Source organism: Osmia lignaria, unplaced genomic scaffold (genome assembly GCF_051020975.1).
Source record: "Osmia lignaria lignaria isolate PbOS001 unplaced genomic scaffold, iyOsmLign1 scaffold0002, whole genome shotgun sequence".
Lineage (NCBI taxonomy): Eukaryota > Metazoa > Arthropoda > Insecta > Hymenoptera > Megachilidae > Osmia > Osmia lignaria.
In genome coordinates, this window is record NW_027478159.1 from 26514094 (window position 1) to 26586182 (window position 72089).

Consider the following 72089-nt stretch of genomic DNA (forward strand, 5'->3'; position numbering starts at 1 on the left):
ACTATTAAATATCTCGATATATCTCGAAAACTACGCTTCTGATCAAAAAATATCATAGAACATAAATTGTAGGAAACATAATTCTCTACAAAAAACGTCTCTTAACATTTTGCCATAGCTCGCTTCGTTTCCGAGATATTTGCAGATTCAGCTCAAAGGAACTGGCCTGACGGACATATTTCGAGATATTTCTTCTTCTTGTTGTTCTTCCTCTGCACAGCTAAGCTGGAAGTGGCATTTGCAGCTCGCAATAGTGCAGAGTTATCTCAAAGAAAGGGGCCACGGTGTTTCTGTATCTCTATTATGTTGGTGCGGCTTCGGAACTTTTAAATATCTTGATATATCTCGAGAACTACGCATCTGATCAAAAAATATCATAGAACATAAAAAGTAGGAAACTTAATTCTCTACAAAAAAGGTCTCTTAACATTTTGCCATAGCTCGCTTCGTTTCCGAGATATTTGCAGATTTATCTCAAGGGAAGGGGCCTGACGGACATATTTCGAGATATTTCTTCTTCTTGTTGTTCTTCTTCTGCACAGCTAAGCTCGAAGTGGCATTTGCAGCTCGCACTAGTGCAGAGTTATCTCACCGAAATGGGCCACGGTGTTTCTGTATCTCTATTATGTTGGTGCGGCTTCGGAACTTTTAAATATCTCGATATATCTCGAAAACTACGCTTCTGATCAAAAAATATCATAGAACATAAATTGTAGGAAACATGATTCTCTACAAAAAAGGTCTCTTAACATTTTGCCATAGCTCGCTTCGTTTCCGAGATATTTGCAGATTTATCTCAAGGGAAGGGGCCTGACGGACATATTTCGAGATATTTCTTCTTCTTGTTGTTCTTCTTCTGCACAGCTAAGCTGGAAGTGGCATTTGCAGCTCGCACTAGTGCAGAGTTATCTCAAAGAAAGGGGCCACGGTGTTTCTGTATCTCTATTATGTTGGTGCGGCTTCGGAACTTTTAAATATCTCGATATATCTCGAAAACTACGCTTCTGATCAAAAAATATCATAGAACATAAATTGTAGGAAACATAATTCTCTACAAAAAAGGTCTCTTAACATTTTGCGATAGCTCGCTTCGTTTCCGAGATATTTGCAGATTTATCTCAAGGGAAGGGGCCTGACGGACATATTTCGAGATATTTCTTCTTCTTGTTGTTCTTCTTCGGCACAGCTAAGCTGGAAGTGGCATTTGCAGCTCGCAATAGTGCAGAGTTATCTCAAGGAAAGGGGCCACGGTGTTTCTGTATCTCTATTATGTTGGTGCGGCTTCGGAACTTTTAAATATCTTGATATATCTCGAGAACTACGCATCTGATCAAAAAATATCATAGAACATAAAAAGTAGGAAACTTAATTCTCTACAAAAAAGGTCTCTTAACATTTTGCCATAGCTCGCTTCGTTTCCGAGATATTTGCATATTTATCTCAAGGGAAGGGGCCTGACGGACATATTTCGAGATATTTCTTCTTCTTGTTGTTCTTCTTCTGCACAGCTAAGCTGGAAGTGGCATTTGCGGCTCACACTAGTGCAGAGTTATCTCAAAGAAAGGGGCCACGGTGTTTCTGTATCCCTATTATGTTGGTGCGGCTTCGGAACTTTTAAATATCTTGATATATCTCGAGAACTACGCATCTGATCAAAAACTATCATAGAACATAAAAAGTAGGAAACTTAATTCTCTACAAAAAAGGTCTCTTAACATTTTGCCATAGCTCGCTTCGTTTCCGAGATATTTGCAGATTCATCTCAAGGGAAGGGGTCTGACGGACATATTTCGAGATATTTCTTCTTCTTGTTGTTCTTCTTCTGCACAGCTAAGCTCGAAGTGGCATTTGCAGCTCGCAATAGTGCAGAGTTATCTCAAAGAAAGAGGCCACGGTGTTTCTGTACCTCTATTATGTTGGTGCAGCTTCGGAACTTTTAAATATCTTGATATATCTCGAGAACTACGCATCTGATCAAAAAATATCATCGAACATAAAAAGTAGGAAACTTAATTCTCTACAAAAAAGGTCTCTTAACATTTTGCCATAGCTCGCTTCGTTTCCGAGATATTTGCAGATTCATCTCAAGGGAAGGGGTCTGACGGACATATTTCGAGATATTTCTTCTTCTTGTTGTTCTTCTTCTGCACAGCTAAGCTCGAAGTGGCATTTGCAGCTCGCAATAGTGCAGAGTTATCTCAAAGAAAGAGGCCATGGTGTTTCTGTACCTCTATTATGTTGGTGCGGCTTCGGAACTTTTAAATATCTTGATATATCTCGAGAACTACGCATCTGATCAAAAAATATCATACAACATAAAAAGTAGGAAACTTAATTCTCTACAAAAAAGGTCTCTTAACATTTTGCCATAGCTCGCTTCGTTTCCGAGATATTTGCAGATTTATCTCAAGGGAAGGGGCCTGACGGACATATTTCGAGATATTTCTTCTTCTTGTTGTTCTTCTTCTGCACAGCTAAGCTGGAAGTGGCATTTGCAGCGCGCAATAGTGCAGAGTTATCTCAAAGAAAGTGGCCACGGTGATTCTGTATCTCTATTATGTTGGTGCGGCTTCGGAACTTTTAAATATCTTGATATATCTCGAGAACTACGCATCTGATCAAAAAATATCATACAACATAAAAAGTAGGAAACCTAATTCTCTACAAAAAAGGTCTCTTAACCTTTTGCCATAGCTCGCTTCGTTTCCGAGATATTTGCAGATTTATCTCAAGGGAAGGGGCCTGACGGACATATTTCGAGATATTTCTTCTTCTTGTTGTTCTTCTTCTGCACAGCTAAGCTGGAAGTGGCATTTGCGGCTCGCACTAGTGCAGAGTTATCTCAAAGAAAGGGGCCACGGTGTTTCTGTATCCCTATTATGTTGGTGCGGCTTCGGAACTTTTAAATATCTCGATATATCTCGAAAACTACGCTTCTGATCAAAAAATATCATAGAACATAAATTGTAGGAAACATAATTCTCTACAAAAAACGTCTCTTAACATTTTGCCATAGCTCGCTTCGTTTCCGAGATATTTGCAGATTCAGCTCAAAGGAACTGGCCTGACTGACATATTTCGAGATATTTCTTCTTCTTGTTGTTCTTCCTCTGCACAGCTAAGCTGGAAGTGGCATTTGCAGCTCGCAATAGTGCAGAGTTATCTCAAGGAAAGGGGCCACGGTGTTTCTGTATCTCTATTATGTTGGTGCGGCTTCGGAACTTTTAAATATCTTGATATATCTCGAGAACTACGCATCTGATCAAAAAATATCATAGAAGATAAAAAGTAGGAAACTTAATTCTCTACAAAAAAGGTCTCTTAACATTTTGCCATAGCTCGCTTCGTTTCCGAGATATTTGCAGATTTATCTCAAGGGAAGGGGCCTGACGGACATATTTCGAGATATTTCTTCTTCTTGTTGTTCTTCTTCTGCACAGCTAAGCTGGAAGTGGCATTTGCGGCTCGCACTAGTGCAGAGTTATCTCAAAGAAAGGGGCCACGGTGTTTCTGTATCTCTATTATGTTGGTGCGGCTTCGGAACTTTTAAATATCTTGATATATCTCGAGAACTACGCGTCTGATCAAAAAATATCATAGAACATAAAAAGTAGGAAACATAATTCTCTACAAAAACGGTCTCTTAACATTTTGCCATAGCTCGCTTCGTTTCCGAGATATTTGCAGATATATCTCAAGGGAAGGGGCCTGACGGACATATTTCGAGATATTTCTTCTTCTTGTTGTTCTTCTTCTGCACAGCTAAGCTGGAAGTGGCATTTGCGGCTCGCACTGGTGCACAGTTATCTCAAAGAAAGGGGCCACGGTGTTTCTGTATCTCTATTATGTTGGTGCGTCTTCGGAACTTTTAAATATCTCGATATATCTCGAAAACTACGCTTCTGATCAAAAAATATGATAGAACATAAATTGTAGGAAACATAATTCTCTACAAAAAACGTCTCTTAACATTTTGCCATAGCTCGCTTCGTTTCCGAGATATTTGCGGATTCAGCTCAAAGGGACTGGCCTGACGGACATATTTCGAGATATTTCTTCTTCTTGTTGTTCTTCCTCTGCACAGCTAAGCTGGAAGAGGCATTTGCAGCTCGCAATAGTGCAGAGTTATCTCAAAGAAAGGGGCCACGGTGTTTCTGTATCTCTATTATGTTGGTGCGGCTTCGGAACTTTTAAATATCTTGATATATCTCGAGAACTACGCATCTGATCAAAAAATATCATAGAACATGAAAAGTAGGAAACTTAATTCTCTACAAAAAAGGTCTCTTAACATTTTGCCATAGCTCGCTTCGTTTCCGAGATATTGGCATATTTATCTCAAGGGAAGGGGCCTGACGGACATATTTCGAGATATTTCTTCTTCTTGTTGTTCTTCTTCTGCACAGCTAAGCTGGAAGTGGCATTTGCGGCTCACACTAGTGCAGAGTTATCTCAAAGAAAGGGGCCACGGTGTTTCTGTATCCCTATTATGTTGGTGCGGCTTCGGAACTTTTAAATATCTTGATATATCTCGAGAACTACGCATCTGATCAAAAAATATCATCGAACATAAAAAGTAGGAAACTTAATTCTCTACAAAAAAGGTATCTTAACGTTTTGCAATAGCTCGCTTCGTTTCCGAGATATTTGCAGATTTATCTCAAGGGAAGGGTCCTGACGGACATATTTCGAGATATTTCTTCTTCTTGTTGTTCTTCTTCTGCACAGCTAAGCTGGAAGTGGCATTTGCAGCGCGCAATAGTGCAGAGTTATCTCAAAGAAAGTGGCCACGGTGATTCTGTATCTCTATTATGTTGGTGCGGCTTCGGAACTTTTAAATATCTTGATATATCTCGAGAACTACGCATCTGATCAAAAAATATCATAGAACATAAAAAGTAGGAAACCTAATTCTCTACAAAAAAGGTATCTTAACATTTTGCCATAGTTCGCTTCGTTTCCGAGATATTTGCAGATTTATCTCAAGGGAAGGGGCCTGACGGACATATTTCGAGATATTTCTTCTTCTTGTTGTTCTTCTTCTGCACAGCTAAGCTGGAAGTGGCATTTGCGGCTCGCACTAGTGCAGAGTTATCTCAAAGAAAGGGGCCACGGTGTTTCTGTATCCCTATTATGTTGGTGCGGCTTCGGAACTTTTAAATATCTCGATATATCTCGAAAACTACGCTTCTGATCAAAAAATATCATAGAACATAAATTGTAGGAAACATAATTCTCTACAAAAAACGTCTCTTAACATTTTGCCATAGCTCGCTTCGTTTCCGAGATATTTGCAGATTCAGCTCAAAGGAACTGGCCTGACTGACATATTTCGAGATATTTCTTCTTCTTGTTGTTCTTCCTCTGCACAGCTAAGCTGGAAGTGGCATTTGCAGCTCGCAATAGTGCAGAGTTATCTCAAAGAAAGGGGCCACGGTGTTTCTGTATCTCTATTATGTTGGTGCGGCTTCGGAACTTTTAAATATCTTGATATATCTCGAGAACTACGCATCTGATCAAAAAATATTATAGAACACCAAAAGTAGGAAACTTAATTCTCTACAAAAAAGGTCTCTTAACATTTTGCCATAGCTCGCTTCGTTTCCGAGATATTTGCAGATATATCTCAAGGGAAGGGGCCTGACGGACATACTTCGAGATATTTCTTCTTCTTGTTGTTCTTCTTCTGCACAGCTAAGCTGGAAGTGGCATTTACAGCTCGCAATAGTGCAGAGTTATCTCAAAGAAAGGGGCCACGGTGTTTCTGTATCTCTATTATGTTGGTGCGGCTTCGGAACTTTTAAATATCTTGATATATCTCGAGAACTACGCATCTGATCAAAAAATATCATAGAACATAAAAAGTAGGAAACCTAATTCTCTACAAAAAAGGTCTCTTAACATTTTGCCATAGCTCTCTTCGTTTCCGAGATATTTGCAGATTTATCTCAAGGGAAGGGGCCTGACGGACATATTTCGAGATATTTCTTCTTCTTGTTGTTCTTCTTCTGTACAGCTAAGCTGAAAGTGGCATTTGCAGCTCGCAATAGTGCAGAGTTATCTCAAAGAAAGGGGCCACGGTGTTTCTGTATCTCTATTATGTTGGTGCGGCTTCGGAACTTTTAAATATCTTGATATATCTCGAGAACTACGCATCTGATCAAAAAATATCATAGAACATAAAAAGTAGGAAACTTAATTCTCTACAAAAAAGGTCGCTTAACATTTTGCCATAGCTCGCTTCGTTTCCGAGATATTTGCATATTTATCTCAAGGGAAGGGGCCTGACGGACATATTTCGAGATATTTCTTCTTCTTGTTGTTCTTCTTCTGCACAGCTAAGCTGGAAGTGGCATTTGCGGCTCGCACTAGTGCAGAGTTATCTCAAAGAACGGGGCCACGGTGTTTCTGTATCCCTATTATTTTGGTGCGGCTTCGGAACTTTTAAATATCTTGATATATCTCGAGAACTACGCATCTGATCAAAAAATATCATAGAAGATAAAAAGTAGGAAACTTAATTCTCTACAAAAAAGGTCTCTTAACATTTTGCCATAGCTCGCTTCGTTTCCGAGATATTTGCAGATTTATCTCAAGGGAAGGGGCCTGACGGACATATTTCGAGATATTTCTTCTTCTTGTTGTTCTTCTTCTGCACAGCTAAGCTGGAAGTGGCATTTGCGGCTCGCACTAGTGCAGAGTTATCTCAAAGAAAGGGGCCACGGTGTTTCTGTATCCCTATTATGTTGGTGCGGCTTCGGAACTTTTAAATATCTCGATATATCTCGAAAACTACGCTTCGGATCAAAAAATATCATAGAACATAAATTGTAGGAAACATAATTCTCTACAAAAAACGTCTCTTAACATTTTGCCATAGCTCGCTTCGTTTCCGAGATATTTGCAGATTCAGCTCAAAGGAACGGGCCTGACGGACATATTTCGAGATATTTCTTCTTCTTGTTGTTCTTCTTCTGCACAGCTAAGCTGGAAGTGGCATTTGCAGCTCGCCATAGTGCAGAGTTATCTCAAAGAAAGGGGCCACGGTGTTTCTGTATCTCTATTATGTTGGTGCGGCTTCGGAACTTTTAAATATCTTGATATATCTCGAGAACTACGCATCTGATCAAAAAATATCATAGAACATAAAAAGTAGGAAACTTAATTATCTACAAAAAAGGTCTCTTAACATTTTGCCATAGCTCGCTTCGTTTCCGAGATATTTGCAGATTTATCTCAAGGGAAGGGGCCTGACGGACATATTTCGAGATATTTCTTCTTCTTGTTGTTCTTCTTCTGCACAGCTAAGCTGGAAGTGGCATTTGCGGCTCGCACTAGTGCAGAGTTATCTCAAAGAAAGGGGCCACGGTGTTTCTGTATCCCTATTATGTTGGTGTGGCTTCGGAACTTTTAAATATCTCGATATATCTCGAAAACTACGCTTCTGATCAAAAAATATCATAGAACATAAATTGTAGGAAACAGAATTCTCTACAAAAAAGGTCTCTTAACATTTTGCCATAGCTCGCTTCGTTTCCGAGATATTTGCAGATATATCTCAAGGGAAGGGGCCTGACGGACATATTTCGAGATATTTCTTCTTCTTGTTGTTCTTCTTCTGCACAGCTAAGCTGGAAGTGGCATTTGCGGCTCGCACTAGTGCAGAGTTATCGCAAAGAAAGGGGCCACGGTGTTTCTGTATCCCTATTATGTTGGTGCGGCTTCGGAACTTTTAAATATCTCGATATATCTCGAAAACTACGCTTCTGATCAAAAAATATCATAGAACATAAATTGTAGGAAACATAATTCTCTATAAACAACGTCTCTTAACATTTTGCCATAGCTCGCTTCGTTTCCGAGATATTTGCAGATTCAGCTCAAAGGAACTGGCCTGACGGACATATTTCGAGATATTTCTTCTTCTTGTTGTTCTTCCTCTGCACAGCTAAGCTGGAAGTGGCATTTGCGGCTCGCACTAGTGCAGAGTTATCTCAAAGAAAGGGGCCACGGTGTTTCTGTATCTCTATTATGTTGGTGCGGCTTCGGAACTTTTAAATATCTCGATACATCTCGAAAACTACGCTTCTGATCAAAAAATATCATAGAACCTAAATTGTAGGAAACATAATTCTCTACAAAAAAGGTCTCTTAACATTTTGCCATAGCTCGCTTCGTTTCCGAGATATTTGCAGATATATCTCAAGGGAAGGGGCCTGACGGACATATTTCGAGATATTTCTTCTTCTTGTTATTCTTCTTCTGCACAGCTAAGCTGGAAGTGGCATTTACAGCTCGCAACAGTGCAGAGTTATCTCAAAGAAAGGGGCCACGGTGTTTCTGTATCTCTATTATGTTGGTGCGGCTTCGGAACTTTTAAATATCTTGATATATCTCGAGAACTACGCATCTGATCAAAAAATATCATAGAACATAAAAAGTAGGAAACTTAATTCTCTACAAAAAAGGTCTCTTAACATTTTGCCATAGCTCGCTTCGTTTCCGAGATATTTGCAGATTTATCTCAAGGGAAGGGGCCTAACGGACATATTTCGAGATATTTCTTCTTCTTGTTGTTCTTCCTCTTCACAGCTAAACTGGAAGTGGCATTTCCAGCTCGCAATAGTGCAGAGTTATCTCAAAGAGAGGGGCCACGGTGTTTCTGTATCTCTATTATGTTGGTGCGGCTTCGGAACTTTTAAATATCTTGATATATCTCGAGAACTACGCATCTGATCAAAAAATATCATAGAAGATAAAAAGTAGGAAACTCAATTCTCTACACAAAAGGTCTCTTAACATTTTGCCATAGCTCGCTTCGTTTCCGAGATATTTGCAGATTTATCTCAAGGGAAGGGGCCTGACGGACATATTTCGAGATATTTCTTCTTCTTGTTGTTCTTCTTCTGCACAGCTAAGCTGGAAGTGGCATTTGCGGCTCGCACTAGTGCAGAGTTATCTCAAAGAAAGGGGCCACGGTGTTTCTGTATCCCTATTATGTTGGTGCGGCTTCGGAACTTTTAAATATCTCGATATATCTCGAAAACTACGCTTCTGATCAAAAAATATCATAGAACATAAATTGTAGGAAACTTAATTCTCTACAAAAAAGGTCTCTCAACATTTTGCCATAGCTCTCTTCGTTTCCGAGATATTTGCAGATTTATCTCAAGGGAAGGGGCCTGACGGACATATTTCGAGATATTTCTTCTTCTTGTTGTTCTTCTTCTGCACAGCTAAGCTGGAAGTGGCATTTGCAGCTCGCCATAGTGCAGAGTTATCTCAAAGAAAGGGGCCACGGTGTTTCTGTATCTCTATTATGTTGGTGCGGCTTCGGAACTTTTAAATATCTTGATATATCTCGAGAACTACGCATCTGATCAAAAAATATCATAGAACATAAAAAGTAGGAAACTTAATTATCTACAAAAAAGGTCTCTTAACATTTTGCCATAGCTCGCCTCGTTTCCGAGATATTTGCAGATTTATCTCAAGGGAAGGGGCCTGACGGACATATTTCGAGATATTTCTTCTTCTTGTTGTTCTTCTTCTGCACAGCTAAGCTGGAAGTGGCATTTGCGGCTCGCACTAGTGCAGAGTTATCTCAAAGAAAGGGGCCACGGTGTTTCTGTATCCCTATTATGTTGGTGCGGCTTCGGAACTTTTAAATATCTCGATATATCTCGAAAACTACGCTTCTGATCAAAAAATATCATAGAACATAAATTGTAGGAAACATAATTCTCTATAAACAACGTCTCTTAACATTTTGCCATAGCTCGCTTCGTTTCCGAGATATTTGCAGATTCACCTCAAAGGAACTGGCCTGACGGACATATTTCGAGATATTTCTTCTTCTTGTTGTTCTTCCTCTGCACAGCTAAGCTGGAAGTGGCATTTGCAGCTCGCAATAGTGCAGAGTTATCTCAAAGAAAGGGGCCACGGTGTTTCTGTATCTCTATTATGTTGGTGCGGGTTCGGAACTTTTAAATATCTTGATATATCTCGAGAACTACGCATCTGATCAAAAAATATCATAGAACATAAAAAGTAGGAAACTTAATTCTCTACAAAAAAGGTCTGTTAACATTTTGCCATAGCTCGCTTCGTTTCCGAGATATTTGCAGATTTATCTCAAGGGAAGGGGCCTGACGGACATATTTCGAGATATTTCTTCTTCTTGTTGTTCTTCTTCTGCACAGCTAAGCTGGAAGTGGCATTTGCGGCTCGCACTAGTGCAGAGTTATCTCAAAGAAAGGGGCCACGGTGTTTCTGTATCCCTATTATGTTGGTGCGGCTTCGGAACTTTTAAATATCTCGATATATCTCGAAAACTACGCTTCGGAACAAAAAATATCATAGAACATAAATTGTAGGAAACATAATTCTCTACAAAAAACGTCTCTTAACATTTTGCCATTGCTCGCTTCGTTTCCGAGATATTTGCAGATTCAGCTTAAAGGAACTGGCCTGACGGACATATTTCGAGATATTTCTTCTTCTTGTTGTTCTTCCTCTGCACAGCTAAGCTGGAAGTGGCATTTGCGGCTCGCACTAGTGCAGAGTTATCTCAAAGAAAGGGGCCACGGTGTTTGTGTATCTCTATTATGTTGGTGCGGCTTCGGAACTTTTAAATATCTCGATATATCTCGAAAACTACGCTTCTGATCAAAAAATATCATAGAACATAAATTGTAGGAAACATAATTCTCTACAAAAAAGGTCTCTTAACATTTTCCCATAGCTCGCTTCGTTTCCGAGATATGTGCAGATTTATCTCAAGGGAAGGGGCCTGACGGACATATTTCGAGATATTTCTTCTTCTTGTTGTTCTTCTTCTGCACAGCTAAGCTGGAAGTGGCATTTGCGGCTCGCACTAGTGCAGAGTTATCTCAAAGAAAGGGGCCACGGTGTTTCTGCATCCCTATTATGTTGGTGCGGCTTCGGAACTTTTAAATATCTCGATATATCTCGAAAACTACGCTTCTGATCAACAAATATTATAGAACCTAAATTGTAGGAAACATAATTCTCTACAAAAAAGGTCTCTTAACATTTTGCCATAGCTCGCTTCGTTTCCGAGATATGTGCAGATTTATCTCAAGGGAAGGGGCCTGACGGACGATTTCGAGATATTTCTTCTTCTTGTTGTTCTTCTTCTGCACAGCTAAGCTGGAAGTGGCATTTGCGGCTCGCACTAGTGCAGAGTTATCTCAAAGAAAGGGGCCACGGTGTTTCTGTATCCCTATTATGTTGGTGCGGCTTCGGAACTTTTAAATATCTCGATATATCTCGAAAACTACGCTTCTGATCAACAAATATTATAGAACCTAAATTGTAGGAAACATAATTCTCTACAAAAAAGGTCTCTTAACATTTTGCCATAGCTTGCTTCGCTTCCGAGATATTTGCAAATATGTCTCAAGGGAAGGGGCCTGACGGACATATTTCGAGATATTTCTTCTTCTTGTTGTTCTTCTTCTGCACAGCTAAGCTGGAAGTGGCATTTGCGGCTCGCACTAGTGCAGAGTTATCTCAAAGAAAGGGGCCACGGTGTTTCTGTATCTCTATTATGTTGGTGCGGCTTCGGAACTTTTAAATATCTCGATATATCTCGAAAACTACGCTTCTGATCAAAAAATATCATAGAACATAAATTGTAGGAAACATAATTCTCTACAAAAAAGGTCTCTTAACATTTTGCCATAGCTCGCTTCGTTTCCGAGATATTTGCAGATATATCTCAAGGGAAGGGGCCTGACGGACATATTTCGAGATATTTCTTCTTCTTGTTGTTCTTCTTCTGCACAGCTAAGCTGGAAGTGGCATTTGCGGCTCGCACTAGTGCAGGGTTATCTCAAAGAAAGGGGCCACGGTGTTTCTGTATCTCTATTATGTTGGTGCGGCTTCGGAACTTTTAAGTATCTCGATATATCTCGAAAACTACGCTTCTGATCAAAAAATATCATAGAACATAAATTGTAGGAAACATAATTCTCTACAAAAAAGGTCTCTTAACATTTTGCCATAGCTCGCTTCGTTTCCGAGATATTTGCAGATATATCTCAAGGGAAGGGGCCTGACGGACATATTTCGAGATATTTCGTCTTCTTGTTGTTCTTCTTCTGCACAGCTAAGCTGGAAGTGGCATTTGCGGCTCGCACTAGTGCAGAGTTATCTCAAAGAAAGGGGCCACGGTGTTTCTGTATCCCTATTATGTTGGTGCGGCTTCGGAACTTTTAAATATCTCGATATATCTCGAAAACTACGCTTCTGATCAAAAAATATCATAGAACATAAATTGTAGGAAACATAATTCTCTATAAAAAACGTCTCTTAACATTTTGCCATAGCTCGCTTCGTTTCCGAGATATTTGCAGATTCAGCTCAAAGGAACTGGCCTGACGGACATATTTCGAGATATTTCTTCTTCTTGTTGTTCTTCCTCTGCACAGCTAAGCTGGAAGTGGCATTTGCAGCTCGCAATAGTGCAGAGTTATCTCAAAGAAAGGGGCCACGGTGTTTCTGTATCTCTATTATGTTGGTGCGGCTTCGGAACTTTTAAATATCTCGATATATCTCGAAAACTACGCTTCTGATCAAAAAATATCATAGAACATAAATTGTAGGAAACATAATTCTCTACAAAAAAGGTCTCTTAACATTTTGCCATAGCTCGCTTCGTTTCCGAGATATTTGCAGATATATCTCAAGGGAAGGGGCCTGACGGACATATTTCGAGATATTTCTTCTTCTTGTTGTTCTTCTTCTGCACAGCTAAGCTGGAAGTGGCATTTGCGGCTCGACACTAGTGCAGAGTTATCTCAAAGAAAGGGGCCACGGTGTTTCTGTATCTCTATTATGTTGGTGCGGCTTCGGAACTTTTAAATATCTCGATACATCTCGAAAACTACGCTTCTGATCAAAAAATATCATAGAACCTAAATTATAGGAAACGTAATTCTCTACTAAAAAGGTCTCTTAACATTTTGCCATAGCTCGCTTCGTTTCCGAGATATTTGCAGATTCAGCTCAAAGGAACTGGCCTGACGGACATATTTCGAGATATTTCTTCTTCTTGTTGTTCTTCCTCTGCACAGCTAAGCTGGAAGTGGCATTTGCAGCTCGCAATAGTGCAGAGTTATCTCAAAGAAAGGGGCCACGGTGTTTCTGTATCTCTATTATGTTGGTGCGGCTTCGGAACTTTTAAATATCTTGATATATCTCGAGAACTACGCATCTGATCAAAAAATATCATAGAACATAAAAAGTAGGAAACTTAATTCTCTACAAAAAAGGTCTCTTAACATTTTGCCATAGCTCGCTTCGTTTCCGAGATATTTGCAGATATATCTCAAGGGAAGGGGCCTGACGGACATATTTCGAGATATTTCTTCTTCTTGTTGTTCTTCTTCTGCACAGCTAAGCTGGAAGTGGCATTTGCGGCTCGCACTAGTGCAGAGTTATCTCAAAGAAAGGGGCCACGGTGTTTCTGTATCTCTATTATGTTGGTGCGGCTTCGGAACTTTTAAATATCTCGATACATCTCGAAAACTACGCATCTGATCAAAAAATATCATAGAACCTAAATTGTAGGAAACATAATTCTCCACAAAAAAGGTCTCTTAACATTTTGCCATAGCTCGCTTCGTTTCCGAGATATTTGCAGATATATCTCAAGGGAAGGGGCCTGACGGACATATTTCGAGATATTTCTTCTTCTTGTTATTCTTCTTCTGCACAGCTAAGCTGGAAGTGGCATTTACAGCTCGCAATAGTGCAGAGTTATCTCAAAGAAAGGGGCCACGGTGTTTCTGTATCTCTATTATGTTGGTGCGGCTTCGGAACTTTTAAATATCTTGATATATCTCGAGAACTACGCATCTGATCAAAAAATATCATAGAACATAAAAAGTAGGAAACTTAATTCTCTACAAAAAAGGTCTCTTAACATTTTGCCATAGCTCGCTTCGTTTCCGAGATATTTGCAGATTCAGCTCAAAGGAACTGGCCTGACGGACATATTTCGAGATATTTCTTCTTCTTGTTATTCTTCCTCTGCACAGCTAAGCTGGAAGTGGCATTTGCAGCTCGCAATAGTGCAGAGTTATCTCAAAGAAAGGGGCCACGGTGTTTCTGTATCTCTATTATGTTGGTGCGGGTTCGGAACTTTTAAATATCTTGATATATCTCGAGAACTACGCATCTGATCAGAAAATATCATAGAACATAAAAAGTAGGAAACTTAATTCTCTACGAAAAAGGTCTCTTAACATTTTGCCATAGCTCGCTTCGTTTCCGAGATATTTGCAGATTTATCTCAAGGGAAGGGGCCTGACGGACATATTTCGAGATATTTCTTCTTCTTGTTGTTCTTCTTCTGCACAGCTAAGCTGGAAGTGGCATTTGCGGCTCGCACTAGTGCAGAGTTATCTCAAAGAAAGGGGCCACGGTGTTTCTGTATCTCTATTATGTTGGTGCGGCTTCGGAACTTTTAAATATCTCGATATATCTCGAAAACTACGCTTCTGATCAAAAAATATCATAGAACATAAATTGTAGGAAACATAATTCTCTACAAAAAAGGTCTCCTAACATTTTGCCATAGCTCGCTTCGTTTCCGAGATATTTGCAGATATATCTCAAGGGAAGGGGCCTGACGGACATATTTCGAGATATTTCTTCTTCTTGTTGTTCTTCTTCTGCACAGCTAAGCTGGAAGTGGCATTTGCGGCTCGCACTAGTGCAGAGTTATCTCAAAGAAAGGGGCCACGGTGTTTCTGTATCCCTATTATGTTGGAGCGGCTTCGGAACTTTTAAATATCTTGATATATCTCGAGAACTACGCATCTGATCAAAAAATATCATAGAACATAAAAAGTAGGAAACTTAATTCTCTACAAAAAAGGTCTCTTAACATTTTGCCATAGCTCGCTTCGTTTCCGAGATATTTGCAGATTTATCTCAAGGGAAGGGGCCTGACGGACATATTTCGAGATGTTTCTTCTTCTTGTTGTTCTTCTTCTGCACAGCTAAGCTGGAAGTGGCATTTGCGGCTCGCACTAGTGCAGGGTTATCTCAAAGAAAGGGGCCACGGTGTTTCTGTATCTCTATTATGTTGGTGCGGCTTCGGAACTTTTAAGTATCTCGATATATCTCGAAAACTACGCTTCTGATCAAAAAATATCATAGAACATAAATTGTAGGAAACATAATTCTCTACAAAAAAGGTCTCTTAACATTTTGCCATAGCTCGCTTCGTTTCCGAGATATTTGCAGATATATCTCAAGGGAAGGGGCCTGACGGACATATTTCGAGATATTTCGTCTTCTTGTTGTTCTTCTTCTGCACAGCTAAGCTGGAAGTGGCATTTGCGGCTCGCACTAGTGCAGAGTTATCTCAAAGAAAGGGGCCACGGTGTTTCTGTATCCCTATTATGTTGGTGCGGCTTCGGAACTTTTAAATATCTCGATATATCTCGAAAACTACGCTTCTGATCAAAAAATATCATAGAACATAAATTGTAGGAAACATAATTCTCTATAAAAAACGTCTCTTAACATTTTGCCATAGCTCGCTTCGTTTCCGAGATATTTGCAGATTCAGCTCAAAGGAACTGGCCTGACGGACATATTTCGAGATATTTCTTCTTCTTGTTGTTCTTCCTCTGCACAGCTAAGCTGGAAGTGGCATTTGCAGCTCGCAATAGTGCAGAGTTATCTCAAAGAAAGGGGCCACGGTGTTTCTGTATCTCTATTATGTTGGTGCGGCTTCGGAACTTTTAAATATCTTGATATATCTCGAGAACTACGCATCTGATCAAAAAATATCATAGAACATAAAAAGTAGGAAACTTAATTCTCTACAAAAAAGGTCTCTTAACATTTTGCCATAGCTCGCTTCGTTTCCGAGATATTTGCAGATTCAGCTCAAAGGAACTGGCCTGACGGACATATTTCGAGATATTTCTTCTTCTTGTTATTCTTCCTCTGCACAGCTAAGCTGGAAGTGGCATTTGCAGCTCGCAATAGTGCAGAGTTATCTCAAAGAAAGGGGCCACGGTGTTTCTGTATCTCTATTATGTTGGTGCGGGTTCGGAACTTTTAAATATCTTGATATATCTCGAGAACTACGCATCTGATCAGAAAATATCATAGAACATAAAAAGTAGGAAACTTAATTCTCTACGAAAAAGGTCTCTTAACATTTTGCCATAGCTCGCTTCGTTTCCGAGATATTTGCAGATTTATCTCAAGGGAAGGGGCCTGACGGACATATTTCGAGATATTTCTTCTTCTTGTTGTTCTTCTTCTGCACAGCTAAGCTGGAAGTGGCATTTGCGGCTCGCACTAGTGCAGAGTTATCTCAAAGAAAGGGGCCACGGTGTTTCTGTATCTCTATTATGTTGGTGCGGCTTCGGAACTTTTAAATATCTCGATACATCTCGAAAACTACGCATCTGATCAAAAAATATCATAGAACCTAAATTGTAGGAAACATAATTCTCTACAAAAAAGGTCTCTTAACATTTTGCCATAGCTCGCTTCGTTTCCGAGATATTTGCAGATATATCTCAAGGGAAGGGGCCTGACGGACATATTTCGAGATATTTCTTCTTCTTGTTATTCTTCTTCTGCACAGCTAAGCTGGAAGTGGCATTTACAGCTCGCAATAGTGCAGAGTTATCTCAAAGAAAGGGGCCACGGTGTTTCTGTATCTCTATTATGTTGGTGCGGCTTCGGAACTTTTAAATATCTTGATATATCTCGAGAACTACGCATCTGATCAGAAAATATCATAGAACATAAAAAGTAGGAAACTTAATTCTCTACGAAAAAGGTCTCTTAACATTTTGCCATAGCTCGCTTCGTTTCCGAGATATTTGCAGATTTATCTCAAGGGAAGGGGCCTGACGGACATATTTCGAGATATTTCTTCTTCTTGTTGTTCTTCTTCTGCACAGCTAAGCTGGAAGTGGCATTTGCGGCTCGCACTAGTGCAGAGTTATCTCAAAGAAAGGGGCCACGGTGTTTCTGTATCTCTATTATGTTGGTGCGGCTTCGGAACTTTTAAATATCTCGATATATCTCGAAAACTACGCTTCTGATCAAAAAATATCATAGAACATAAATTGTAGGAAACATAATTCTCTACAAAAAAGGTCTCTTAACATTTTGCCATAGCTCGCTTCGTTTCCGAGATATTTGCAGATATATCTCAAGGGAAGGGGCCTGACGGACATATTTCGAGATATTTCTTCTTCTTGTTGTTCTTCTTCTGCACAGCTAAGCTGGAAGTGGCATTTGCGGCTCGCACTAGTGCAGAGTTATCTCAAAGAAAGGGGCCACGGTGTTTCTGTATCCCTATTATGTTGGTGCGGCTTCGGAACTTTTAAATATCTTGATATATCTCGAGAACTACGCATCTGATCAAAAAATATCATAGAACATAAAAAGTAGGAAACTTAATTCTCTACAAAAAAGGTCTCTTAACATTTTGCCATAGCTCGCTTCGTTTCCGAGATATTTGCAGATTTATCTCAAGGGAAGGGGCCTGACGGACATATTTCGAGATATTTCTTCTTCTTGTTGTTCTTCTTCTGCACAGCTGAGCTGGAAGTGGCATTTGCAGGTCGCAATAGTGCAGAGTTATCTCAAAGGAAGGGGTCACGGTGTTTCTGTATCTCTATTATGTTGGTGCGGCTTCGGAACTTTTAAATATCTCGATATATCTCGAAAACTACGCTTCTGATCAAAAAATATCATAGAACGTAAATTGTAGGAAACATTATTCTCTACAAAAAAGGTCTCTTAACATTTTGCCATAGCTCGGTTCGTTTCCGAGATATTTGCAGATTCATCTCAAGGGAAGGGGTCTGACGGACATATTTCGAGATATTTCTTCTTCTTGTTGTTCTTCTTCTGCACAGCTAAGCTGGAAGTGGCATTTACAGCTCGCAATAGTGCAGAGTTATCTCAAAGAAAGGGGCCACGGTGTTTCTGTATCTCTATTATGTTGGTGCGGCTTCGGAACTTTTAAATATCTTGATATATCTCGAGAACTACGCATCTGATCAAAAAATATCATAGAACAGGAAAAGTAGGAAACTTAATTCTCTACAAAAAAGGTCTCTTAACATTTTGCCATAGCTCGCTTCGTTTCCGAGATATTTGCAGATTTATCTGAAGGGAAGGGGCCTAACGGACATATTTCGAGATATTTCTTCTTCTTGTTGTTCTTCTTCTGCACAGCTAAACTGGAAGTGGCATTTCCAGCTCGCAATAGTGCAGAGTTATCTCAAAGAAAGGGGCCACGGTGTTTCTGTATCTCTATTATGTAGGTGCGGCTTCGGAACTTTTAAATATCTTGATATATCTCGAGAACTACGCATCTGATCAAAAAATATCATAGAGCATAAAAAGTAGGAAACTTAATTCTCTACAAAAAAGGTCTCTTAACATTTTGCAATAGCTCGCTTCGTTTCCGAGATATTTGCAGATTTATCTCAAGGGAAGGGGCCTGACGGACATATTTCGAGATATTTCTTCTTCTTGTTGTTCTTCTTCTGCACAGCTGAGCTGGAAGTGGCATTTGCAGGTCGCAATAGTGCAGAGTTATCTCAAAGAAAGGGGCCACGGTGTTTCTGTATCTCTATTATGTTGGTGCGGCTTCGGAACTTTGAAATATCTCGATATATCTCGAAAACTACGCTTCTGATCAAAAAATATCATAGAACATAAATTGTAGGAAACATAATTCTCTACAAAAAAGGTCTCTTAACATTTTGCCATAGCTCGCTTCGTTTCCGAGATATTTGCAGATATATCTCAAGGGAAGGGGCCTGACGGACATATTTCGAGATATTTCTTCTTCTTGTTGTTCTTCTTCTGCACAGCTAAGCTGGAAGTGGCATTTGCGGCTCGCACTAGTGCAGAGTTATCTCAAAGAAAGGGGCCACGGTGTTTCTGTATCCCTATTATGTTGGTGCGGCTTCGGAACTTTTAAATATCTTGATATATCTCGAGAACTACGCATCTGATCAAAAAATATCATAGAACATAAAAAGTAGGAAACTTAATTCTCTACAAAAAAGGTCTCTTAACATTTTGCCATAGCTCGCTTCGTTTCCGAGATATTTGCAGATTCATCTCAAGGGAAGGGGCCTGACGGACATATTTCGAGATATTTCTTCTTCTTGTTGTTCTTCTTCTGCACAACTAAGCTGGAAGTGGCATTTGCGGCTCGCACTAGTGCAGAGTTATCTCAAAGAAAGGGGCCACGGTGTTTCTGTATCTCTATTATGTTGGTGCGGCTTCGGAACTTTTAAATATCTCGATATATCTCGAAAACTACGCTTCTGATCAAAAAATATCATAGAACATAAATTGTAGGAAACATAATTCTCTACAAAAAAGGTCTCTTAACATTTTGCCATAGCTCGCTTCGTTTCCGAGATATTTGCAGATATATCTCAAGGGAAGGGGCCTGACGGACATATTTCGAGATATTTCGTCTTCTTGTTGTTCTTCTTCTGCACAGCTAAGCTGGAAGTGGCATTTGCGGCTCGCACTAGTGCAGAGTTATCTCAAAGAAAGGGGCCACGGTGTTTCTGTATCCCTATTATGTTGGTGCGGCTTCGGAACTTTTAAATATCTTGATATATCTCGAGAACTACGCATCTGATCAAAAAATATCATAGAACATAAAAAGTAGGAAACTTAATTCTCTACAAAAAAGGTCTCTTAACATTTTGCCATAGCTCGCTTCGTTTCCGAGATATTTGCAGATTTATCTCAAGGGAAGGGGCCTGACGGACATATTTCGAGATATTTCTTCTTCTTGTTGTTCTTCTTCTGCACAGCTAAGCTGGAAGTGGCATTTGCGGCTCGCACTAGTGCAGAGTTATCTCAAAGAAAGGGGCCACGGTGTTTCTGTATCTCTATTATGTTGGTGCGGCTTCGGAACTTTTAAATATCTCGATATATCTCGAAAACTACGCTTCTGATCAAAAAATATCATAGAACATAAATTGTAGGAAACATAATTCTCTACAAAAAAGGTCTCTTAACATTTTGCCATAGCTCGCTTCGTTTCCGAGATATTTGCAGATATATCTCAAGGGAAGGGGCCTGACGGACATATTTCGAGATATTTCGTCTTCTTGTTGTTCTTCTGCACAGCTAAGCTGGAAGTGGCATTTGCGGCTCGCACTAGTGCAGAGTTATCTCAAAGAAGGGGGCCACGGTGTTTCTGTATCCCTATTATGTTGGTGCGGCTTCGGAACTTTTAAATATCTCGATATATCTCGAAAACTACGCTTCTGATCAAAAAATATCATAGAACATAAATTGTAGGAAACATAATTCTCTATAAAAAACGTCTCTTAACATTTTGCCATAGCTCGCTTCGTTTCCGAGATATTTGCAGATTCAGCTCAAAGGAACTGGCCTGACGGACATATTTCGAGATATTTCTTCTTCTTGTTGTTCTTCCTCTGCACAGCTAAGCTGGAAGTGGCATTTGCAGCTCGCAATAGTGCAGAGTTATCTCAAAGAAAGGGACCACGGTGTTTCTGTATCACTATTATGTTGGTGCGGCTTCGGAACTTTTAAATATCCCGATATATCTCGAAAACTACGCTTCTGATCAAAAAATATCATAGAATATAAATTGTAGGAAACATAATTCTCTACAAAAACGGTCTCTTAACATTTTGCCATAGCTCGCTTCGTTTCCGAGATATTTGCAGATATATCTCAAGGGAAGGGGCCTGACGGACATATTTCGAGATATTTCTTCTTCTTGTTGTTCTTCTTCTGCACAGCTAAGCTGGAAGTGGCATTTGCGGCTCGCACTAGTGCAGAGTTATCTCAAAGAAAGGGGCCACGGTGTTTCTGTATCTCTATAATGTTGGTGCGGCTTCGGAACTTTTAAATATCTTGATATATCTCGAAAACTACGCTTCTGATCAAAAAATATCATAGAACATAAATTGTAGGAAACATAATTCTCTACAAAAAAGGTCTCTTAACATTTTGCCATAGCTCGCTTCGTTTCCGAGATATTTGCAGATATATCTCAAGGGAAGGGGCCTGACGGACATATTTCGAGATATTTCGTCTTCTTGTTGTTCTTCTTCTGCACAGCTAAGCTGGAAGTGGCATTTGCAGCTCGCAATAGTGCAGAGTTATCTCAAAGAAAGGGGCCACGGTGTTTCTGTATCTCTATTATGTTGGTGCGGCTTCGGAACTTTTAAATATCTCGATATATCTCGAAAACTACGCTTCTGATCAAAAAATATCATAGAACATAAATTGTAGGAAACATAATTCTCTACAAAAAAGGTCTCTTAACATTTTGCCATAGCTCGCTTCGTTTCCGAGATATTTGCAGATATATCTCAAGGGAAGGGGCCTGACGGACATATTTCGAGATATTTCTTCTTCTTGTTGTTCTTCTTCTGCACAGCTAAGCTGGAAGTGGCATTTGCGGCTCGCACTAGTGCAGAGTTATCTCAAAGAAAGGGGCCACGGTGTTTCTGTATCTCTATTATGTTGGTGCGGCTTCGGAACTTTTAAATATCTCGATACATCTCGAAAACTACGCTTCTGATCAAAAAATATCATAGAACCTAAATTGTAGGAAACGTAATTCTCTACAAAAAAGGTCTCTTAACATTTTGCCATAGCTCGCTTCGTTTCCGAGATATTTGCAGATATATCTCAAGGGAAGGGGCCTGACGGACATATTTCGAGATATTTCGTCTTCTTGTTGTTCTTCTTCTGCACAGCTAAGCTGGAAGTGGCATTTGCAGCTCGCAATAGTGCAGAGTTATCTCAAAGAAAGGGGCCACGGTGTTTCTGTATCTCTATTATGTTGGTGCGGCTTCGGAACTTTTAAATATCTCGATATATCTCGAAAACTACGCTTCTGATCAAAAAATATCATAGAACATAAATTGTAGGAAACATAATTCTCTACAAAAAAGGTCTCTTAACATTTTGCCATAGCTCGCTTCGTTTCCGAGATATTTGCAGATATATCTCAAGGGAAGGGGCCTGACGGACATATTTCGAGATATTTCTTCTTCTTGTTGTTCTTCTTCTGCACAGCTAAGCTGGAAGTGGCATTTGCGGCTCGCACTAGTGCAGAGTTATCTCAAAGAAAGGGGCCACGGTGTTTCTGTATCTCTATTATGTTGGTGCGGCTTCGGAACTTTTAAATATCTCGATACATCTCGAAAACTACGCTTCTGATCAAAAAATATCATAGAACCTAAATTGTAGGAAACGTAATTCTCTACAAAAAAGGTCTCTTAACATTTTGCCATAGCTCGCTTCGTTTCCGAGATATTTGCAGATTCAGCTCAAAGGAACTGGCCTGACGGACATATTTCGAGATATTTCTTCTTCTTGTTGTTCTTCCTCTGCACAGCTAAGCTGGAAGTGGCATTTGCAGCTCGCAATAGTGCAGAGTTATCTCAAAGAAAGGGGCCACGGTGTTTCTGTATCTCTATTATGTTGGTGCGGCTTCGGAACTTTTAAATATCTCGATATATCTCGAAAACTACGCTTCTGATCAAAAAATATCATAGAACCTAAATTGTAGGAAACATAATTCTCTACAAACAAGGTCTCTTAACATTTTGCCATAGCTCGCTTCGTTTCCGAGATATTTGCAGATATATCTCAAGGGAAGGGGCCTGACGGACATATTTCGAGATATTTCGTCTTCTTGTTGTTCTTCTTCTGCACAGCTAAGCTGGAAGTGGCATTTGCGGCTCGCACTAGTGCAGAGTTATCTCAAAGAAGGGGGCCACGGTGTTTCTGTATCCCTATTATGTTGGTGCGGCTTCGGAACTTTTAAATATCTCGATATATCTCGAAAACTACGCTTCTGATCAAAAAATATCATAGAACATAAATTGTAGGAAACATAATTCTCTATAAAAAACGTCTCTTAACATTTTGCCATAGCTCGCTTCGTTTCCGAGATATTTGCAGATTCAGCTCAAAGGAACTGGCCTGACGGACATATTTCGAGATATTTCTTCTTCTTGTTGTTCTTCCTCTGCACAGCTAAGCTGGAAGTGGCATTTGCAGCTCGCAATAGTGCAGAGTTATCTCAAAGAAAGGGACCACGGTGTTTCTGTATCTCTATTATGTTGGTGCGGCTTCGGAACTTTTAAATATCCCGATATATCTCGAAAACTACGCTTCTGATCAAAAAATATCATAGAATATAAATTGTAGGAAACATAATTCTCTACAAAAACGGTCTCTTAACATTTTGCCATAGCTCGCTTCGTTTCCGAGATATTTGCAGATATATCTCAAGGGAAGGGGCCTGACGGACATATTTCGAGATATTTCTTCTTCTTGTTGTTCTTCTTCTGCACAGCTAAGCTGGAAGTGGCATTTGCGGCTCGCACTAGTGCAGAGTTATCTCAAAGAAAGGGGCCACGGTGTTTCTGTATCTCTATTATGTTGGTGCGGCTTCGGAACTTTTAAATATCTCGATACATCTCGAAAACTACGCTTCTGATCAAAAAATATCATAGAACCTAAATTGTAGGAAACGTAATTCTCTACAAAAAAGGTCTCTTAACATTTTGCCATAGCTCGCTTCGTTTCCGAGATATTTGCAGATATATCTCAAGGGAAGGGGCCTGACGGACATATTTCGAGATATTTCGTCTTCTTGTTGTTCTTCTTCTGCACAGCTAAGCTGGAAGTGGCATTTGCAGCTCGCAATAGTGCAGAGTTATCTCAAAGAAAGGGGCCACGGTGTTTCTGTATCTCTATTATGTTGGTGCGGCTTCGGAACTTTTAAATATCTCGATATATCTCGAAAACTACGCTTCTGATCAAAAAATATCATAGAACATAAATTGTAGGAAACATAATTCTCTACAAAAAAGGTCTCTTAACATTTTGCCATAGCTCGCTTCGTTTCCGAGATATTTGCAGATATATCTCAAGGGAAGGGGCCTGACGGACATATTTCGAGATATTTCTTCTTCTTGTTGTTCTTCTTCTGCACAGCTAAGCTGGAAGTGGCATTTGCGGCTCGCACTAGTGCAGAGTTATCTCAAAGAAAGGGGCCACGGTGTTTCTGTATCTCTATTATGTTGGTGCGGCTTCGGAACTTTTAAATATCTCGATACATCTCGAAAACTACGCTTCTGATCAAAAAATATCATAGAACCTAAATTGTAGGAAACGTAATTCTCTACAAAAAAGGTCTCTTAACATTTTGCCATAGCTCGCTTCGTTTCCGAGATATTTGCAGATTCAGCTCAAAGGAACTGGCCTGACGGACATATTTCGAGATATTTCTTCTTCTTGTTGTTCTTCCTCTGCACAGCTAAGCTGGAAGTGGCATTTGCAGCTCGCAATAGTGCAGAGTTATCTCAAAGAAAGGGGCCACGGTGTTTCTGTATCTCTATTATGTTGGTGCGGCTTCGGAACTTTTAAATATCTCGATATATCTCGAAAACTACGCTTCTGATCAAAAAATATCATAGAACCTAAATTGTAGGAAACATAATTCTCTACAAACAAGGTCTCTTAACATTTTGCCATAGCTCGCTTCGTTTCCGAGATATTTGCAGATATATCTCAAGGGAAGGGGCCTGACGGACATATTTCGAGATATTTCTTCTTCTTGTTGTTCTTCTTCTGCACAGCTAAGCTGGAAGTGGCATTTGCGGCTCGCACTAGTGCAGAGTTATCTCAAAGAAAGGGGCCACGGTGTTTCTGTATCTCTATTATGTTGGTGCGGCTTCGGAACTTTTAAATATCTCGATACATCTCGAAAACTACGTTTCTGATCAAAAAATATCATAGAACCTAAATTGTAGGAAACGTAATTCTCTACAAAAAAGGTCTCTTAACATTTTGCCATAGCTCGCTTCGTTTCCGAGATATTTGCAGATTTATCTCAAGGGAAGGGGCCTAACGGACATATTTCGAGATATTTCTTCTTCTTGTTGTTCTTCTTCTGCACAGCTAAACTGGAAGTGGCATTTCCAGCTCGCAATAGTGCAGAGTTATCTCAAAGAAAGGGGCCACGGTGTTTCTGTATCTCTATAATGTTGGTGCGGCTTCGGAACTTTTAAATATCTTGATATATCTCGAGAACTACGCATCTGATCGAAAAATATCATAGAACATAAAAAGTAGGAAACTTAATTCACTACAAAAAAGGTCTCTTAACATTTTGCCATAGCTCGCTTCGTTTCCGAGATATTTGCAGATTTATCTCAAGGGAAGGGGCCTGACGGACATATTTCGAGATATTTCTTCTTCTTGTTGTTCTTCTTCTGCACAGCTGAGCTGGAAGTGGCATTTGCAGGTCGCAATAGTGCAGAGTTATCTCAAAGGAAGGGGTCACGGTGTTTCTGTATCTCTATTATGTTGGTGCGGCTTCGGAACTTTTAAATATCTTGATATATCTCGAGAACTACGCATCTGATCAAAAAATATCATAGAGCATAAAAAGTAGGAAACTTAATTCTCTACAAAAAAGGTCTCTTAACATTTTGCAATAGCTCGCTTCGTTTCCGAGATATTTGCAGATTTATCTCAAGGGAAGGGGCCTGACGGACATATTTCGAGATATTTCTTCTTCTTGTTGTTCTTCTTCTGCACAGCTGAGCTGGAAGTGGCATTTGCAGGTCGCAATAGTGCAGAGTTATCTCAAAGAAAGGGGCCACGGTGTTTCTGTATCTCTATTATGTTGGTGCGGCTTCGGAACTTTTAAATATCTCGATATATCTCGAAAACTACGCTTCTGATCAAAAAATATCATAGAACATAAATTGTAGGAAACATAATTCTCTACAAAAAAGGTCTCTTAACATTTTGCCATAGCTCGCTTCGTTTCCGAGATATTTGCAGATATATCTCAAGGGAAGGGGCCTGACGGACATATTTCGAGATATTTCTTCTTCTTGTTGTTCTTCTTCTGCACAGCTAAGCTGGAAGTGGCATTTGCGGCTCGCACTAGTGCAGAGTTATCTCAAAGAAAGGGGCCACGGTGTTTCTGTATCCCTATTATGTTGGTGCGGCTTCGGAACTTTTAAATATCTTGATATATCTCGAGAACTACGCATCTGATCAAAAAATATCATAGAACATAAAAAGTAGGAAACTTAATTCTCTACAAAAAAGGTCTCTTAACATTTTGCCATAGCTCGCTTCGTTTCCGAGATATTTGCAGATTCATCTCAAGGGAAGGGGCCTGACGGACATATTTCGAGATATTTCTTCTTCTTGTTGTTCTTCTTCTGCACAACTAAGCTGGAAGTGGCATTTGCGGCTCGCACTAGTGCAGAGTTATCTCAAAGAAAGGGGCCACGGTGTTTCTGTATCTCTATTATGTTGGTGCGGCTTCGGAACTTTTAAATATCTCGATATATCTCGAAAACTACGCTTCTGATCAAAAAATATCATAGAACATAAATTGTAGGAAACATAATTCTCTACAAAAAAGGTCTCTTAACATTTTGCCATAGCTCGCTTCGTTTCCGAGATATTTGCAGATATATCTCAAGGGAAGGGGCCTGACGGACATATTTCGAGATATTTCGTCTTCTTGTTGTTCTTCTTCTGCACAGCTAAGCTGGAAGTGGCATTTGCGGCTCGCACTAGTGCAGAGTTATCTCAAAGAAAGGGGCCACGGTGTTTCTGTATCCCTATTATGTTGGTGCGGCTTCGGAACTTTTAAATATCTTGATATATCTCGAGAACTACGCATCTGATCAAAAAATATCATAGAACATAAAAAGTAGGAAACTTAATTCTCTACAAAAAAGGTCTCTTAACATTTTGCCATAGCTCGCTTCGTTTCCGAGATATTTGCAGATTTATCTCAAGGGAAGGGGCCTGACGGACATATTTCGAGATATTTCTTCTTCTTGTTGTTCTTCTTCTGCACAGCTAAGCTGGAAGTGGCATTTGCGGCTCGCACTAGTGCAGAGTTATCTCAAAGAAGGGGGCCACGGTGTTTCTGTATCCCTATTATGTTGGTGCGGCTTCGGAACTTTTAAATATCTCGATATATCTCGAAAACTACGCTTCTGATCAAAAAATATCATAGAACATAAATTGTAGGAAACATAATTCTCTATAAAAAACGTCTCTTAACATTTTGCCATAGCTCGCTTCGTTTCCGAGATATTTGCAGATTCAGCTCAAAGGAACTGGCCTGACGGACATATTTCGAGATATTTCTTCTTCTTGTTGTTCTTCCTCTGCACAGCTAAGCTGGAAGTGGCATTTGCAGCTCCAATAGTGCAGAGTTATCTCAAAGAAAGGGGCCACGGTGTTTCTGTATCTCTATTATGTTGGTGCGGCTTCGGAACTTTTAAATATCCCGATATATCTCGAAAACTACGCTTCTGATCACAAAATATCATAGAATATAAATTGTAGGAAACATAATTCTCTACAAAAACGGTCTCTTAACATTTTGCCATAGCTCGCTTCGTTTCCGAGATATTTGCAGATATATCTCAAGGGAAGGGGCCTGACGGACATATTTCGAGATATTTCTTCTTCTTGTTGTTCTTCTTCTGCACAGCTAAGCTGGAAGTTGCATTTGCGGCTCGCACTAGTGCACAGTTATCTCAAAGAAAGGGCCCACGGTGTTTCTGTATCTCTATTATGTTGGTGCGGCTTCGGAACTTTTAAATATCTTGATATATCTCGAGAGCTACGCATCTGATCAAAAAATATCATAGAACATGAAAAGTAGGAAACTTAATTCTCTACAAAAAAGGTCTCTTAACATTTTGCCATAGCTCGCTTCGTTTCCGAGATATTTGCAGATTCAGCTCAAAGGAATTGGCCTGACGGACATATTTCGAGATATTTTTTCTTCTTGTTGTTCTTCCTCTGCACAGCTAAGCTGGAAGTGGCATTTGCAGCTCGCAATAGTGCAGAGTTATCTTAAAGAAAGGGGCCACGGTGTTTCTGTATCTCTATTATGTTGGTGCGGTTTCGGAACTTTTAAGTATCTTGATATATCTCGAGAACTACGCATCTGATCAAAAAATATCATAGAACATAAAAAGTAGGAAACTTAATTCTCTACAAAAAAGGTCTCTTAACATTTTGCCATAGCTCGCTTCGTTTCCGAGATATTTGCAGATTTATCTCAAGGGAAGGGGCCTGACGGACATATTTTGAGATATTTCTTCTTCTTGTTGTTCTTCTTCTGCACAGCTAAGCTCGAAGCGGCATTTGCAGCTCGCAATAGTGCAGAGTTATCTCAAAGAAAGAGGCCACGGTGTTTCTGTACCTCTATTATGTTGGTGCAGCTTCGGAACTTTTAAATATCTTGATATATCTCGAGAACTACGCATCTGATCAAAAAATATCATCGAACATAAAAAGTAGGAAACTTAATTCTCTACAAAAAAGGTCTCTCAACATTTTGCCATAGCTCGCTTCGTTTCCGAGCTATTTGCAGATTTATCTCAAGGGAAGTGGCCTGACGGACATATTTCGAGATATTTCTTCTTCTTGTTGTCCTTGTTCTGCACAGCTAAGCTGGAAGTGGCATTTGCAGCTCGCAATAGTGCAGAGTTATCCCAAAGAAAGGGGCCACGGTGTTTCTGTATCTCTATTATGTTGGTGCGGCTTCGGAACTTTTAAATATCTCGATATATCTCGAAAACTACGCTTCTGATCAAAAAATATCATAGAACATAAATTGTAGGAAACATAATTCTCTACAAAAAAGGTCTCTTAACATTTTGCCATAGCTCGCTTCGTTTCCGAGATATTTGCAGATTTATCTCAAGGGAAGGGGCCTGACGGACATATTTCGAGATATTTCTTCTTCTTGTTGTTCTTCTTCTGCACAGCTAAGCTGGAAGTGGCATTTGCGGCTCGCACTAGTGCAGAGTTATCTCAAAGAAAGGGGCCACGGTGTTTCTGTATCTCTATTATGTTGGTGCGGCTTCGGAACTTTTAAATATCTTGATATATCTCGAGAACTACGCATCTGATCAAAAAATATCATCGAACATAAAAAGTAGGAAACTTAATTCTCTACAAAAAAGGTCTCTTAACATTTTGCCATAGCTCGCTTCGTTTCCGAGATATTTGCAGATTTATCTCAAGGGAAGTGGCCTGACGGACATAGTTCGAGATATTTCTTCTTCTTGTTGTTCTTGTTCTGCACAGCTAAGCTGGAAGTGGCATTTGCAGCTCGCAATAGTGCAGAGTTATCCCAAAGAAAGGGGCCACGGTGTTTCTGTATCTCTATTATGTTGGTGCGGCTTCGGAACTTTTAAATATCTTGATATATCTCGAGAACTACGCATCTGATCAAAAAATATCATACCACATAAAAAGTAGGAAACTTAATTCTCTACAAGAAAGGTCTCTAAACATTTTGCCATAGCTCGCTTCGTTTCCGAGATATTTGCAGATTTATCTCAAGGGAAGGGGCCTGACGGACATATTTCGAGATATTTCTTCTTCTTGTTGTTCTTCTTCTGCACAGCTAAGCTGGAAGTGGCATTTGCAGCTCGCAATAGTGCAGAGTTATCTCAAAGAGAGGGGCCACGGTGTTTCTGTATCTCTATTATGTTGGTGCGGCTTCGGAACTTTTAAATATCTTGATATATCTCGAGAACTACGCATCTGATAAAAAAATATTATAGAAGACAAAAAGTAGGAAACTTAATTCTCTACAAAAAAGGTCTCTTAACATTTCGCCATAGCTCGCTTCGTTTCCGAGATATTTGCAGATATATCTCAAGGGAAGGGGCCTGACGGACATATTTCGAGATATTTCTTCTTCTTGTTGTTCTTCTTCTGCACAGCTAAGCTGGAAGTGGCATTTGCGGCTCGCACTAGTGCACAGTTATCTCAAAGAAAGGGGCCACGGTGTTTCTGTATCTCTATTATGTTGGTGCGTCTTCGGAACTATTAAATATCTCGATATATCTCGAAAACTACGCTTCTGATCAAAAAATATCATAGAACATAAATTGTAGGAAACATAATTCTCTACAAAAAACGTCTCTTAACATTTTGCCATAGCTCGCTTCGTTTCCGAGATATTTGCAGATTCAGCTCAAAGGAACTGGCCTGACGGACATATTTCGAGATATTTCTTCTTCTTGTTGTTCTTCCTCTGCACAGCTAAGCTGGAAGTGGCAGTTGCAGCTCGCAATAGTGCAGAGTTATCTCAAAGAAAGGGGCCACGGTGTTTCTGGATCTCTATTATGTTGGTGCGGCTTCGGCACTTTTAAATATCTCGATATATCTCGAAAACTACGCTTCTGATCAAAAAATATCATAGAACGTAAATTGTAGGAAACATTATTCTCTACAAAAAAGGTCTGTTAACATTTTGCCATAGCTGGCTTCGTTTCCGAGATATTTGCAGATTCATCTCAAGGGAAGGGGTCTGACGGACATATTTCGAGATATTTCTTCTTCTTGTTGTTCTTCTTCTGCACAGCTAAGCTCGAAGCGGCATTTGCAGCTCGCAATAGTGCAGAGTTATCTCAATGAAAGGGGCCACGGTGTTTCTGTATCTCTATTATGTTGGTGCGGCTTCGGAACTTTTAAATATCTTGATATATCTCGAGAACTACGCATCTGATCAAAAAATATCATAGAACATAAAAAGTAGGAAACTTAATTCTCTACAAAAAAGGTCTGTTAACATTTTGCCATAGCTCGCTTCGTTTCCGAGATATTTGCATATTTATCTCAAGGGAAGGGGCCTGACGGACATATTTCGAGATATTTCTTCTTCTTGTTGTTCGTCTTCTGCACAGCTAAGCTGGAAGTGGCATTTGCGGCTCTCACTAGTGCAGAGTTATCTCAAAGAAAGGGGCCACGGTGTTTCTGTATCTCTATTATGTTGGTGCGGCTTCGGAACTTTTAAATATCTCGATATATCTCGAAAACTACGCTTCTGATCAAAAAATATCATTGAACATAAATTGTAGGAAACATAATTCTCTACAAAAAAGGTCTCTCAACATTTTGCCATAGCTCGCTTCGTTTCCGAGATATTTGCAGATATATCTCAAGGGAAGGGGCCTGACGGACATATTTCGAGATATTTCTTCTTCTTGTTGTTCTTCTTCTGCACAGCTGAGCTGGAAGTGGCATTTGCAGGTCGCAATAGTGCAGAGTTATCTCAAAGAAAGGGGCCACGGTGTTTCTGTATCTCTATTATGTTGGTGCGGCTTCGGAACTTTTAAATATCTCGATATATCTCGAAAACTACGCTTCTGATCAAAAAATATCATAGAACATAAATTGTAGGAAACATAATTCTCTACAAAAAAGGTCTCTTAACATTTTGCCATAGCTCGCTTCGTTTCCGAGATATTTGCAGATTTATCTCAAGGGAAGGGGCCTGACGGACATATTTCGAGATATTTCTTCTTCTTGTTGTTCTTCTTCTGCACAGCTAAGCTGGAAGTGGCATTTGCGGCTCGCACTAGTGCAGAGGTATCTCAAAGAAAGGGGCCACGGTGTTTCTGTATCTCTATTATGTTGGTGCGGCTTCGGAACTTTTAAATATCTCGATATATCTCGAAAACTACGCTTCTGATCAAAAAATATCATAGAACATAAATTGTAGGAAACATAATTCTCTACAAAAAAGGTCTCTTAACATTTTGCCATAGCTCGCTTCGTTTCCGAGATATTTGCAGATATATCTCAAGGGAAGGGGCCTGACGGACATATTTCGAGATATTTCTTCTTCTTGTTGTTCTTCTTCTGCACAGCTAAGCTGGAAGTTGCATTTGCGGCTCGCACTAGTGCACAGTTATCTCAAAGAAAGGGCCCACGGTGTTTCTGTATCTCTATTATGTTGGTGCGGCTTCGGAACTTTTAAATATCTTGATATATCTCGAGAGCTACGCATCTGATCAAAAAATATCATAGAACATGAAAAGTAGGAAACTTAATTCTCTACAAAAAAGGTCTCTTAACATTTTGCCATAGCTCGCTTCGTTTCCGAGATATTTGCAGATTCAGCTCAAAGGAATTGGCCTGACGGACATATTTCGAGATATTTTTTCTTCTTGTTGTTCTTCCTCTGCACAGCTAAGCTGGAAGTGGCATTTGCAGCTCGCAATAGTGCAGAGTTATCTTAAAGAAAGGGGCCACGGTGTTTCTGTATCTCTATTATGTTGGTGCGGTTTCGGAACTTTTAAATATCTTGATATATCTCGAGAACTACGCATCTGATCAAAAAATATCATAGAACATAAAAAGTAGGAAACTTAATTCTCTACAAAAAAGGTCTCTTAACATTTTGCCATAGCTCGCTTCGTTTCCGAGATATTTGCAGATTTATCTCAAGGGAAGGGGCCTGACGGACATATTTTGAGATATTTCTTCTTCTTGTTGTTCTTCTTCTGCACAGCTAAGCTCGAAGCGGCATTTGCAGCTCGCAATAGTGCAGAGTTATCTCAAAGAAAGAGGCCACGGTGTTTCTGTACCTCTATTATGTTGGTGCAGCTTCGGAACTTTTAAATATCTTGATATATCTCGAGAACTACGCATCTGATCAAAAAATATCATCGAACATAAAAAGTAGGAAACTTAATTCTCTACAAAAAAGGTCTCTCAACATTTTGCCATAGCTCGCTTCGTTTCCGAGCTATTTGCAGATTTATCTCAAGGGAAGTGGCCTGACGGACATATTTCGAGATATTTCTTCTTCTTGTTGTCCTTGTTCTGCACAGCTAAGCTGGAAGTGGCATTTGCAGCTCGCAATAGTGCAGAGTTATCCCAAAGAAAGGGGCCACGGTGTTTCTGTATCTCTATTATGTTGGTGCGGCTTCGGAACTTTTAAATATCTCGATATATCTCGAAAACTACGCTTCTGATCAAAAAATATCATAGAACATAAATTGTAGGAAACATAATTCTCTACAAAAAAGGTCTCTTAACATTTTGCCATAGCTCGCTTCGTTTCCGAGATATTTGCAGATTTATCTCAAGGGAAGGGGCCTGACGGACATATTTCGAGATATTTCTTCTTCTTGTTGTTCTTCTTCTGCACAGCTAAGCTGGAAGTGGCATTTGCGGCTCGCACTAGTGCAGAGTTATCTCAAAGAAAGGGGCCACGGTGTTTCTGTATCTCTATTATGTTGGTGCGGCTTCGGAACTTTTAAATATCTTGATATATCTCGAGAACTACGCATCTGATCAAAAAATATCATCGAACATAAAAAGTAGGAAACTTAATTCTCTACAAAAAAGGTCTCTTAACATTTTGCCATAGCTCGCTTCGTTTCCGAGATATTTGCAGATTTATCTCAAGGGAAGTGGCCTGACGGACATAGTTCGAGATATTTCTTCTTCTTGTTGTTCTTGTTCTGCACAGCTAAGCTGGAAGTGGCATTTGCAGCTCGCAATAGTGCAGAGTTATCCCAAAGAAAGGGGCCACGGTGTTTCTGTATCTCTATTATGTTGGTGCGGCTTCGGAACTTTTAAATATCTTGATATATCTCGAGAACTACGCATCTGATCAAAAAATATCATACCACATAAAAAGTAGGAAACTTAATTCTCTACAAGAAAGGTCTCTAAACATTTTGCCATAGCTCGCTTCGTTTCCGAGATATTTGCAGATTTATCTCAAGGGAAGGGGCCTGACGGACATATTTCGAGATATTTCTTCTTCTTGTTGTTCTTCTTCTGCACAGCTAAGCTGGAAGTGGCATTTGCAGCTCGCAATAGTGCAGAGTTATCTCAAAGAGAGGGGCCACGGTGTTTCTGTATCTCTATTATGTTGGTGCGGCTTCGGAACTTTTAAATATCTTGATATATCTCGAGAACTACGCATCTGATAAAAAAATATTATAGAAGACAAAAAGTAGGAAACTTAATTCTCTACAAAAAAGGTCTCTTAACATTTCGCCATAGCTCGCTTCGTTTCCGAGATATTTGCAGATATATCTCAAGGGAAGGGGCCTGACGGACATATTTCGAGATATTTCTTCTTCTTGTTGTTCTTCTTCTGCACAGCTAAGCTGGAAGTGGCATTTGCGGCTCGCACTAGTGCACAGTTATCTCAAAGAAAGGGGCCACGGTGTTTCTGTATCTCTATTATGTTGGTGCGTCTTCGGAACTATTAAATATCTCGATATATCTCGAAAACTACGCTTCTGATCAAAAAATATCATAGAACATAAATTGTAGGAAACATAATTCTCTACAAAAAACGTCTCTTAACATTTTGCCATAGCTCGCTTCGTTTCCGAGATATTTGCAGATTCAGCTCAAAGGAACTGGCCTGACGGACATATTTCGAGATATTTCTTCTTCTTGTTGTTCTTCCTCTGCACAGCTAAGCTGGAAGTGGCAGTTGCAGCTCGCAATAGTGCAGAGTTATCTCAAAGAAAGGGGCCACGGTGTTTCTGGATCTCTATTATGTTGGTGCGGCTTCGGCACTTTTAAATATCTCGATATATCTCGAAAACTACGCTTCTGATCAAAAAATATCATAGAACGTAAATTGTAGGAAACATTATTCTCTACAAAAAAGGTCTGTTAACATTTTGCCATAGCTGGCTTCGTTTCCGAGATATTTGCAGATTCATCTCAAGGGAAGGGGTCTGACGGACATATTTCGAGATATTTCTTCTTCTTGTTGTTCTTCTTCTGCACAGCTAAGCTCGAAGCGGCATTTGCAGCTCGCAATAGTGCAGAGTTATCTCAATGAAAGGGGCCACGGTGTTTCTGTATCTCTATTATGTTGGTGCGGCTTCGGAACTTTTAAATATCTTGATATATCTCGAGAACTACGCATCTGATCAAAAAATATCATAGAACATAAAAATTAGGAAACTTAATTCTCTACAAAAAAGGTCTGTTAACATTTTGCCATAGCTCGCTTCGTTTCCGAGATATTTGCATATTTATCTCAAGGGAAGGGGCCTGACGGACATATTTCGAGATATTTCTTCTTCTTGTTGTTCGTCTTCTGCACAGCTAAGCTGGAAGTGGCATTTGCGGCTCTCACTAGTGCAGAGTTATCTCAAAGAAAGGGGCCACGGTGTTTCTGTATCTCTATTATGTTGGTGCGGCTTCGGAACTTTTAAATATCTCGATATATCTCGAAAACTACGCTTCTGATCAAAAAATATCATTGAACATAAATTGTAGGAAACATAATTCTCTACAAAAAAGGTCTCTCAACATTTTGCCATAGCTCGCTTCGTTTCCGAGATATTTGCAGATATATCTCAAGGGAAGGGGCCTGACGGACATATTTCGAGATATTTCTTCTTCTTGTTGTTCTTCTTCTGCACAGCTGAGCTGGAAGTGGCATTTGCAGGTCGCAATAGTGCAGAGTTATCTCAAAGAAAGGGGCCACGGTGTTTCTGTATCTCTATTATGTTGGTGCGGCTTCGGAACTTTTAAATATCTCGATATATCTCGAAAACTACGCTTCTGATCAAAAAATATCATAGAACATAAATTGTAGGAAACATAATTCTCTACAAAAAAGGTCTCTTAACATTTTGCCATAGCTCGCTTCGTTTCCGAGATATTTGCAGATTTATCTCAAGGGAAGGGGCCTGACGGACATATTTCGAGATATTTCTTCTTCTTGTTGTTCTTCTTCTGCACAGCTAAGCTGGAAGTGGCATTTGCGGCTCGCACTAGTGCAGAGGTATCTCAAAGAAAGGGGCCACGGTGTTTCTGTATCTCTATTATGTTGGTGCGGCTTCGGAACTTTTAAATATCTCGATATATCTCGAAAACTACGCTTCTGATCAAAAAATATCATAGAACATAAATTGTAGGAAACATAATTCTCTACAAAAAAGGTCTCTTAACATTTTGCCATAGCTCGCTTCGTTTCCGAGATATTTGCAGATATATCTCAAGGGAAGGGGCCTGACGGACATATTTCGAGATATTTCTTCTTCTTGTTGTTCTTCTTCTGCACAGCTAAGCTGGAAGTTGCATTTGCGGCTCGCACTAGTGCACAGTTATCTCAAAGAAAGGGCCCACGGTGTTTCTGTATCTCTATTATGTTGGTGCGGCTTCGGAACTTTTAAATATCTTGATATATCTCGAGAGCTACGCATCTGATCAAAAAATATCATAGAACATGAAAAGTAGGAAACTTAATTCTCTACAAAAAAGGTCTCTTAACATTTTGCCATAGCTCGCTTCGTTTCCGAGATATTTGCAGATTCAGCTCAAAGGAATTGGCCTGACGGACATATTTCGAGATATTTCTTCTTCTTGTTGTTCTTCCTCTGCACAGCTAAGCTGGAAGTGGCATTTGCAGCTCGCAATAGTGCAGAGTTATCTTAAAGAAAGGGGCCACGGTGTTTCTGTATCTCTATTATGTTGGTGCGGTTTCGGAACTTTTAAATATCTTGATATATCTCGAGAACTACGCATCTGATCAAAAAATATCATAGAACATAAAAAGTAGGAAACTTAATTCTCTACAAAAAAGGTCTCTTAACATTTTGCCATAGCTCGCTTCGTTTCCGAGAGATTTGCAGATTTATCTCAAGGGAAGGGGCCTGACGGACATATTTTGAGATATTTCTTCTTCTTGTTGTTCTTCTTCTGCACAGCTAAGCTCGAAGCGGCATTTGCAGCTCGCAATAGTGCAGAGTTATCTCAAAGAAAGAGGCCACGGTGTTTCTGTACCTCTATTATGTTGGTGCAGCTTCGGAACTTTTAAATATCTTGATATATCTCGAGAACTACGCATCTGATCAAAAAATATCATCGAACATAAAAAGTAGCAAACTTAATTCTCTACAAAAAAGGTCTCTCAACATTTTGCCATAGCTCGCTTCGTTTCCGAGCTATTTGCAGATTTATCTCAAGGGAAGTGGCCTGACGGACATATTTCGAGATATTTCTTCTTCTTGTTGTCCTTGTTCTGCACAGCTAAGCTGGAAGTGGCATTTGCAGCTCGCAATAGTGCAGAGTTATCCCAAAGAAAGGGGCCACGGTGTTTCTGTATCTCTATTATGTTGGTGCGGCTTCGGAACTTTTAAATATCTCGATATATCTCGAAAACTACGCTTCTGATCAAAAAATATCATAGAACATAAATTGTAGGAAACATAATTCTCTACAAAAAAGGTCTCTTAACATTTTGCCATAGCTCGCTTCGTTTCCGAGATATTTGCAGATTTATCTCAAGGGAAGGGGCCTGACGGACATATTTCGAGATATTTCTTCTTCTTGTTGTTCTTCTTCTGCACAGCTAAGCTGGAAGTGGCATTTGCAGCTCGCACTAGTGCAGAGTTATCTCAAAGAAAGGGGCCACGGTGTTTCTGTATCTCTATTATGTTGGTGCGGCTTCGGAACTTTTAAATATCTCGATATATCTCGAAAACTACGCTTCTGATCAAAAAATATCATAGAACATAAATTGTAGGAAACATAATTCTCTACAAAAAAGGTCTCTTAACATTTTGCGATAGCTCGCTTCGTTTCCGAGATATTTGCAGATTTATCTCAAGGGAAGGGGCCTGACGGACATATTTCGAGATATTTCTTCTTCTTGTTGTTCTTCTTCTGCACAGCTAAGCTGGAAGTGGCATTTGCGGCTCGCACTAGTGCAGAGTTATCTCAAAGAAAGGGGCCACGGTGTTTCTGTATCTCTATTATGTTGGTGCGGCTTCGGAACTTTTAAATATCTTGATATATCTCGAGAACTACGCATCTGATCAAAAAATATCATCGACCATAAAAAGTAGGAAACTTAATTCTCTACAAAAAAGGTCTCTTAACATTTTGCCATAGCTCGCTTCGTTTCCGAGATATTTGCAGATTTATCTCAAGGGAAGTGGCCTGACGGACATAGTTCGAGATATTTCTTCTTCTTGTTGTTCTTGTTCTGCACAGCTAAGCTGGAAGTGGCATTTGCAGCTCGCAATAGTGCAGAGTTATCCCAAAGAAAGGGGCCACGGTGTTTCTGTATCTCTATTATGTTGGTGCGGCTTCGGAACTTTTAAATATCTTGATATATCTCGAGAACTACGCATCTGATCAAAAAATATCATACCACATAAAAAGTAGGAAACTTAATTCTCTACAAGAAAGGTCTCTAAACATTTTGCCATAGCTCGCTTCGTTTCCGAGATATTTGCAGATTTATCTCAAGGGAAGGGGCCTGACGGACATATTTCGAGATATTTCTTCTTCTTGTTGTTCTTCTTCTGCACAGCTAAGCTGGAAGTGGCATTTGCAGCTCGCAATAGTGCAGAGTTATCTCAAAGAGAGGGGCCACGGTGTTTCTGTATCTCTATTATGTTGGTGCGGCTTCGGAACTTTTAAATATCTTGATATATCTCGAGAACTACGCATCTGATAAAAAAATATCATAGAAGATAAAAAGTAGGAAACTTAATTCTCTACAAAAAAGGTCTCTTAACATTTCGCCATAGCTCGCTTCGTTTCCGAGATATTTGCAGATATATCTCAAGGGAAGGGGCCTGACGGACATATTTCGAGATATTTCTTCTTCTTGTTGTTCTTCTTCTGCACAGCTAAGCTGGAAGTGGCATTTGCGGCTCGCACTAGTGCACAGTTATCTCAAAGAAAGGGGCCACGGTGTTTCTGTATCTCTATTATGTTGGTGCGTCTTCGGAACTATTAAATATCTCGATATATCTCGAAAACTACGCTTCTGATCAAAAAATATCATAGAACATAAATTGTAGGAAACATAATTCTCTACAAAAAAGGTCTCTTAACATTTTGCCATAGCTCGCTTCGTTTCCGAGATATTTGCAGATATATCTCAAGGGAAGGGGCCTGACGGACATATTTCGAGATATTTCTTCTTCTTGTTGTTCTTCTTCTGCACAGCTAAGCTGGAAGTTGCATTTGCGGCTCGCACTAGTGCACAGTTATCTCAAAGAAAGGGCCCACGGTGTTTCTGTATCTCTATTATGTTGGTGCGGCTTCGGAACTTTTAAATATCTTGATATATCTCGAAAACTACGCATCTGATCAAAAAATATCATCGAACATAAAAAGTAGGAAACTTAATTCTCTACAAAAAAGGTCTCTCAACATTTTGCCATAGCTCGCTTCGTTTCCGAGATATTTGCAGATTCAGCTCAAAGGAATTGGCCTGACGGACATATTTCGAGATATTTCTTCTTCTTGTTGTTCTTCCTCTGCACAGCTAAGCTGGAAGTGGCATTTGCAGCTTGCAATAGTGCAGAGTTATCTTAAAGAAAGGGGCCACGGTGTTTCTGTATCTCTATTATGTTGGTGCGGTTTCGGAACTTTTAAATATCTTGATATATCTCGAGAACTACGCATCTGATCAAAAAATATCATAGAACATAAAAAGTAGGAAACTTAATTCTCTACAAAAAAGGTCCCTTAACATTTTGCCATAGCTCGCTTCGTTTCCGAGAGATTTGCAGATTTATCTCAAGGGAAGGGGCCTGACGGACATATTTTGAGATATTTCTTCTTCTTGTTGTTCTTCTTCTGCACAGCTAAGCTCGAAGCGGCATTTGCAGCTCGCAATAGTGCAGAGTTATCTCAAAGAAAGAGGCCACGGTGTTTCTGTACCTCTATTATGTTGGTGCAGCTTCGGAACTTTTAAATATCTTGATATATCTCGAGAACTACGCATCTGATCAAAAAATATCATCGAACATAAAAAGTAGGAAACTTAATTCTCTACAAAAAAGGTCTCTCAACATTTTGCCATAGCTCGCTTCGTTTCCGAGCTATTTGCAGATTTATCTCAAGGGAAGTGGCCTGACGGACATATTTCGAGATATTTCTTCTTCTTGTTGTCCTTGTTCTGCACAGCTAAGCTGGAAGTGGCATTTGCAGCTCGCAATAGTGTAGAGTTATCCCAAAGAAAGGGGACGCGGTGTTTCTGTATCTCTATTATGTTGGTGCGGCTTCGGAACTTTTAAATATCTCGATATATCTCGAAAACTACGCTTCTGATCAAAAAATATCATAGAACATAAATTGTAGGAAACATAATTCTCTACAAAAAAGGTCTCTTAACATTTTGCCATAGCTCGCTTCGTTTCCGAGATATTTGCAGATTTATCTCAAGGGAAGGGGCCTGACGGACATATTTCGAGATATTTCTTCTTCTTGTTGTTCTTCTTCTGCACAGCTAAGCTGGAAGTGGCATTTGCAGCTCGCACTAGTGCAGAGTTATCTCAAAGAAAGGGGCCACGGTGTTTCTGTATCTCTATTATGTTGGTGCGGCTTCGGAACTTTTAAATATCTCGATATATCTCGAAAACTACGCTTCTGATCAAAAAATATCATAGAACATAAATTGTAGGAAACATAATTCTCTACAAAAAAGGTCTCTTAACATTTTGCGATAGCTCGCTTCGTTTCCGAGATATTTGCAGATTTATCTCAAGGGAAGGGGCCTGACGGACATATTTCGAGATATTTCTTCTTCTTGTTGTTCTTCTTCTGCACAGCTAAGCTGGAAGTGGCATTTGCGGCTCACACTAGTGCAGAGTTATCTCAAAGAAAGGGGCAACGGTGTTTCTGTATCCCTATTATGTTGGTGCGGCTTCGGAACTTTTAAATATCTTGATATATCTCGAGAACTACGCATCTGATCAAAAAATATCATAGAACATAAAAAGTAGGATACTTAATTCTCTACAAAAAAGGTCTCTTAACATTTTGCCATAGCTCGCTTCGTTTCCGAGATATTTGCAGATTTATCTCAAGGGAAGGGGCCTGACGGACATATTTCGAGATATTTCTTCTTCTTGTTGTTCTTCTTCTGCACAGCTAAGCTGGAAGTGGCATTTGCGGCTCGCACTAGTGCAGAGTTATCTCAAAGAAAGGGGCCACGGTGTTTCTGTATCTCTATTATGTTGGTGCGGCTTCGGAACTTTTAAATATCTTGATATATCTCGAGAACTACGCATCTGATCAAAAAATATCATCGAACATAAAAAGTAGGAAACTTAATTCTCTACAAAAAAGGTCTCTTAACATTTTGCCATAGCTCGCTTCGTTTCCGAGATATTTGCAGATTTATCTCAAGGGAAGTGGCCTGACGGACATAGTTCGAGATATTTCTTCTTCTTGTTGTTCTTGTTCTGCACAGCTAAGCTGGAAGTGGCATTTGCAGCTCGCAATAGTGCAGAGTTATCCCAAAGAAAGGGGCCACGGTGTTTCTGTATCTCTATTATGTTGGTGCGGCTTCGGAACTTTTAAATATCTTGATATATCTCGAGAACTACGCATCTGATCAAAAAATATCATACCACATAAAAAGTAGGAAACTTAATTCTCTACAAGAAAGGTCTCTAAACATTTTGCCATAGCTCGCTTCGTTTCCGAGATATTTGCAGATTTATCTCAAGGGAAGGGGCCTGACGGACATATTTCGAGATATTTCTTCTTCTTGTTGTTCTTCTTCTGCACAGCTAAGCTGGAAGTGGCATTTGCGGCTCGCACTAGTGCACAGTTATCTCAAAGAAAGGGGCCACGGTGTTTCTGTATCTCTATTATGTTGGTGCGTCTTCGGAACTATTAAATATCTCGATATATCTCGAAAACCACGCTTCTGATCAAAAAATATCATAGAACATAAATTGTAGGAAACATAATTCTCTACAAAAAACGTCTCTTAACATTTTGCCATAGCTCGCTTCGTTTCCGAGATATTTGCAGATTCAGCTCAAAGGAACTGGCCTGACGGACATATTTCGAGATATTTCTTCTTCTTGTTGTTCTTCCTCTGCACAGCTAAGCTGGAAGTGGCAGTTGCAGCTCGCAATAGTGCAGAGTTATCTCAAAGAAAGGGGCCACGGTGTTTCTGGATCTCTATTATGTTGGTGCGGCTTCGGAACTTTTAAATATCTCGATATATCTCGAAAACTACGCTTCTGATCAAAAAATATCATAGAACCTAAATTGTAGGAAACATTATTCTCTACAAAAAAGGTCTCTTAACATTTTGCCATAGCTCGCTTCGTTTCCGAGATATTTGCAGATTCATCTCAAGGGAAGGGGTCTGACGGACATATTTCGAGATATTTCTTCTTCTTGTTGTTCTTCTTCTGCACAGCTAAGCTCGAAGCGGCATTTGCAGCTCGCAATAGTGCAGAGTTATCTCAAAGAAAGAGGCCACGGTGTTTCTGTACCTCTATTATGTTGGTGCAGCTTCGGAACTTTTAAATATCTTGATATATCTCGAGAACTACGCATCTGATCAAAAAATATCATCGAACATAAAAAGTAGGAAACTTAATTCTCTACAAAAAAGGTCTCTTAACATTTTGCCATAGCTCGCTTCGTTTCCGAGATATTTGCAGATTTATCTCAAGGGAAGTGGCCTGACGGGCATATTTCGAGGTATTTCTTCTTCTTGTTGTTCTTCTTCTGCACAGCTAAGCTGGAAGTGGCATTTCCAGCTCGCAATAGTGCAGAGTTATCTCAATGAAAGGGGCCACGGTGTTTCTGTATCTCTATTATGTTGGTGCGGCTTCGGAACTTTTAAATATCTTGATATATCTCGAGAACTACGCATCTGATCAAAAAATATCATAGAACATAAAAAGTAGGAAACTTAATTCTCTACAAAAAAGGTCTGTTAACATTTTGCCATAGCTCGCTTCGTTTCCGAGATATTTGCATATTTATCTCAAGGGAAGGGGCCTGACGGACATATTTCGAGATATTTCTTCTTCTTGTTGTTCGTCTTCTGCACAGCTAAGCTGGAAGTGGCATTTGCGGCTCTCACTAGTGCAGAGTTATCTCAAAGAAAGGGGCCACGGTGTTTCTGTATCTCTATTATGTTGGTGCGGCTTCGGAACTTTTAAATATCTCGATATATCTCGAAAACTACGCTTCTGATCAAAAAATATCATTGAACATAAATTGTAGGAAACATAATTCTCTACAAAAAAGGTCTCTCAACATTTTGCCATAGCTCGCTTCGTTTCCGAGATATTTGCAGATATATCTCAAGGGAAGGGGCCTGACGGACATATTTCGAGATATTTCTTCTTCTTGTTGTTCTTGTTCTGCACAGCTAAGCTGGAAGTGGCATTTGCAGCTCGCAATAGTGCAGAGTTATCCCAAAGAAAGGGGCCACGGTGTTTCTGTATCTCTATTATGTTGGTGCGGCTTCGGAACTTTTAAATATCTCGATATATCTCGAAAACTACGCTTCTGATCAAAAAATATCATAGAACATAAAAAGTAGAAAACTTAATTCTCTAGAAAAAAGGTCTCTTAACATTTTGCCATAGCTCGCTTCGTTTCCGAGATATTTGCAGATTTATCTCAAGGGAAGGGGCCTAACGGACATATTTCGAGATATTTCTTCTTCTTGTTGTTCTTCTTCTGCACAGCTAAACTGGAAGTGGCATTTCCAGCTCGCAATAGTGCAGAGTTATCTCAAAGAAAGGGGCCACGGTGTTTCTGTATCTCTATTATGTTGGTGCAGCTTCGGAACTTTTAAATATCTTGATATATCTGGAGAACTACGCATCTGATCAAAAAATATCATCGAACATAAATTGTAGGAAACATAATTCTCTACAAAAAACGTCTCTTAACATTTTGCCATAGCTCGCTTCGTTTCCGAGATATTTGCAGATTCATCTCAAGGGAAGGGGTCTGACGGACATATTTCGAGATATTTCTTCTTCTTGTTGTTCTTCTTCTGCACAGCTAAGCTCGAAGCGGCATTTGCAGCTCGCAATAGTGCAGAGTTATCTCAAAGAAAGAGGCCACGGTGTTTCTGTACCTCCATTATGTTGGTGCAGCTTCGGAACTTTTAAATATCTTGATATATCTCGAGAACTACGCATCTGATCAAAAAATATCATCGAACATAAAAAGTAGGAAACTTAATTCTCTACAAAAAGGTCTCTTAACATTTTGCCATAGCTCGCTTCGTTTCCGAGATATTTGCAGATTTATCTCAAGGGAAGGGGCCTGACGGACATATTTCGAGATATTTCTTCTTCTTGTTGTTCTTCTTCTGCACAGCTAAGCTGGAAGTGGCATTTGCAGCTCGCAATAGTGCAGAGTTATCTCAAAGAGAGGGGCCACGGTGTTTCTGTATCTCTATTATGTTGGTGCGGCTTCGGAACTTTTAAATATCTTGATATATCTCGAGAACTACGCATCTGATAAAAAAATATCATAGAAGATAAAAAGTAGGAAACTTAATTCTCTACAAAAAAGGTCTCTTAACATTTCGCCATAGCTCGCTTCGTTTCCGAGATATTTGCAGATATATCTCAAGGGAAGGGGCCTGACGGACATATTTCGAGATATTTCTTCTTCTTGTTGTTCTTCTTCTGCACAGCTAAGCTGGAAGTGGCATTTGCGGCTCGCACTAGTGCACAGTTATCTCAAAGAAAGGGGCCACGGTGTTTCTGTATCTCTATTATGTTGGTGCGTCTTCGGAACTATTAAATATCTCGATATATCTCGAAAACTACGCTTCTGATCAAAAAATATCATAGAACGTAAATTGTAGGAAACATAATTCTCTACAAAAAACGTCTCTTAACATTTTGCCATAGCTCGCTTCGTTTCCGAGATATTTGCAGATTCAGCTCAAAGGAACTGGCCTGACGGACATATTTCGAGATATTTCTTCTTCTTGTTGTTCTTCCTCTGCACAGCTAAGCTGGAAGTGGCATTTGCAGCTCGCAATAGTGCAGAGTTATCTCAAAGAAAGGGGCCACGGTGTTTCTGTATCTCTATTATGTTGGTGCGGCTTCGGAACTTTTAAATATCTTGATATATCTCGAGAACTACGCATCTGATCAAAAAATATCATAGAACATAAAAAGTAGGAAACTTAATTCTCTACAAAAAAGGTCTCTTAACATTTTGCCATAGCTCGCTTCGTTTCCGAGATATTTGCAGATTTATCTCAAGGGAAGGGGCCTGACGGACATATTTCGAGATATTTCTTCTTCTTGTTGTTCTTCTTCTGCACAGCTAAGCTCGAAGTGGCATTTGCAGCTCGCACTAGTGCAGAGTTATCTCACCGAAATGGGCCACGGTGTTTCTGTATCTCTATTATGTTGGTGCGGCTTCGGAACTTTTAAATATCTCGATATATCTCGAAAACTACGCTTCTGATCAAAAAATATCATAGAACATAAATTGTAGGAAACATGATTCTCTACAAAAAAGGTCTCTTAACATTTTGCCATAGCTCGCTTCGTTTCCGAGATATTTGCAGATTTATCTCAAGGGAAGGGGCCTGACGGACATATTTCGAGATATTTCTTCTTCTTGTTGTTCTTCTTCTGCACAGCTAAGCTGGAAGTGGCATTTGCAGCTCGCACTAGTGCAGAGTTATCTCAAAGAAAGGGGCCACGGTGTTTCTGTATCTCTATTATGTTGGTGCGGCTTCGGAACTTTTAAATATCTCGATATATCTCGAAAACTACGCTTCTGATCAAAAAATATCATAGAACATAAATTGTAGGAAACATAATTCTCTACAAAAAAGGTCTCTTAACATTTTGCGATAGCTCGCTTCGTTTCCGAGATATTTGCAGATTTATCTCAAGGGAAGGGGCCTGACGGACATATTTCGAGATATTTCTTCTTCTTGTTGTTCTTCTTCGGCACAGCTAAGCTGGAAGTGGCATTTGCGGCTCACACTAGTGCAGAGTTATCTCAAAGAAAGGGGCCACGGTGTTTCTGTATCCCTATTATGTTGGTGCGGCTTCGGAACTTTTAAATATCTTGATATATCTCGAGAACTACGCATCTGATCAAAAAATATCATAGAACATAAAAAGTAGGAAACTTAATTCTCTACAAAAAAGGTCTCTTAACATTTTGCCATAGCTCGCTTCGTTTCCGAGATATTTGCAGATTTATCTCAAGGGAAGGGGCCTGACGGACATATTTCGAGATATTTCTTCTTCTTGTTGTTCTTCTTCTGCACAGCTAAGCTGGAAGTGGCATTTGCGGCTCGCACTAGTGCAGAGTTATCTCAAAGAAAGGGGCCACGGTGTTTCTGTATCTCTATTATGTTGGTGCGGCTTCGGAACTTTTAAATATCTTGATATATCTCGAGAACTACGCGTCTGATCAAAAAATATCATAGAACATAAAAAGTAGGAAACATAATTCTCTACAAAAACGGTCTCTTAACATTTTGCCACAGCTCGCTTCGTTTCCGAGATATTTGCAGATTTATCTCAAGGGAAGGGGCCTGACGGACATATTTCGAGATATTTCTTCTTCTTGTTGTTCTTCTTCTGCACAGCTAAGCTGGAAGTGGCATTTGCGGCTCGCACTAGTGCAGAGTTATCTCAAAGAAAGGGGCCACGGTGTTTCTGTATCTCTATTATGTTGGTGCGGCTTCGGAACTTTTAAATATCTTGATATATCTCGAGAACTACGCGTCTGATCAAAAAATATCATAGAGCATAAAAAGTAGGAAACATAATTCTCTACAAAAACGGTCTCTTAACATTTTGCCATAGCTCGCTTCGTTTCCGAGATATTTGCAGATTCAGCTCAAAGGAACTGGCCTGACGGACATATTTCGAGATATTTCTTCTTCTTGTTGTTCTTCCTCTGCACAGCTAAGCTGGAAGTGGCATTTGCAGCTCGCAATAGTGCAGAGTTATCTCAAAGAAAGGGGCCACGGTGTTTCTGTATCTCTATTATGTTGGTGCGGCTTCGGAACTTTTAAATATCTTGATATATCTCGAGAACTACGCATCTGATCAAAAAATATCATAGAACATAAAAAGTAGGAAACTTAATTCTCTACAAAAAAGGTCTCTTAACATTTTGCCATAGCTCGCTTCGTTTCCGAGATATTTGCATATTTATCTCAAGGGAAGGGGCCTGACGGACATATTTCGAGATATTTCTTCTTCTTGTTGTTCTTCTTCTGCACAGCTAAGCTGGAAGTGGCATTTGCGGCTCACACTAGTGCAGAGTTATCTCAAAGAAAGGGGCCACGGTGTTTCTGTATCCCTATTATGTTGGTGCGGCTTCGGAACTTTTAAATATCTTGATATATCTCGAGAACTACGCATCTGATCAAAAACTATCATATAACATAAAAAGTAGGAAACTTAATTCTCTACAAAAAAGGTCTCTTAACATTTTGCCATAGCTCGCTTCGTTTCCGAGATATTTGCAGATTCATCTCAAGGGAAGGGGTCTGACGGACATATTTCGAGATATTTCTTCTTCTTGTTGTTCTTCTTCTGCACAGCTAAGCTCGAAGTGGCATTTGCAGCTCGCAATAGTGCAGAGTTATCTCAAAGAAAGAGGCCACGGTGTTTCTGTACCTCTATTATGTTGGTGCAGCTTCGGAACTTTTAAATATCTTGATATATCTCGAGAACTACGCATCTGATCAAAAAATATCATCGAACATAAAAAGTAGGAAACTTAATTCTCTACAAAAAAGGTCTCTTAACATTTTGCCATAGCTCGCTTCGTTTCCGAGATATTTGCAGATTCATCTCAAGGGAAGGGGTCTGACGGACATATTTCGAGATATTTCTTCTTCTTGTTGTTCTTCTTCTGCACAGCTAAGCTCGAAGTAGCATTTGCAGCTCGCAATAGTGCAGAGTTATCTCAAAGAAAGAGGCCATGGTGTTTCTGTACCTCTATTATGTTGGTGCGGCTTCGGAACTTTTAAATATCTTGATATATCTCGAGAACTACGCATCTGATCAAAAAATATCATAGAACATAAAAAGTAGGAAACTTAATTCTCTACAAAAAAGGTCTCTTAACATTTTGCCATAGCTCGCTTCGTTTCCGAGATATTTGCAGATTTATCTCAAGGGAAGGGGCCTGACGGACATATTTCGAGATATTTCTTCTTCTTGTTGTTCTTCTTCTGCACAGCTAAGCTGGAAGTGGCATTTGCAGCGCGCAATAGTGCAGAGTTATCTCAAAGAAAGTGGCCACGGTGATTCTGTATCTCTATTATGTTGGTGCGGCTTCGGAACTTTTAAATATCTTGATATATCTCGAGAACTACGCATCTGATCAAAAAATATCATACAACATAAAAAGTAGGAAACCTAATTCTCTACAAAAAAGGTCTCTTAACCTTTTGCCATAGCTCGCTTCGTTTCCGAGATATTTGCAGATTTATCTCAAGGGAAGGGGCCTGACGGACATATTTCGAGATATTTCTTCTTCTTGTTGTTCTTCTTCTGCACAGCTAAGCTGGAAGTGGCATTTGCGGCTCGCACTAGTGCAGAGTTATCTCAAAGAAAGGGGCCACGGTGTTTCTGTATCCCTATTATGTTGGTGCGGCTTCGGAACTTTTAAATATCTCGATATATCTCGAAAACTACGCTTCTGATCAAAAAATATCATAGAACATAAATTGTAGGAAACATAATTCTCTACAAAAAACGTCTCTTAACATTTTGCCATAGCTCGCTTCGTTTCCGAGATATTTGCAGATTCAGCTCAAAGGAACTGGCCTGACTGACATATTTCGAGATATTTCTTCTTCTTGTTGTTCTTCCTCTGCACAGCTAAGCTGGAAGTGGCATTTGCAGCTCGCAATAGTGCAGAGTTATCTCAAGGAAAGGGGCCACGGTGTTTCTGTATCTCTATTATGTTGGTGCGGCTTCGGAACTTTTAAATATCTTGATATATCTCGAGAACTACGCATCTGATCAAAAAATATCATAGAACATAAAAAGTAGGAAACTTAATTCTCTACAAAAAAGGTCTCTTAACATTTTGCCATAGCTCGCTTCGTTTCCGAGATATTTGCATATTTATCTCAAGGGAAGGGGCCTGACGGACATATTTCGAGATATTTCTTCTTCTTGTTGTTCTTCTTCTGCACAGCTAAGCTGGAAGTGGCATTTGCGGCTCACACTAGTGCAGAGTTATCTCAAAGAAAGGGGCCACGGTGTTTCTGTATCCCTATTATGTTGGTGCGGCTTCGGAACTTTTAAATATCTTGATATATCTCGAGAACTACGCATCTGATCAAAAACTATCATAGAACATAAAAAGTAGGAAACTTAATTCTCTACAAAAAAGGTCTCTTAACATTTTGCCATAGCTCGCTTCGTTTCCGAGATATTTGCAGATTCATCTCAAGGGAAGGGGTCTGACGGACATATTTCGAGATATTTCTTCTTCTTGTTGTTCTTCTTCTGCACAGCTAAGCTCGAAGTGGCATTTGCAGCTCGCAATAGTGCAGAGTTATCTCAAAGAAAGAGGCCACGGTGTTTCTGTACCTCTATTATGTTGGTGCAGCTTCGGAACTTTTAAATATCTTGATATATCTCGAGAACTACGCATCTGATCAAAAAATATCATCGAACATAAAAAGTAGGAAACTTAATTCTCTACAAAAAAGGTCTCTTAACATTTTGCCATAGCTCGCTTCGTTTCCGAGATATTTGCAGATTTATCTCAAGGGAAGGGGCCTGACGGACATATTTCGAGATATTTCTTCTTCTTGTTGTTCTTCTTCTGCACAGCTAAGCTGGAAGTGGCATTTGCGGCTCGCACTAGTGCAGAGTTATCTCAAAGAAAGGGGCCACGGTGTTTCTGTATCCCTATTATGTTGGTGCGGCTTCGGAACTTTTAAATATCTCGATATATCTCGAAAACTACGCTTCTGATCAAAAAATATCATAGAACATAAATTGTAGGAAACATAATTCTCTACAAAAAACGTCTCTTAACATTTTGCCATAGCTCGCTTCGTTTCCGAGATATTTGCAGATTCAGCTCAAAGGAACTGGCCTGACTGACATATTTCGAGATATTTCTTCTTCTTGTTGTTCTTCCTCTGCACAGCTAAGCTGGAAGTGGCATTTGCAGCTCGCAATAGTGCAGAGTTATCTCAAGGAAAGGGGCCACGGTGTTTCTGTATCTCTATTATGTTGGTGCGGCTTCGGAACTTTTAAATATCTTGATATATCTCGAGAACTACGCATCTGATCAAAAAATATCATAGAAGATAAAAAGTAGGAAACTTAATTCTCTACAAAAAAGGTCTCTTAACATTTTGCCATAGCTCGCTTCGTTTCCGAGATATTTGCAGATTTATCTCAAGGGAAGGGGCCTGACGGACATATTTCGAGATATTTCTTCTTCTTGTTGTTGTTCTTCTGCACAGCTAAGCTGGAAGTGGCATTTGCGGCTCGCACTAGTGCAGAGTTATCTCAAAGAAAGGGGCCACGGTGTTTCTGTATCTCTATTATGTTGGTGCGGATTCGGAACTTTTAAATATCTTGATATATCTCGAGAACTACGCGTCTGATCAAAAAATATCATAGAACATAAAAAGTAGGAAACATAATTCTCTACAAAAACGGTCTCTTAACATTTTGCCATAGCTCGCTTCGTTTCCGAGATATTTGCAGATATATCTCAAGGGAAGGGGCCTGACGGACATATTTCGAGATATTTCTTCTTCTTGTTGTTCTTCTTCTGCACAGCTAAGCTGGAAGTGGCATTTGCGGCTCGCACTGGTGCACAGTTATCTCAAAGAAAGGGGCCACGGTGTTTCTGTATCTCTATTATGTTGGTGCGTCTTCGGAACTTTTAAATATCTCGATATATCTCGAAAACTACGCTTCTGATCAAAAAATATGATAGAACATAAATTGTAGGAAACATAATTCTCTACAAAAAACGTCTCTTAACATTTTGCCATAGCTCGCTTCGTTTCCGAGATATTTGCGGATTCAGCTCAAAGGGACTGGCCTGACGGACATATTTCGAGATATTTCTTCTTCTTGTTGTTCTTCCTCTGCACAGCTAAGCTGGAAGAGGCATTTGCAGCTCGCAATAGTGCAGAGTTATCTCAAAGAAAGGGGCCACGGTGTTTCTGTATCTCTATTATGTTGGTGCGGCTTCGGAACTTTTAAATATCTTGATATATCTCGAGAACTACGCATCTGATCAAAAAATATCATAGAACATGAAAAGTAGGAAACTTAATTCTCTACAAAAAGGGTCTCTTAACATTTTGCCATAGCTCGCTTCGTTTCCGAGATATTGGCATATTTATCTCAAGGGAAGGGGCCTGACGGACATATTTCGAGATATTTCTTCTTCTTGTTGTTCTTCCTCTGCACAGCTAAGCTGGAAGTGGCATTTGCAGCTCGCAATAGTGCAGAGTTATCTCAAAGAAAGGGGCCACGGTGTTTCTGTATCTCTATTATGTTGGTGCGGCTTCGGAACTTTTAAATATCTTGATATATCTCGAGAACTACGCATCTGATCAAAAAATATTATAGAACACCAAAAGTAGGAAACTTAATTCTCTACAAAAAAGGTCTCTTAACATTTTGCCATAGCTCGCTTCGTTTCCGAGATATTTGCAGATATATCTCAAGGGAAGGGGCCTGACGGACATACTTCGAGATATTTCTTCTTCTTGTTGTTCTTCTTCTGCACAGCTAAGCTGGAAGTGGCATTTACAGCTCGCAATAGTGCAGAGTTATCTCAAAGAAAGGGGCCACGGTGTTTCTGTATCTCTATTATGTTGGTGCGGCTTCGGAACTTTTAAATATCTTGATATATCTCGAGAACTACGCATCTGATCAAAAAATATCATAGAACATAAAAAGTAGGAAACCTAATTCTCTACAAAAAAGGTCTCTTAACATTTTGCCATAGCTCTCTTCGTTTCCGAGATATTTGCAGATTTATCTCAAGGGAAGGGGCCTGACGGACATATTTCGAGATATTTCTTCTTCTTGTTGTTCTTCTTCTGTACAGCTAAGCTGAAAGTGGCATTTGCAGCTCGCAATAGTGCAGAGTTATCTCAAAGAAAGGGGCCACGGTGTTTCTGTATCTCTATTATGTTGGTGCGGCTTCGGAACTTTTAAATATCTTGATATATCTCGAGAACTACGCATCTGATCAAAAAATATCATAGAACATAAAAAGTAGGAAACTTAATTCTCTACAAAAAAGGTCGCTTAACATTTTGCCATAGCTCGCTTCGTTTCCGAGATATTTGCATATTTATCTCAAGGGAAGGGGCCTGACGGACATATTTCGAGATATTTCTTCTTCTTGTTGTTCTTCTTCTGCACAGCTAAGCTGGAAGTGGCATTTGCGGCTCGCACTAGTGCAGAGTTATCTCAAAGAACGGGGCCACGGTGTTTCTGTATCCCTATTATTTTGGTGCGGCTTCGGAACTTTTAAATATCTTGATATATCTCGAGAACTACGCATCTGATCAAAAAATATCATAGAACATAAAAAGTAGGAAACCTAATTCTCTACAAAAAAGGTCTCTTAACATTTTGCCATAGCTCTCTTCGTTTCCGAGATATTTGCATATTTATCTCAAGGGAAGGGGCCTGACGGACATATTTCGAGATATTTCTTCTTCTTGTTGTTCTTCTTCTGTACAGCTAAGCTGAAAGTGGCATTTGCAGCTCGCAATAGTGCAGAGTTATCTCAAAGAAAGGGGCCACGGTGTTTCTGTATCTCTATTATGTTGGTGCGGCTTCGGAACTTTCAAATATCTTGATATATCTCGAGAACTACGCATCTGATCAAAAAATATCATAGAACATAAAATGTAGGAAACTTAATTCTCTACAAAAAAGGTCGCTTAACATTTTGCCATAGCTCGCTTCGTTTCCGAGATATTTGCATATTTATCTCAAGGGAAGGGGCCTGACGGACATATTTCGAGATATTTCTTCTTCTTGTTGTTCTTCTTCTGCACAGCTAAGCTGGAAGTGGCATTTGCGGCTCGCACTAGTGCAGAGTTATCTCAAAGAAAGGGGCCACGGTGTTTCTGTATCCCTATTATGTTGGTGCGGCTTCGGAACTTTTAAATATCTCGATATATCTCGAAAACTACGCTTCTGATCAAAAAATATCATAGAACATAAATTGTAGGAAACATAATTCTCTACAAAAAACGTCTCTTAACATTTTGCCATAGCTCGCTTCGTTTCCGAGATATTTGCAGATTCAGCTCAAAGGAACTGGCCTGACTGACATATTTCGAGATATTTCTTCTTCTTGTTGTTCTTCCTCTGCACAGCTAAGCTGGAAGTGGCATTTGCAGCTCGCAATAGTGCAGAGTTATCTCAAAGAAAGGGGCCACGGTGTTTCTGTATCTCTATTATGTTGGTGCGGCTTCGGAACTTTTAAATATCTTGATATATCTCGAGAACTACGCATCTGATCAAAAAATATCATAGAACATAAAAAGTAGGAAACTTAATTCTCTACAAAAAAGGTCTCTTAACATTTTGCCATAGCTCGCTTCGTTTCCGAGATATTTGCAGATTTATCTCAAGGGAAGGGGCCTGACGGACATATTTCGAGATATTTCTTCTTCTTGTTGATCTTCTTCTGCACAGCTAAGCTGGAAGTGGCATTTGCGGCTCGCACTAGTGCAGAGTTACCTCAACGAAAGGGGCCACAGTGTTTCTGTATCTCTATTATGTTGGTGCGGCTTCGGAACTTTTAAATATCTCGATATATCTCGAAAACTACGCTTCTGATGAAAAAATATCATAGAACATAAATTGTAGGAAACATAATTCTCTACAAAAAAGGTCTCTTAACATTTTGCCATAGCTCGCTTCGTTTCCGAGATATTTGCAGATATATCTCAAGGGAAGGGGCCTGACGGACATATTTCGAGATATTTCTTCTTCTTGTTGTTCTTCTTCTGCACAGCTAAGCTGGAAGTGGCATTTACAGCTCGCAATAGTGCAGACTTATCTCAAAGAAAGGGGCCACGGTGTTTCTGTATCTCTATTATGTTGGTGCGGTTTCGGAACTTTTAAATATCTTGATATATCTCGAGAACTACGCATCTGATCAAAAAATATCATAGAACACCAAAAGTAGGAAACTTAATTCTCTACAAAAAGGGTCTCTTAACATTTTGCCATAGCTCGCTTCGTTTCCGAGATGTTTGCAGATTTATCTCAAGGGAAGGGGCCTGACGGACATATTTCGAGATATTTCTTCTTCTTGTTGATCTTCTTCTGCACAGCTAAGCTGGAAGTGGCATTTGCGGCTCGCACTAGTGCAGAGTTATCTCAACGAAAGGGGCCACAGTGTTTCTGTATCTCTATTATGTTGGTGCGGCTTCGGAACTTTTAAATATCTCGATATATCTCGAAAACTACGCTTCTGATGAAAAAATATCATAGAACATAAATTGTAGGAAACATAATTCTCTACAAAAAAGGTTTCTTAACATTTTGCCATAGCTCGCTTCGTTTCCGAGATATTTGCAGATATATCTCAAGGGAAGGGGCCTGACGGACATATTTCGAGATATTTCTTCTTCTTGTTGTTCTTCTTCTGCACAGCTAAGCTGGAAGTGGCATTTACAGCTCGCAATAGTGCAGAGTTATCTCAAAGAAAGGGGCCACGGTGTTTCTGTATCTCTATTATGTTGGTGCGGCTTCGGAACTTTTAAATATCTTGATATATCTCGAGAACTACGCATCTGATCAAAAAATATCATAGAACATAAAAAGTAGGAAACCTAATTCTCTACAAAAAAGGTCTCTTAACATTTTGCCATAGCTCTCTTCGTTTCCGAGATATTTGCAGATTTATCTCAAGGGAAGGGGCCTGACGGACATATTTCGAGATATTTCTTCTTCTTGTTGTTCTTCTTCTGCACAGCTAAGCTGGAAGTGGCATTTGCGGCTCGCACTAGTGCAGAGTTATCTCAACGAAAGGGGCCACAGTGTTTCTGTATCTCTATTATGTTGGTGCGGCTTCGGAACTTTTAAATATCTCGATATATCTCGAAAACTACGCTTCTGATGAAAAAATATCATAGAACATAAATTGTAGGAAACATAATTCTCTACAAAAAAGGTTTCTTAACATTTTGCCATAGCTCGCTTCGTTTCCGAGATATTTGCAGATATATCTCAAGGGAAGGGGCCTGACGGACATATTTCGAGATATTTCTTCTTCTTGTTGTTCTTCTTCTGCACAGCTAAGCTGGAAGTGGCATTTACAGCTCGCAATAGTGCAGAGTTATCTCAAAGAAAGGGGCCACGGTGTTTCTGTATCTCTATTATGTTGGTGCGGCTTCGGAACTTTTAAATATCTTGATATATCTCGAGAACTACGCATCTGATCAAAAAATATCATAGAACATAAAAAGTAGGAAACCTAATTCTCTACAAAAAAGGTCTCTTAACATTTTGCCATAGCTCTCTTCGTTTCCGAGATATTTGCAGATTTATCTCAAGGGAAGGGGCCTGACGGACATATTTCGAGATATTTCTTCTTCTTGTTGTTCTTCTTCTGTACAGCTAAGCTGAAAGTGGCATTTGCAGCTCGCAATAGTGCAGAGTTATCTCAAAGAAAGGGGCCACGGTCTTTCTGTATCTCTATTATGTTGGTGCGGCTTCGGAACTTTTAAATATCTTGATATATCTCGAGAACTACGCATCTGATCAAAAAATATCATAGAACATAAAAAGTAGGAAACTTAATTCTCTACAAAAAAGGTCGCTTAACATTTTGCCATAGCTCGCTTCGTTTCCGAGATATTTGCATATTTATCTCAAGGGAAGGGGCCTGACGGACATATCTCGTGATATTTCTTCTTCTTGTTGTTCTTCTTCTGCACAGCTAAGCTGGAAGTGGCATTTGCGGCTCGCACTAGTGCAGAGTTATCTCAAAGAACGGGGCCACGGTGTTTCTGTATCCCTATTATGTTGGTGCGGCTTCGGAACTTTTAAATATCTTGATATATCTCGAGAACTACGCATCTGATCAAAAAATATCATAGAACATAAAAGGTAGGAAACCTAATTCTCTACAAAAAAGGTCTCTTAACATTTTGCCATAGCTCTCTTCGTTTCCGAGATATTTGCAGATTTATCTCAAGGGAAGGGGCCTGACGGACATATTTCGAGATATTTCTTCTTCTTGTTGTTCTTCTTCTGTACAGCTAAGCTGAAAGTGGCATTTGCAGCTCGCAATAGTGCAGAGTTATCTCAAAGAAAGGGGCCACGGTGTTTCTGTATCTCTATTATGTTGGTGCGGCTTCGGAACTTTTAAATATCTTGATATATCTCGAGAACTACGCATCTGATCAAAAAATATCATAGAACATAAAAAGTAGGAAACTTAATTCTCTACAAAAAAGGTCGCTTAACATTTTGCCATAGCTCGCTTCGTTTCCGAGATATTTGCATATTTATCTCAAGGGAAGGGGCCTGACGGACATATTTCGAGATATTTCTTCTTCTTGTTGTTCTTCTTCTGCACAGCTAAGCTGGAAGTGGCATTTGCGGCTCGCACTAGTGCAGAGTTATCTCAAAGAACGGGGCCACGGTGTTTCTGTATCCCTATTATGTTGGTGCGGCTTCGGAACTTTTAAATATCTTGATATATCTCGAGAACTACGCTTCTGATCAAAAAATATCATAGAATATAAATTGTAGGAAACATAATTCTCTACAAAAAACGTCTCTTAACATTTTGCCATAGCTCGCTTCGTTTCCGAGATATTTGCAGATTCAGCTCAAAGGAACTGGCCTGACAGACATATTTCGAGATATTTCTTCTTCTTGTTGTTCTTCCACTGCACAGCTAAGCTGGAAGTGGCATTTGCAGCTCGCAATAGTGCAGAGTTATCTCAAAGAAAGGGGCCACGGTGTTTCTGTATCTCTATTATGTTGGTGCGGCTTCGGAACTTTTGAATATCTTGATATATCTCGAGAACTACGCATCTGATCAAAAAATATCATAGAACATAAAAAGTAGGAAACTTAATTTTCGACAAAAAAGGTCTCTTAGCATTTTGCCATAGCTCGCTTCGTTTCCGAGATATTTGCAGATTTATCTCAAGGGAAGGGGCCTGACGGACATATTTCGAGATATTTCTTCTTCTTGTTGATCTTCTTCTGCACAGCTAAGCTGGAAGTGGCATTTGCGGCTCGCACTAGTGCAGAGTTATCTCAACGAAAGGGGCCACAGTGTTTCTGTATCTCTATTATGTTGGTGCGGCTTCGGAACTTTTAAATATCTCGATATATCTCGAAAACTACGCTTCTGATGAAAAAATATCATAGAACATAAATTGTAGGAAACATAATTCTCTACAAAAAAGGTCTCTTAACATTTTGCCATAGCTCGCTTCGTTTCCGAGATATTTGCAGATATATCTCAAGGGAAGGGGCCTGACGGACATATTTCGAGATATTTCTTCTTCTTGTTGTTCTTCTTCTGCACAGCTAAGCTGGAAGTGGCATTTACAGCTCGCAATAGTGCAGAGTTATCTCAAAGAAAGGGGCCACGGTGTTTCTGTATCTCTATTATGTTGGTGCGGCTTCGGAACTTTTAAATATCTTGATATATCTCGAGAACTACGCATCTGATCAAAAAATATCATAGAACATAAAAAGTAGGAAACCTAATTCTCTACAAAAAAGGTCTCTTAACATTTTGCCATAGCTCTCTTCGTTTCCGAGATATTTGCAGATTTATCTCAAGGGAAGGGGCCTGACGGACATATTTCGAGATATTTCTTCTTCTTGTTGTTCTTCTTCTGTACAGCTAAGCTGAAAGTGGCATTTGCAGCTCGCAATAGTGCAGAGTTATCTCAAAGAAAGGGGCCACGGTGTTTCTGTATCTCTATTATGTTGGTGCGGCTTCGGAACTTTTAAATATCTTGATATATCTCGAGAACTACGCATCTGATCAAAAAATATCATAGAACATAAAAAGTAGGAAACTTAATTCTCTACAGAAAAGGTCGCTTAACATTTTGCAATAGCTCGCTTCGTTTCCGAGATATTTGCATATTTATCTCAAGGGAAGGGGCCTGACGGACATATTTCGAGATATTTCTTCTTCTTGTTGTTCTTCTTCTGTACAGCTAAGCTGGAAGTGGCATTTGCGGCTCGCACTAGTGCAGAGTTATCTCAAAGAACGGGGCCACGGTGTTTCTGTATCCCTATTATGTTGGTGCGGCTTCGGAACTTTTAAATATCTTGATATATCTCGAGAACTACGCATCTGATCAAAAAATATCATAGAACATAAAAAGTAGGAAACCTAATTCTCTACAAAAAAGGTCTCTTAACATTTTGCCATAGCTCGCTTCGTTTCCGAGATATTTGCATATTTATCTCAAGGGAAGGGGCCTGACGGCCATATTTCGAGATATTTCTTCTTCTTGTTGTTCTTCTTCTGCACAGCTAAGCTGGAAGTGGCATTTGCGGCTCGCACTAGTGCAGAGTTATCTCAAAGAACGGGGCCACGGTGTTTCTGTATCCCTATTATGTTGGTGCGGCTTCGGAACTTTTAAATATCTTGATATATCTCGAGAACTACGCTTCTGATCAAAAAATATCATAGAACATAAATTGTAGGAAACATAATTCTCTACAAAAAACGTCTCTAAACATTTTGCCATAGCTCGCTTCGTTTCCGAGATATTTGCAGATTCAGCTCAAAGGAACTGGCCTGACGGACATATTTCGAGATATTTCTTCTTCTTGTTGTTCTTCCACTGCACAGCTAAGCTGGAAGTGGCATTTGCAGCTCGCAATAGTGCAGAGTTATCTCAAAGAAAGGGGCCACGGTGTTTCTGTATCTCTATTATGTTGGTGCGGCTTCGGAACTTTTGAATATCTTGATATATCTCGAGAACTACGCATCTGATCAAAAAATATCATAGAACATAAAAAGTAGGAAACTTAATTCTCTACAAAAAAGGTCTCTTAGCATTTTGCCATAGCTCGCTTCGTTTCCGAGATATTTGCAGATTTATCTCAAGGGAAGGGGCCTGACGGACATATTTCGAGATATTTCTTCTTCTTGTTGTTCTTCTTCTGCACAGCTAAGCTGGAAGTGGCATTTGCGGCTCGCACTAGTGCAGAGTTATCTCAACGAAAGGGGCCACGGTGTTTCTGTACCTCTATTATGTTGGTGCGGCTTCGGAACTTTTAAATATCTCGATATATCTCGAAAACTACGCTTCTGATCAAAAAATGTCATAGAAGATAAATTGTAGGAAACATAATTATCTACAAAAAAGGTCTCTTAACATTTTGCCATAGCTCGCTTCGTTTCCGAGATATTTGCAGATTTATCTCAAGGGAAGGGGCCTGACGGACATATTTCGAGATATTTCTTCTTCTTGTTGTTTTTCTTCTGCACAGCTAAGCTGAAAGTGGCATTTGGAGCTCGCAATAGTGCATAGTTATCTGAAAGAAAGGGGCCACGGTGTTTCTGTATCTCTATTATGTTGGTGCGGCTTCGGAAGTTTTAAATATCTTGATATATCTCGAGAACTACGCATCTGATCAAAAAATATCATAGAGCATAAAAAGTAGGAAACTCAATTCTCTACAAAAAAGGTCTCTTAACATTTTGCAATAGCTCGCTTCGTTTCCGAGATATTTGCAGATTTATCTCAAGGGAAGGTGCCTGACGGACATATTTCGAGATATTTCTTCTTCTTGTTGTTCTTGTTCTGCACAGCTAAGCTGGAAGTGGCATTTGCGGCTCGCACTAGTGCAGAGTTATCTCAAAGAAAGGGGCCACGGTGTTTCTGTATCTCTATTATGTTGGTGCGGCTTCGGAACTTTTAAATATCTCGATATATCTCGAAAACTACGCTTCTGATCAAAAAATATCATAGAACATAAATTGTAGGAAACATAATTCTCTACAAAAAACGTCTCTTAACATTTTGCCATAGCTCGCTTCGTTTCCGAGATATTTGCAGATTCAGCTCAAAGGAACTGGCCTGACGGACATATTTCGAGATATTCCTTCTTCTTGTTGTTCTTCCTCTGCACAGCTAAGCTGGAAGTGGCATTTGCAGCTCGCAATAGTGCAGAGTTATCTCAAAGAAAGGGGCCACGGTGTTTCTGTATCTCTATTATGTTGGTGCGGCTTCGGAACTTTTGAATATCTTGATATATCTCGAGAACTACGCATCTGATCAAAAAATATCATAGAACATAAAAAGTAGGAAACCTAATTCTCTACAAAAAAGGTCTCTTAACATTTTGCCATAGCTCGCTTCGTTTCCGAGATATTTGCAGATTCAGCTCAAAGGAACTGGCCTGACGGACATATTTCGAGATATTTCTTCTTCTTGTTGTTCTTCCACTGCACAGCTAAGCTGGAAGTGGCATTTGCAGCTCGCAATAGTGCAGAGTTATCTCAAAGAAAGGGGCCACGGTGTTTCTGTATCTCTATTATGTTGGTGCGGCTTCGGAACTTTTAAATATCTCGATATATCTCGAAAACTACGCTTCTGATCAAAAAATATCATAGAAGATAAATTGTAGGAAACATAATTCTCTACAAAAAAGGTCTCTTAACATTTTGCCATAGCTCGCTTCGTTTCCGAGATATTTGCAGATTTATCTCAAGGGAAGGGGCCTGACGGACATATTTCGAGATATTTCTTCTTCTTGTTGTTCTTCTTCTGCACAGCTAAGCTGAAAGTGGCATTTGGAGCTCGCAATAGTGCAGAGTTATCTCAAAGAAAGGGGCCACGGTGTTTCTGTATCTCTATTATGTTGGTGCGGCTTCGGAACTTTTAAATATCTTGATATATCTCGAGAACTACGCATCTGATCAGAAAATATCATAGAAGATAAAAAGTAGGAAACTTAATTCTCTACAAAAAAGGTCTCTTAACATTTTGCCATAGCTCTCTTCGTTTCCGAGATATTTGCAGATTTATCTCAAGGGAAGGGGCCTGACGGACATATTTCGAGATATTTCTTCTTCTTGTTGTTCTTCTTCTGTACAGCTAAGCTGAAAGTGGCATTTGCAGCTCGCAATAGTGCAGAGTTATCTCAAAGAAAGGGGCCACGGTGTTTCTGTATCTCTATTATGTTGGTGCGGCTTCGGAACTTTTAAATATCTTGATATATCTCGAGAACTACGCATCTGATCAAAAAATATCATAGAACATAAAAAGTAGGAAACTTAATTCTCTACAGAAAAGGTCGCTTAACATTTTGCAATAGCTCGCTTCGTTTCCGAGATATTTGCATATTTATCTCAAGGGAAGGGGCCTGACGGACATATTTCGAGATATTTCTTCTTCTTGTTGTTCTTCTTCTGTACAGCTAAGCTGGAAGTGGCATTTGCGGCTCGCACTAGTGCAGAGTTATCTCAAAGAACGGGGCCACGGTGTTTCTGTATCCCTATTATGTTGGTGCGGCTTCGGAACTTTTAAATATCTTGATATATCTCGAGAACTACGCATCTGATCAAAAAATATCATAGAACATAAAAAGTAGGAAACCTAATTCTCTACAAAAAAGGTCTCTTAACATTTTGCCATAGCTCGCTTCGTTTCCGAGATATTTGCATATTTATCTCAAGGGAAGGGGCCTGACGGCCATATTTCGAGATATTTCTTCTTCTTGTTGTTCTTCTTCTGCACAGCTAAGCTGGAAGTGGCATTTGCGGCTCGCACTAGTGCAGAGTTATCTCAAAGAACGGGGCCACGGTGTTTCTGTATCCCTATTATGTTGGTGCGGCTTCGGAACTTTTAAATATCTTGATATATCTCGAGAACTACGCTTCTGATCAAAAAATATCATAGAACATAAAAAGTAGGAAACTTAATTCTCTACAAAAAAGGTCTCTTAACATTTTGCCATAGCTCGCTTCGTTTCCGAGATATTTGCAGATTTATCTCAAGGGAAGGGGCCTGACGGACATATTTCGAGATATTTCTTCTTCTTGTTGTTCTTCTTCTGCACAGCTAAGCTGGAAGTGGCATTTGCAGCTCGCAATAGTGCATAGTTATCTGAAAGAAAGGGGCCACGGTGTTTCTGTATCTCTATTATGTTGGTGCGGCTTCGGAACTTTTAAATATCTTGATATATCTCGAGATCTACGCATCTGATCAAAAAATATCATAGAACATCAAAAGTAGGAAACTCAATTCTCTACAAAAAAGGTCTCTTAACATTTTGCAATAGCTCGCTTCGTTTCCGAGATATTTGCAGATTTATCTCAAGGGAAGGTGCCTGACGGACATATTTCGAGATATTTCTTCTTCTTGTTGTTCTTGTTCTGCACAGCTAAGCTGGAAGTGGCATTTGCGGCTCGCACTAGTGCAGAGTTATCTCAAAGAAAGGGGCCACGGTGTTTCTGTATCTCTATTATGTTGGTGCGGCTTCGGAACTTTTAAATATCTCGATATATCTCGAAAACTACGCTTCTGATCAAAAAATATCATAGAAGATAAATTGTAGGAAACATAATTCTCTACAAAAAACGTCTCTTAACATTTTGCCATAGCTCGCTTCGTTTCCGAGATATTTGCAGATTCAGCTCAAAGGAACTGGCCTGACGGACATATTTCGAGATATTCCTTCTTCTTGTTGTTCTTCCTCTGCACAGCTAAGCTGGAAGTGGCATTTGCAGCTCGCAGTAGTGCAGAGTTATCTCAAAGAAAGGGGCCACGGTGTTTCTGTATCTCTATTATGTTGGTGCGGCTTCGGAACTTTTAAATATCTCGATATATCTCGAAAACTACGCTTCTGATCAAAAAATATCATAGAACATAAATTGTAGGAAACATAATTCTCTACAAAAAAGGTCTCTTAACATTTTGCCATAGCTCGCTTCGTTTCCGAGATATTTGCAGATATATCTCAAGGGAAGGGGCCTGACGGACATATTTCGAGATATTTCTTCTTCTTGTTGTTCTTCTTCTGCGCAGCTAAGCTGGAAGTGGCATTTGCAGCTCGCAATAGTGCAGAGATATCTCAAAGAAAGGGGCCACGGTGTTTCTGTATCTCTATTATATTGGTGCGGCTTCGGAACTTTTAAATATCTTGATATATCTCGAGAACTACGCATCTGATCAAAAAATATCATCGAACATAAAAAGTAGGAAACTTAATTCTCTACAAAAAAGGTCGCTTAACATTTTGCCATAGCTCGCTTCGTTTCCGAGATATTTGCATATTTATCTCAAGGGAAGGGGCCTGACGGACATATTTCGAGATATTTCTTCTTCTTGTTGTTCTTCTTCTGCACAGCTAAGCTGGAAGTGGCATTTGCGGCTCGCACTAGTGCAGAGTTATCTCAAAGAAAGGGGCCACGGTGTTTCTGTATCCCTATTATGTTGGTGCGGCTTCGGAACTTTTAAATATCTCGATATATCTCGAAAACTACGCTTCGGATCAAAAAATATCATAGAACATAGATTGTAGGAAACATAATTCTCTACAAAAAACGTCTCTTAACATTTTGCCATAGCTCGCTTCGTTTCCGAGATATTTGCAGATTTATCTCAAGGGAAGGGGCCTGACGGACATATTTCGAGATATTTCTTCTTCTTGTTGTTCTTCTTCTGCACAGCTAAGCTGGAAGTGGCATTTGCAGCTCGCAATAGTGCAGAGTTATCTCAAAGAAAGGGGCCACGGTGTTTCTGTATCTCTATTATGTTGGTGCGGCTTCGGAACTTTTAAATATCTTGATATATCTCGAGAACTACGCGTCTGATCAAAAAATATCATAGAACATAAAAAGTAGGAAACGTAATTCTCTACAAAAAAGGTCTCTTAACATTTTGCCATAGCTCGCTTCGTTTCCGAGATATTTGCAGATTTATCTCAAGGGATGGGGCCTGACGGACATATTTCGAGATATTTCTTCTTCTTGTTGTTCTTCTTCTGCGCAGCTAAGCTGGAAGTGGCATTTGCAGCTCGCAATAGTGCAGAGATATCTCAAAGAAAGGGGCCACGGTGTTTCTGTATCTCTATTATGTTGGTGCGGCTTCGGAACTTTTAAATATCTTGATATATCTCGAGAACTACGCATCTGATCAAAAAATACCATAGAACATAAAAAGTAGGAAACTTAATTCTCTACACATAAGGTCTCTTAACATTTTGCCATAGCTCGCTTCGTTTCCGAGATATTTGCAGATGTATCTCAAGGGAAGGGGCCTGACGGACATATTTCGAGATATTTCTTCTTCTTGTTGTTCTTTTTCTGCACAGCTAAGCTGGAAGTGGCATTTGCAGCTCGCAATTGTGCAGAGTTATCTCAAAGAGAGGGGCCACGGTGTTTCTGTATCTCTATTATGTTGGTGCGGCTTCGGAACTTTTAAATATCTTGATATATCTCGAGAACTACGCATCTGATCAAAAAATATCATCGAACATAAAAAGTAGGAAACTTAATTCTCTACAAAAAAGGTCGCTTAACATTTTGCCATAGCTCGCTTCGTTTCCGAGATATTTGCATATTTATCTCAAGGGAAGGGGCCTGACGGACATATTTCGAGATATTTCTTCTTCTTGTTGTTCTTCTTCTGCACAGCTAAGCTGGAAGTGGCATTTGCGGCTCGCACTAGTGCAGAGTTATCTCAAAGAAAGGGGCCACGGTGTTTCTGTATCCCTATTATGTTGGTGCGGCTTCGGAACTTTTAAATATCTCGATATATCTCGAAAACTACGCTTCGGATCAAAAAATATCATAGAACATAGATTGTAGGAAACATAATTCTCTACAAAAAACGTCTCTTAACATTTTGCCATAGCTCGCTTCGTTTCCGAGATATTTGCAGATTTATCTCAAGGGAAGGGGCCTGACGGACATATTTCGAGATATTTCTTCTTCTTGTTGTTCTTCTTCTGCACAGCTAAGCTGGAAGTGGCATTTGCAGCTCGCAATAGTGCAGAGTTATCTCAAAGAAAGGGGCCACGGTGTTTCTGTATCTCTATTATGTTGGTGCGGCTTCGGAACTTTTAAATATCTTGATATATCTCGAGAACTACGCGTCTGATCAAAAAATATCATAGAACATAAAAAGTAGGAAACGTAATTCTCTACAAAAAAGGTCTCTTAACATTTTGCCATAGCTCGCTTCGTTTCCGAGATATTTGCAGATTTATCTCAAGGGATGGGGCCTGACGGACATATTTCGAGATATTTCTTCTTCTTGTTGTTCTTCTTCTGCGCAGCTAAGCTGGAAGTGGCATTTGCAGCTCGCAATAGTGCAGAGATATCTCAAAGAAAGGGGCCACGGTGTTTCTGTATCTCTATTATGTTGGTGCGGCTTCGGAACTTTTAAATATCTTGATATATCTCGAGAACTACGCATCTGATCAAAAAATACCATAGAACATAAAAAGTAGGAAACTTAATTCTCTACACATAAGGTCTCTTAACATTTTGCCATAGCTCGCTTCGTTTCCGAGATATTTGCAGATGTATCTCAAGGGAAGGGGCCTGACGGACATATTTCGAGATATTTCTTCTTCTTGTTGTTCTTTTTCTGCACAGCTAAGCTGGAAGTGGCATTTGCAGCTCGCAATTGTGCAGAGTTATCTCAAAGAGAGGGGCCACGGTGTTTCTGTATCTCTATTATGTTGGTGCGGCTTCGGAACTTTTAAATATCTTGATATATCTCGAGAACTACGCATCTGATCAAAAAATACCATAGAACATAAAAAGTAGGAAACTTAATTCTCTACACATAAGGTCTCTTAACATTTTGCCATAGCTCGCTTCGTTTCCGAGATATTTGCAGATGTATCTCAAGGGAAGGGGCCTGACGGACATATTTCGAGATATTTCTTCTTCTTGTTGTTCTTTTTCTGCACAGCTAAGCTGGAAGTGGCATTTGCAGCTCGCAATAGTGCAGAGTTATCTCAAAGAAAGGGGCCACGGTGTTTCTGTATCTCTATTATGTTGGTGCGGCTTCGGAACTTTTAAATATCTTGATATATCTCGAGAACTACGCGTCTGATCAAAAAATATCATAGAACATAAAAAGTAGAAAACATAATTCTCTACAAAAAAGGTCTCTTAACATTTTGCCATAGCTCGCTTCGTTTCCGAGATATTTGCAGATTTATCTCAAGGGAAGGGGCCTGACGGACATATTTCGAGATATTTCTTCTTCTTGTTGTTCTTCTTCTGCACAGCTAAACTGGACGTGGCATTTCCAGCTCGCAATAGTGCAGAGTTATCTCAAAGAGAGGGGCCACGGTGTTTCTGTATCTCTATTATGTTGGTGCGGCTTCGGAACTTTTAAATATCTTGATATATCTCGAGAACTACGCATCTGATCAAAAAATATCATAGAACATAAATTGTAGGAAACATAATTGTCTACAAAAAACGTCTCTTAACATTTTGCCATAGCTCGCTTCGTTTCCGAGATATTTGCAGATTCAGCTCAAAGGAACTGGCCTGACGGACATATTTCGAGATATTTCTTCTTCTTGTTGTTCTTCCTCTGCACAGCTAAGCTGGAAGTGGCATTTGCAGCTCGCAATAGTGCAGAGTTATCTCAAAGAAAGGGGCCACGGTGTTTCTGTATCTCTATTACGTTGGTGCGGCTTTGGAACTTTTAAATATCTTGATATATCTCGAGAACTAAACGTCTGATCAAAAAATATCATAGATCATAAAAAGTAGGAAACATAATTCTCTACAAAAAAGGTCCCTTAACATTTTGCCATAGCTCTCTTCGTTTCCGAGATATTTGCCGATTTATCTCAAGGGAAGGGGCCTGACGGACATATTTCGAGATATTTCTTCTTCTTGTTGTTCTTCTTCTGCACAGCTAAGCTGGAAGTGGCATTTACAGCTCGCAATAGTGCAGAGTTATCTCAAAGAAAGGGGCCACGGTGTTTCTGTATCTCTATTATGTTGGTGCGGCTTCGGAACTTTTAAATATCTTGATATATCTCGAGAACTACGCATCTGATCAAAAAATATCATAGAACATAAATTGTAGGAAACATAATTGTCTACAAAAAACGTCTCTTAACATTTTGCCATAGCTCGCTTCGTTTCCGAGATATTTGCAGATTCAGCTCAAAGGAACTGGCCTGACGGACATATTTCGAGATATTTCTTCTTCTTGTTGTTCTTCCTCTGCACAGCTAAGCTGGAAGTGGCATTTGCAGCTCGCAATAGTGCAGAGTTATCTCAAAGAAAGGGGCCACGGTGTTTCTGTATCTCTATTACGTTGGTGCGGCTTTGGAACTTTTAAATATCTTGATATATCTCGAGAACTAAACGTCTGATCAAAAAATATCATAGATCATAAAAAGTAGGAAACATAATTCTCTACAAAAAAGGTCCCTTAACATTTTGCCATAGCTCTCTTCGTTTCCGAGATATTTGCCGATTTATCTCAAGGGAAGGGGCCTGACGGACATATTTCGAGATATTTCTTCTTCTTGTTGTTCTTCTTCTGCACAGCTAAGCTGGAAGTGGCATTTACAGCTCGCAATAGTGCAGAGTTATCTCAAAGAAAGGGGCCACGGTGTTTCTGTATCTCTATTATGTTGGTGCGGCTTCGGAACTTTTAAATATCTTGATATATCTCGAGAACTACGCATCTGATCAAAAAATATCATAGAACATAAATTGTAGGAAACATAATTCTCTACAAAAAAGGTCTCTTAACATTTTGCCATAGCTCGCTTCGTTTCCGAGATACTTGCCGATTTATCTCAAGGGAAGGGGCCTGACGGACATATTTCGAGATATTTCTTCTTCTTGTTGTTCTTCTTCTGCACAGCTAAGCTGGAAGTGGCATTTGCAGCTCGCAATTGTGCAGAGTTATCTCAAAGAGAGGGGCCACGGTGTTTCTGTATCTCTATTATGTTGGTGCGGCTTCGGAACTTTTAAATATCTTGATATATCTCGAGAACTACGAATCTGGTCAGAAAATATCATAGAAGATAAAAAGTAGGAAACTTAATTCTCTACAAAAAAGGTCTCTTAACATTTTGCCATAGCTCGCTTCGTTTCCGAGATATTTGCAGATTTATCTCAAGGTAAGGGGCCTGACGGACATATTTCGAGATATTTCTTCTTCTTGTTGTTCTTCTTCTGCACAGCTAAGCTGGAAGTGGCATTTGCAGCTCGCAATAGTGCATAGTTATCTGAAAGAAAGAGGCCACGGTGTTTCTGTATCTCTATTATGTTGGTGCGGCTTCGGAACTTTTAAATATCTCGATATATCTCGAAAACTACGCGTCTGATCAAAAAATATCATAGAACATAAATTGTAGGAAACATAATTCTCTACAAAAAAGGTCTCTTAACATTTTGCCATAGCTCGCTTTGTTTCCGAGATATTTGCAGATATATCTCAAGGGAAGGGGCCTGACGGACATATTTCGAGATATTTCTTCTTCTTGTTGTTCTTCTTCTGCACAGCTAAGCTGGAAGTGGCATTTACAGCTCGCAATAGTGCAGAGTTATCTCAAAGAAAGGGGCCACGGTGTTTCTGTATCTCTATTATGTTGGTGCGGCTTCGGAACTTTTAAATATCTTGATATATCTCGAGAACTACGCATCTGATCAAAAAATATCATAGAAGATAAAAAGTAGGAAACTTAATTCTCTACAAAAAAGGTTTCTTAACTTTTTCCCATAGCTGGCATCGTTTCCGAGATATTTGCAGATTTATCTCAAGGGAAGGGGCCTGACGGACATATTCCGAGATATTTCTTCTTCTTGTTGTTCCTCTTCTGCACAGCTAAGCTGGAAGTGGCAATTGCAGCTCGCAATAGTGCAGAGTTATCTCAAAGAAAGAGGCCACGGTGTTTCTGCACCTCTATTATGTTGGTGCAGCTTCGGAACTTTTAAATATCTTGATATATCTCGAGAACTCGCATCTGATCAAAAAATATCATAGAACATAAAAAGTAGGAAACTTAATTGTCTACAAATAAGGTCTCTTAACATTTTGGCATAGCTCGCTTCGTTTCCGAGATATTTGCAGATTTATCTCAAGGGAAGGGGCCTGACGGACATATTTCGAGATATTTCTTCTTCTTGTTGTTCTTCTTCTGCACAGCTAAGCTGGAAGTGGCATTTGCAGCTCGCAATAGTGCAGAGTTATCGCAAAGAAAGGGGCCACGGTGTTTCTGTATCTCTATTATGTTGGTGCGGCTTCGGAACTTTTAAATATCTTGATATATCTCGAGAACTACGCATCTGATCAAAAAATATCCTAGAACATAAAAAGTAGGAAACCTAATTTTCTACAAAAAAGGTCTCTTAACATTTTGCCGTAGCTCGCTTCGTTTCCGAGATATTTGCAGATTTATCTCAAGGGAAGGGGCCTGACGGACATATTTCGAAATATTTCTTATTCTTGTTGTTCTTCTTCTGCACAGCTAAGCTGGAAGTGGCATTTGCAGCTCGCAATAGTGCAGAGTTATCTCAAAGAAAGGGGCCACGGTGTTTCTGTATCTCTATTATGTTGGTGCGGCTTCGGAACTTTTAAATATCTTGATATATCTCGAGAACTACGCATCTGATCAAAAAATACCATAGAACATAAAAAGTAGGAAACTTAATTCTCTACACATATGGTCTCTTAACATTTTGCCATAGCTCGCTTCGTTTCCGAGATATTTGCAGATGTATCTCAAGGGAAGGGGCCTGACGGACATATTTCGAGATATTTCTTCTTCTTGTTGTTCTTTTTCTGCACAGCTAAGCTGGAAGTGGCATTTGCAGCTCGCAATTGTGCAGAGTTATCTCAAAGAGAGGGGCCACGGTGTTTCTGTATCTCTATTATGTTGGTGCGGCTTCGGAACTTTTAAATATCTTGATATATCTCGAGAACTACGCATCTGATCAAAAAATACCATAGAACATAAAAAGTAGGAAACTTAATTCTCTACACATAAGGTCTCTTAACATTTTGCCATAGCTCGCTTCGTTTCCGAGATATTTGCAGATGTATCTCAAGGGAAGGGGCCTGACGGACATATTTCGAGATATTTCTTCTTCTTGTTGTTCTTTTTCTGCACAGCTAAGCTGGAAGTGGCATTTGCAGCTCGCAATAGTGCAGAGTTATCTCAAAGAAAGGGGCCACGGTGTTTCTGTATCTCTATTATGTTGGTGCGGCTTCGGAACTTTTAAATATCTTGATATATCTCGAGAACTACGCGTCTGATCAAAAAATATCATAGAACATAAAAAGTAGGAAACATAATTCTCTACAAAAAAGGTCTCTTAACATTTTGCCATAGCTCGCTTCGTTTCCGAGATATTTGCAGATTTATCTCAAGGGAAGGGGCCTGACGGACATATTTCGAGATATTTCTTCTTCTTGTTGTTCTTTTTCTGCACAGCTAAGCTGGAAGTGGCAATTGCAGCTCGCAATAGTGCAGAGTTATCTCAAAGAAAGAGGCCACGGTGTTTCTGCACCTCTATTATGTTGGTGCAGCTTCGGAACTTTTAAATATCTTGATATATCTCGAGAACTCGCATCTGATCAAAAAATATCATAGAACATAAAAAGTAGGAAACTTAATTGTCTACAAATAAGGTCTCTTAACATTTTGGCATAGCTCGCTTCGTTTCCGAGATATTTGCAGATTTATCTCAAGGGAAGGGGCCTGACGGACATATTTCGAGATATTTCTTCTTCTTGTTGTTCTTCTTCTGCACAGCTAAGCTGGAAGTGGCATTTGCAGCTCGCAATAGTGCAGAGTTATCGCAAAGAAAGGGGCCACGGTGTTTCTGTATCTCTATTATGTTGGTGCGGCTTCGGAACTTTTAAATATCTTGATATATCTCGAGAACTACGCATCTGATCAAAAAATATCCTAGAACATAAAAAGTAGGAAACCTAATTTTCTACAAAAAAGGTCTCTTAACATTTTGCCGTAGCTCGCTTCGTTTCCGAGATATTTGCAGATTTATCTCAAGGGAAGGGGCCTGACGGACATATTTCGAAATATTTCTTATTCTTGTTGTTCTTCTTCTGCACAGCTAAGCTGGAAGTGGCATTTGCAGCTCGCAATAGTGCAGAGTTATCTCAAAGAAAGGGGCCACGGTGTTTCTGTATCTCTATTATGTTGGTGCGGCTTCGGAACTTTTAAATATCTTGATATATCTCGAGAACTACGCATCTGATCAAAAAATACCATAGAACATAAAAAGTAGGAAACTTAATTCTCTACACATATGGTCTCTTAACATTTTGCCATAGCTCGCTTCGTTTCCGAGATATTTGCAGATGTATCTCAAGGGAAGGGGCCTGACGGACATATTTCGAGATATTTCTTCTTCTTGTTGTTCTTTTTCTGCACAGCTAAGCTGGAAGTGGCATTTGCAGCTCGCAATTGTGCAGAGTTATCTCAAAGAGAGGGGCCACGGTGTTTCTGTATCTCTATTATGTTGGTGCGGCTTCGGAACTTTTAAATATCTTGATATATCTCGAGAACTACGCATCTGATCAAAAAATACCATAGAACATAAAAAGTAGGAAACTTAATTCTCTACACATAAGGTCTCTTAACATTTTGCCATAGCTCGCTTCGTTTCCGAGATATTTGCAGATGTATCTCAAGGGAAGGGGCCTGACGGACATATTTCGAGATATTTCTTCTTCTTGTTGTTCTTTTTCTGCACAGCTAAGCTGGAAGTGGCATTTGCAGCTCGCAATAGTGCAGAGTTATCTCAAAGAAAGGGGCCACGGTGTTTCTGTATCTCTATTATGTTGGTGCGGCTTCGGAACTTTTAAATATCTTGATATATCTCGAGAACTACGCGTCTGATCAAAAAATATCATAGAACATAAAAAGTAGGAAACATAATTCTCTACAAAAAAGGTCTCTTAACATTTTGCCATAGCTCGCTTCGTTTCCGAGATATTTGCAGATTTATCTCAAGGGAAGGGGCCTGACGGACATATTTCGAGATATTTCTTCTTCTTGTTGTTCTTCTTCTGCACAGCTAAACTGGACGTGGCATTTCCAGCTCGCAATAGTGCAGAGTTATCTCAAAGAGAGGGGCCACGGTGTTTCTGTATCTCTATTATGTTGGTGCGGCTTCGGAACTTTTAAATATCTTGATATATCTCGAGAACTACGCATCTGATCAAAAAATATCATAGAACATAAATTGTAGGAAACATAATTGTCTACAAAAAACGTCTCTTAACATTTTGCCATAGCTCGCTTCGTTTCCGAGATATTTGCAGATTCAGCTCAAAGGAACTGGCCTGACGGACATATTTCGAGATATTTCTTCTTCTTGTTGTTCTTCCTCTGCACAGCTAAGCTGGAAGTGGCATTTGCAGCTCGCAATAGTGCAGAGTTATCTCAAAGAAAGGGGCCACGGTGTTT